The 72,089-nt window shown below is 40.8% G+C and overlaps 1 protein-coding gene across 2 annotated transcripts; it reads right to left on the reverse strand.

The window, feature by feature from the left end:
* Window positions 1-2,672: 2,672 nt before the first annotated feature.
* Window positions 2,673-58,738, reverse strand: lrrtm4l1 (leucine rich repeat transmembrane neuronal 4 like 1). 2 transcript variants are annotated; one of them, XM_047568942.1, is made up of 5 exons: window positions 58,464-58,738; window positions 58,169-58,337; window positions 39,994-41,621; window positions 22,072-22,140; window positions 2,673-4,465 (listed from the first exon to the last, which is right to left on the reverse strand). In XM_047568942.1, exons 2-4 carry the CDS (start codon window positions 58,170-58,172, stop codon window positions 22,096-22,098), a joined length of 1,677 nt encoding a protein of 558 aa, XP_047424898.1. In that variant the 5' UTR covers window positions 58,173-58,337; window positions 58,464-58,738; the 3' UTR covers window positions 2,673-4,465; window positions 22,072-22,095. The 2 variants fall into 2 exon arrangements, with proteins under 2 accessions (XP_047424898.1, XP_047424897.1); XM_047568941.1 differs by lacking the exon at window positions 22,072-22,140.
* Window positions 58,739-72,089: the final 13,351 nt, after the last annotated feature.

The following is a 72,089-nucleotide window of genomic DNA, read 5'->3' on the forward strand; positions in this document are numbered from 1 at the left end:
AGACAGGCAAGAGGGAAAGAAAAAAAAACGACTCCTGAATGATCTCACAGTGTTGAATCAAATAAACATGTCTTACATAAAAAGAGGTGACTCAGCTGCCATTAAGGTTGGGTGAAAATGATTAGTGGTACATATGTACAAAGAACAGAAGGAGGAACATGCAGACAAGAAGAAAATTTAAAGGGATCCCATAATATACACTGTGCTTTTTCTAGTCTACCTGGATGCTTTGGTCTAAAAGTTGACTCTGTATACCTATCAGGCATAACATTATGACCACTGACAGGAGAAGTAAATAACATTAACCATCTTGTGACGATACAATGTTCTGCTGGGAAACTTTCCTACCTGGCATCCATGTGGATGTTATTTAGATCATGTAGCATCCACCTAGACTTGACCAGACATCCCCACCTGATAGCAATGCAGCAGGATGCAGCCTGATACAAGCACACACACAAAAATGTTTTAGGACCAGCTCCAACTACATGAAGAACACTATGTGAAGAACATTCACTAGATCCCAAACTGATCAAGTATCTGTGGAATGATCCACAGAGGACCTTCCCCTCAACCTATAGAACCCAAAGAAGGCCTGTCTCCATCCTCCAATGAGTCAAAACTGTCTTGGAGGCACAAGGGGGACATACACAATATTAGGAATGTGATCACAGTGTTAAACCTCATCCATGTGTATAGTGTCTCACTTTGTTTGTTTCATAATCTGTCTTACTTTGTTGTAATTCGGTTATCTGACCATCTCTTAAGTTCTCGCACATTCTTATAATTCTCATAATCTCGTCTTTATTTGAATTTCAGCTTCTCTAAATCCTCTGTATGGTAATCTACTTGGTCCGTATGTACATTCGCTTCAAAGTCTTTCACACGCTTTATCCTTTTATCCCCGTATCTGAGATGGCAGGCAGAGATGAGAGTTGCGTTGTTTACAATGTCACAGGAGTGGCTTGATGAATCTTACATCAGTGTCTTTTTTCCTCATAGTTTAACATCTTCTTCCTGGGGCCTTTCTGTGTGAGTCTTACAGACTGCCAACTGTTTGGACTCAGGTCAACAGGGAGCCTAAGCCACATGAATAATGCATGGTGTCTGCTCTCCGGCATACAGGCCTGCCTGTGCTGCCACAGCACACGCAGCACCGGAGACGGACGCAGAGTAACAGAGATTATGAGCTACTGTGGCGGATAAGACAGACGGGCAGACATAAAAGGAGATGGAGGAAGACAGAAAAATACAGAAAATAATACCGAGGATAAGGATGTGTAATATGCATGGCAGGGGAAACAAAATTTAAAAAAATAACGTGATATATAAAGGGTAAGTTTCTTGTGCACCACTTCCAGGGTACAATTTGATATTTATATTCCAAATTGAACCAAAAAAGCCAGAAAGCCAACGTGGGACCTGCAAATATTGTTGATTCGTTTTTGCGCTCAGGGCATTTTCTGCAAAGATAATGATAATTGCAGGAAACCACCAAATCTGATTTTCGCAATTTTACATCTTGTGTTGTGGGCTGTTGGTAGAGAAGAACTAGAGCTGCGAGTGCCTATTTTCTGACATAATCAAGAAAACAATAAGTGGACCGACTGATTACAAAATGAAGCGTTAGTCGCAGGCCAACACGCCCTCTCCCTTTGCATGTTTCCTGTCTCTGTAGCGTGCTGCCAATAAAGCCTGGCTGATTAATGAAACATTTCTTGCAGTAGTGGCATCTGGCAGAGCCCGGCCTCACTGAGTTTGACTTTTATCCGTGAACCAATCTCAAAAAAAGGATTTGAATTTAGTTTTTCCTCGCTTTTGAATTCAAATTACTAATGTCACTTTTTTTTTCTTATTCACAGAAACAACATCCCATTTACCGTGGGTTATCTGCAGACTTCACTGTCGGCCTTTTATGCTGCGGTTAGATGATGTTTTTCGGAGTATTCAGATACACACAAGACAAATTCTCTCCCCTTCGCTATTTCAACTGAAATTGTCTTCTTTGAGTTCCTGCATAAGCTAGCAACCAGCAGGGGTACGGAGCAGGGCATCGTTCGGTGACTGGAATAAAATGACCCTTTAAGAGGACTAGGGAGGAACCAGGGGTAATAAAGTGAGACAGTGATGCAGAGCAATGGCCAAAAAATAAATAAAAATGTCCCAATAATATAGCGAAAGGCGAAAGAGTGCGAGATCCGCGGGCACCCGGTGGAAGGGAAGACAGGATGAGCGAGGGAGTAATGTAGTAAAGCAGGAGGAGATAGGTAGAGAGGAGCAATGTGAAAAATACCACAGGGAGTGCTGGGCAGATTGGCCATCTGGACCTTCGAGCTGACAGCTTGACATGTTCCAAGTGGAGCAAACGTGGAGCAAATTCTCTAAGCAGGGCCCCCCTCTCGAGATACGCAACACATTACACAGGAAGCGTAATTAGAGGGCTGCTGGGGCACGCAGTGAGCGTCACCGTGAGCAGAACGGTCGAACAGAGATCAATGTTCTGCTCTCTAAATTAATGAGGCTAATGTTGATGTGACAACCTTCGTCGCCGAGAGATCCTTGTGGAATAGGACAGATTTCAGCGGGTGCGAATGAAGACACGGAACCGAGAGCAAGCCCAGTAAACTACAGTGAAAGAAAATACTTCACACAAACAGACGGGCGGAAAAAAAAATGATTAATGGATAGTTTAATCTGACCAATTCATATTGCTCACCAATGAAGTCGTTATTTTTCATTATAAAACATACTGTTGAAAGTGAACAAAGAGTACAACTGCTTACTTAATATCAACAAATTCAAGAGGGAGGGGTGGCAGAAATTTACAATAGAAAATTGTCATTTTCCAGTGTAGAAAGATTACGTTTAAAGGTTCCAACAAACGATCCACAATTCAGAGTGTCTCAACGATAATTAAGAACAGAAAAGGAATGAAGCACACGCAGAACCGCGCACAGCAACACCTGCAGCCTCGTTGAAGGGAGCGACATGGGGCTGATTATTATTATTATTATTATTATTATTATTATTAGGAAAGTGAAGCATGTATTCAACAAAAGGCGTACAACAATGTAAAGCAGTGCTCAGTCATCTTCCAGACGAGGTCTCCCTTAACGAAGACTGTCCCCGCAAGGTCATTTTGTTCACAAAGACGCACACGTTACACACATGGGGTGGGGTGGGGGTGGGGGCACTGCTGGACGTGTTAGAGTTGAGGCTTCTTCTGATTATTCGTGGATTTCATTGAAAGGAACAAATCTGATACAACCCACGTTCGGGAGAGCCAAAAGCCAAAAAAAAAAAAAAAAATTGCAGAAAGAAAGATCCATTTGGCTGTTTGGTATTTGGCGTTAAAAATGGCAGAAACACATATTTATAAAGTACAACATTAACAACATTATAGATCCAGAAAATTACATTTTACCCTTGGTAGTTAGATTGTTTTCTTCTTTTTTTCACTCTTTTGTGTCTGATTGCTCTTCCTGTCCTCCAAATCAATCCAGGTGGTCAAGGTTTGATTGCAATTAGCAACAACTTAACAAACTTTTTTTTTTCTTCGGAAAAAAAAGAAACAAACTTAAATCAAACAGCAACAACGGCTTCACCGCTGCCCTTCCTCTGGCAACGATGCACACAAGCTTCGAACAATATTCCAGCTGTGTACTTTGTTTCCGCCAGGTGAAGCCAAGTCACTGAGAGAAACTCAGTGACTCATCTTGTCATTTTTCTGCTCCAGTGATGCACGCTGACAACCATCATAGCCTTCGGTGTTATGTTTTTTGTTTTGATTAAAAAAAAGAAAAAAAAAAAGGTTACCGGGAGGTGACAGAATGAAATCAAAATATGCAAACCCACTTTAAAATATACACAGCCGTGTTAGCAGAGCAGTCCAAGCTACAGTGCAGTTTTGTTAATGGTCCATTGCTCAGTTTATATATATATATATATATATATATTTTTTTTTTTAAAGCCTCTTGAATTTGTACAATGCCCCATTGTCCTCGTGGAGACAATAAGGTTTACAGTCTATACAATGGGCTCCCATTTAGGTGATTACCATCCATGACTCCCCTTCCAAGGCTCTGCTGGTCAGCATACAGCAGGACTGCACGTCCACAACCATCAGCGTCAGTAGCGCAGTCATCAGTGTCAGTGTGTGGTGATAAAGCATGACTGGGTGCAGCGAAAGCCGATGACCAGGGACCACCAACGAACAGACATTATAAAATGTTAAGAAAAACACAGTATTATCTCCTCCTTGCTTTGGTCCGCGGTTTGCTCGTGTTAGCGTGGAACGGTTGTATCCTTGGATGTGAATTATGGATCCTGACAGCTTCCCTGCGCACGTCTCAGTTTCACTTGGCTTGCTGCATCCACCCAGAGCAGTTCCTATCAAGGGTTAATGGATGGTAGGCACGTCTCCGAGCCAGGCACCAGGTAGGGGGCGTGGACAGGTGTACTCATTCTGCAAGAACAGAAGGAGAAGGAAAGCGGCAGTGAAGTTAATACCACTTAACAGCTGGTCTGCGCCACTTGCAGAGGTGGCGGTTACAATGTATAGTTAATTACAGTGCCTGGTGATTTGATAACAGTACAATAGGGTTGTGACAGTGCCAGCAAAGCAAATTAGGGTAAGCAATTAAGCAGATGATAAAATCCCATGTGCTCGTAGCTTAGAAGGCTGAGGTGGGGCAACTTCCCTACCGTCCCACAGAGATGTTAATTAAAGTTGAAATAATCTAATAAAAATGTTAAATTGGACCTGCCTCAAATTTTCATCACGTTACCCTCGTATTGTTTGCTGCCGTTGATATTTCAATAGCCCTGCAGCTAAGGATTAATCTATAAACACTGCATGCATACATTTGCATGCATGCTAACATTCCACTCTTACTCCAGTGGAATACCATTACTTATTTGAAGCAGGCCATCATTATCTGTGAATGCTTATAGCGCTGAGGTTCACAGGGGACTGGAGCCTATACCAGATGACATTGGGCGAGGTCACCAGTCTATCACAGGGCTAACAAAGAGAGACAAAAGACCATCTCTTGTACGAGAGACACCCACGACTCAACCTAAAACGTCTTCGGTTTGTGGGAGGAAGCCATTGCACCCAGAGAAAACCCATGCAGGCAAAGGGAGGACATGCAGACTAAACGAATAAAGGCTCCAGCGAAATGCTGTGAGGCGAAAGTGCAAACCACTGATACAGCAAGTTCTGCTTGAATTAGGCCTCGCTCTATGTATAGCATTCTGTGACATGTTGGGTACGTTAATCCTCCTGCTGCATGTAGATGGGAAAAAAGTCCAATGATGAGTCTCTTTCGTATTTTTAAGTGTATTTAAGTGGAAACTATTTGCATATAAGTGCATATTAAATACTTATTTAATGGGTAAACCCATTTTGTGTTTTCTGTTGGATCAGGGCAGCAACAACCAGTCAATATAATCGATTACATCTATCATGTAAACACAGTATGTTTTTGTTCAACCCCAATTATGCCAGCTCCTAGTGCCAGGCATGCTGAACAGTAGACTTCATATTAAAAAAAAATAACTTGACCTAAATGGAGAACTAATGAATAAAAGATTTGTAAAAATCAAACGGCCCACCCCAGCATCCCAACAGCTAGAGTTTTGTGTTCTCATCTGTTGCATTTCAGTCAAGAACTCAACAAAGACTCTCTAGACCAGGTGCCAGCGGTCGCACGGCGGTGAATTCGCAAGTTCATTTATGTAGAACTATAGAACTAAACAACGTAGATTTCCACATCTTAATGTTGTGATCCAACTCAGTGTGAGCAACATTTTGCAGATACAATAAATACATTAGCTCCATGTCCAGTTTCAATCACCACAAGCCACTGAAGTTAAATCATACGCGTGGGGTCTATACTGAATCAGGCTTAACGTTCATGCACAAATTGAAAATGGTCTCTTCGTTTAAAACATGTTATAAGAAAATGTTTTGTACATTTTTAAAACATGAATGGCTTGTGGATATTATTTAGTGTTAACTTATATATAGTATTAACCAAAAGATTAATCAACTACTCAAAAAATATAGATTATCTAAAAAAAAAAAAAAAACTAATAGATGAATCGACCAGTCCAAAACAAACAAACAAAAAGATTAACTGCTTCAAATGATTGGCGTTTGATGCAGCTTTTTGTAGATGCATCTACTGCATCTTACAATATGAACACTCTGATCTGTAATTACAGAAAACGCATCCAATACAGCAGGATATAAAAAGATAATTTCAAATGACCCAGGAGTATTTCCTCACATTCACGCCCAGCATGCCAGGCTACTTCCTGTCACATAACACTGGTGATTTAGTAGAAAAAGTCAATCATGGCAATAGACTGATTTGGAACCTTTAAATGTCAGAGCTTTCCCACAGGTCAAGTCAAGCTTGTTGAGATGTTGTTGCAGATTAGCAAGTTATTTTGACATTTTGCTCTCGTTCGAGAGCTACAAGGCCTGAGCCGCTCTCAACACTCAACAGGCAGAGGCACACTCAGCCCTCACCTCCAGGTTTGCCTCTGAGCGCTTGTGCTCCGAAACCCTCCGCTCTACAACTTAACCTTCAGAAGAGCCTATTTGTGAGTTGGCCACAGGTAAACCCACATCACATTAATAACACAAATGCGCCCAGGTTTGGCGGGCTAGGCAATCTCTAAAGCTTTCATAACCTTCTGGAAATCATCCCAGCTGAACTTTATGTGCCGCTCAGGCTGAGATTGTTGTCGGCGTGGAGCACATCTCTGTAACACGGGGCTCAGACGAGTACGCCCTGAGCGGAACTTTGATTTAAACGTTATCAAACGGGGCTGACAAGTCTTCACTCAACTCTTTATCTAGCTCTCAGGTGGGTGTGAGTGAAGTGAAGGCAGCTGCACAAATTGTCACACCTCAGACAATTTCAATAAAAAAAAAAAAATAACAAAAAAAAAACAGGAACGACTTGAAGCGAAGGCTCAGGCTGTGAACACTTGTGACGACGCACAGAGACACAACAGCTGAGGAGCACAACCCTCTGCACAGGCAGACACACACATTCGAACAAAAGGAAGACATCCTATCAGGGAGTGAAATAAGTCACTGCAGTGGAATCAATCTGCCTTCTTTTCTTTAACTGATAAGCCTGTTATATCCATGCGATTTGAAAAATGATTCCAGTCTTCCATATATACTCAAGAGCTTTTTTTTTTTTACACATCTATCTCACTGTTCTTTGGCTGTTTATACTTCATGTGATGCAATTTTCACAAATAAATGTTTAACCAGTCAAGTATTACTCTGTTGTCTCGTTTGTTCTTTTGCTGCAGTTTGGTTATGGGCGTAATGTGCAATGCAGTTCTTTCAGATGTCCGTGCGAGTGAAGCAAACATCTGAGCTGTTATTTACGAAAACTCATTATGCTCCTCCAGCGTGATTTTCTTCGAGTGCTCAGGAAAATGAGGGTTACTGTAATAAGCGCTTCCACCCGAACCTCTTCCAACACCTGCATTGCATGCAGCCGTTTGTTGTTTGATTGTGTTCTGCTATAAGCTAGGGAAGATATTTTTACCCCCTCCCCTGCTGCATGGCTGAGGATGCTTTTTGTCCCCAGACCCCACCTGTCCCGATCACTTCTGCTGCTTCCAGACGTAATTGGCCATTCACATCCTTGATAGCACAGAATATATGGGATACAAGGAGGAAGATGCTTGCACAGCAATATTCAGGTTTTGTCATCGGTCATCCGGGATGTGGGTCTCACTTCTGCAGACATTCTCACAAATGGAGCCCAGATCTGGTGGTTTGTTTCCCAGGTCAACAGCACTGAATGCTTTTTACAACGGTAACAGTTCTGAAGTAGCAACTGTCCTCCTCCACCTGCGTGTGACAGCCTCTGATACTACACCTCTTACTGTCAACGAAGCAACAAACATGGCGACCATGGGCTCTGGCCACTTTGGGATTCATTTTCGAGGTTCAGAATCTAATGGGTGATGTCATGATGGGTTTGTCCATAGTATATACAGTCAATGCCCGGGATACACTTGGCAAAATTTATGGACAGGGGTTCCTTGCCCTGAAGTGGTAAACAAATGTAAACATATATCTAGCCTATTAAAACATAAGAACTGATTCAGGCACTTGGTAACATACACATTACAACATTCGGTCACTTCTTCGTGGTACCTAATAAACCAGTTACGCTCAGTGTTCATGCAGAGGTGGGCCGTGCAGACCTCATTTAAACTGAGAATGTTGCCATGATCTTCTCTGATTGGTTGCATGAAAACCACATGCTTCTAAACTTCACTGAGAGGCACCGGGACTAAGAGGCAACTTCCGGTTCTGAGCAATGAAGCCCATGGTAGCCTGTTTGTTGTTTGAGGTGGTAGAGGAGAGTTGGGTGGGCGGGTCTCAACATCTAAGCTGCTTTAGCTCCACCCATACATGATCCCATGTCCATATTTGAAGTATCCGAGTGTGGGCAGAGTAAAGCACATCCAACATGGCGGGCGTGGGCTTCGCCAACTTCAGGTTTCATTATTGAGTTTAATAGTCCAATGGGTTTTCTCATCGTATATGCCAACAATGACCAGGACACAATTTAAAATGTGTGCTGAAGTTACTAAATATAGTTCCTCGCTCCATAAAGTTCACCTAATTTTGACAGTATCTCTTTCTCCCCTGTGTTCTCCGCTAATGTTGTGGAGTTTATCTGGACACACTTACCAACAATGAGTCAGGCAATAGTACAGGCTAGCCTAAATCCATCAGTCGAATGACTTTGTCAGATATCTCTGAGATTTTAAGCACTCTAAGTGAGATTCCCATGTGTAATTTGAAAGATTCTATTAACATAATTGGATGGAAAGACATTTAAGAACATACAAGGGCTGTGACACACATCATGGATGAGCGCAATGTGAGCGCGTTTTCTTCCCCAGTGTTGGACCTGTTGATTGCCTTTTAGCCTACTGAGCATGTTTAATCTGAGACAAAGCCCATCAGTGAGAGACAGATCAATCTCATGGGCTATTAAGCTTAGTGAAGTACTTCAGAAGAAGAAAAATGGAAATGATGAAAATAAGCAAATGGCAAGAGGGAACAAATATGTAATGATTCTAATATATAATTATTTTGACAAAAGCATGGCCATCTTTAATGAACAAATTACAGACCTGATTTGCACAATGACCTCTTGTTCCAAACTCCTCCAATAGAACAGAAACTATAATCACCTACTGGTTTGGGCAGTTATTTCCTCTTACATAGTTGCAGAACGTACATGCTAGTTGACCATCGACTACTCTTTGTGTTCTGTTCTTGTACAATCTCACCAACTTCCTACCAAATTAGATCTGTGATCAGCAGAAGTCTCAAAAGTAGACGAATAAAACCCAATTAAACCAAATTAAACAAATATTATACTTATTTATTCTAGAAAGTTAATCATTTGGTCATATCTGTGAGTTGCAAAAGTATGCAAACCCTTGTTTTCAGGATGTGGTGTGAACCCGTAGCGCAACAATAACAGAAACTAAACGTTTCCAGCAAATGCTGATCAGTCGTCTACAGCGGCCCAGAAGAATTAGCCAATAATATTGAATTTTCTTGAATTAATGTCTTAAATACTGCATTATATTTTAGTGTCATCTGTTCGATTATGTTCTCTTCATCTACTTTGAGGCCGAGTAATTTATTATTGAGGAATATAGGAAATTCATAAAGGTGCAAAAACTTGGACTTAGCTTAATACTAACTGTGTGGCCGTAGCAAAGCAAACCTATGAAATCCACTGGCGTGTGGAATGTTAGGGCCATGTTTGCTGTAAACTCTAGTAAGGATTGCCGGTTTACAGCAAGAATTGGTTTTGTGTAGACGTTTCATTCGTGAGAAAATATATTTTAATTTACCTGTCTCTTTAAAATGACACATAATTGGGGGTGGAAACTCAAAGCCGTGTGACAAACTCACACAGCTCAATTGTACTCACAAAGCACAACAAAGCACTACTAATGATAACAGAAATGCGCATAATTATAAACGCCGCTACAAAGGCATTCCAAAGGAACTATAAGCCCTTTTAAGTCTGCCTTCTGGTCTTTTCAAGAACACAGGTTACATGTCCAGCGCAACTTTCACCCAACACTTTATCATCTCTATGTTTTTTAATTAGGATGCTAATTAGCATGGCGCAGCCATGATGCAATTAGTTCGCTCTCAGACAGGACAGCTGGAAGTAAGGCATATGCCTGCCACTCTCAAAAGGACCGACAGTCCTTTCACTCCACTCTGCGCTCCAATTACCCTGTTCTATTTCCCCACCTTGCTCGTGTGAAGTTGTTCTCGTCTCTCCCTAAAGGCTCATGAAATAAGCGGCAGGCGGCACAAACTCAACTGGATGTGTCGATCCTTTGTGGAAAAAAAAAAAATCAAGCTAATGAGACAAGTGAAATAAATGGAAATTATCAACATAGCAAGGTCTGCGTCTGTTCTCAAATCATTAACCTTTAATTTAACAAGGTCTGCGGTATGTACGGACACGGCTGCTATTTTGTGCCCACGTATGGGAGTGTAAAAAAAAAAAAAAAAAAAAAAGAAATCAAACATCCACACGCAACGCAGATAAAATGACAGCAAATTAACAGCAACACAAACAAGCTTATTTCTGCTCAAATAATAATGATTTAAAAGAAGGTACAATTAAAAGAGAAACCCTTTCTGGCGGAGCTGATGGACGTATAATCTCTTGATCCCAGCAATACAGCCACTTACAATTTCTCTTAAGCTCTCACTCGATATCTGACTCACAGTTCGCTCATTACTTAGTTAATACATTGTGGCTGTTTGAACATAACAGAGCAAAAGCCACTGCGAACAAAGACGTCAGCACAAACATCTGTGGAGTAATTGGGATACTCTCTCCGATAAGTGTTCAGGGGGAATAAAAGGTAACGTAATGGACTGCCTCCTAATGGGCTGACAAAATCCATTCATTTAAGGCTTCTAATATTGTTTTCAAGCGGGGTCACAGCAGCCGTGCCTGAGTATTTGCATACGATATTAATGATCCGACACATGTATCATGGGGAAACACTGTTATCTTAATTGATTCTTCTTTCTTTTCCTTTTTTTTTTTTTTTAAGCATGGTTTTTGGGATCTTTCTTTTCTGCTGTGAATACAACATAATGCACCGGCTATCGGCCTCGGTTTGTGCTCTTCCGCTGCTTTTTAAAAGCATAAATATAATATGTACCCAGATTAATATTTGTGCTGAGTGCATGAATATATGAATAGATAAATCTTGACAGCTATATCATTGCCTCCGGACACGTTTCTTTCTTCTTTTTTTTTTTTTTAATTTTACTTTTCGGCTTGAGTTAAAGTGCAAACTTTGCAGCGACAGCGTTGACAAACGTGCAGGGCAACACGCAATTTTTTGCGAGAATAACAGACAACGTGAGATCAGACTGGACGGAGCTCCACAAATGCATCGTGACAGTGTCCGTAGGCACAATCTGCTTATAATTGCTGGATGTAAAGCACGCTCAACACCCGTCATTAAAATTCTAGATTATTCTTCAGCGTCTGGTTTGATTTGCAATTGCAATGAGGAAAGGTTCAATGTCTTATCCATTCTATACTATATATACATAATACATAAATGTCAGTTTGTTGGTACACCTACGTCTGAGTGAAAGAAAAAAATTATCCAAGCTTGAGTGGGATTTCCCTCTACTCCAAGCATATAGTCACCCACATCTAAGTGAGCCAGTGAAGGAGTCAGTGACAGTAAGCCGCTCTTGCATCATCTGAAGTTAAACAGAGAGCGATTTCCTGTGCCCATGCATTAAGCGAGACACGCTAAGGCACATGCACATGCAACCGGAGGTACAGCTCGCAGATTTCCCCAAGGTAATCCGACCCAGTGAGTTGCAGCAGGGAGGAAACTGAGCTCATCCCTGATGAAACGCCGCGGTGCGTGCGCATATTTATGTTGGTGCGTGCACATGCATGTTTATCTGCGCTTCAGCGTTATGATTTATGATGGCTGTGATTTATGCAAGTGATGGATGACCCCATTAGGTGCAGCAGGTTTTTTACTCCCAAGTCTCTCTTCGTATATATCATGTGGTACCCAATAAATTGCGCTGCACGTGCCTGAAACAAAATAAATAAAAAAACACGTATAAATAAGATGAGTGATAATTTCCTTCCCTTGTTAGGATGCATGCATCATGCGCATGTTCGGCTAATGTAATGGAGGACATAACCACGGCATCATCCATTCCGTGCGTTGTCCCATTACATGCAATGCCACCGCGTTTGCCAAGAAAGTGCCTTGTCATCAGATTAAAAATCTGCTCACGATCGAGCGTTTTCTTTCAGTCAAACGTTTGATGTTGCTCATTTGTCATCAAACTAATAGTGCCTTCGCGGTGCCGCTTGCGCTACACTACGACGCGCGGCCCAGCTGAGCGTCATACGCCGCGTGCTCAGCTCGGACTGGACACAGGTGACACGCGCTGACTGGTTCTGAAACAGGCGCGAAATCACGAAATAGCCGAAAGTCTAAAAATAAAGAACGGCGCGGAACAACAGGATATTAAGAGGATCTGTCCACCCGAGATACACATCACCTAACTGCTCCCTCCCTCCCTCTTGCGAGCACAGCCTCACCTCACTCGCTCTTCCTTCACCTCTCTTCCACTACCGCGTGCTTTAGCTCTCTTTCTTTCTTTCTTTCCCTCTCTCGTCCTCACACTCGAACATGTGAACTCTCACCATCTCTTCATTATCTGTGTAAGACCCGTTAGCCTGAGCAGTTTCAGCCACAATTCCCCGTGTGCATCACCTTCAGCTATCCTTTAACCTGCAGGACACCCACGCAAAATGTTGCTGGGTTCACAACTCAGTGGATTTGTTTTTAAAAAACAATAATAGCAATCAGTCAAATTGAGGCAATTTTTGTATTTGAAAACATAGTTCTCATGTTTCCTCTGTTAGTGTCAGACTGTTTGCTGCAGTGGTAGACCAGATCACCAAACATAATGAGGAGGCCTGCATGAGAGAGGCAAGGCACTGTGGCACACATCCTACAACTTGTTACTGACAGTCAGTAACGAGCTGTTTGTGGAAATCCTTACCGAAAGAAACAAATATGGCCAATGTGCAGCATTCATGCGGGAAATATGTTAAAAAACAACGTCCAACATGTGAAACACTTGTGGAAAATGTGCTCTGGATGTGTCAAACATGGGAATTTGGAACACTTTCACGTATATTCCCACGGGTTTCACGTGGAAAACCGATACGATACCCATGTGAAAACTATAAATGTGTGGAGATCTTTTTTTTTTTAGATACATTTTGCGAATTTGATCTAAACAGCAAATGCCCGTTATTTCTGTGAATATGTATAGATGCTCTGTTAGCAAATAAAGACATAAGACAATGTTGATTTATCCCACATATGGGAAATTACCTTGTCACAGTAGTGCAGAATTAGGTATGAAATATATACCAAAAAAAAAACAATAAAAGACAGTATCAGTTTTGAAAGAATGTTCAAAATATACAAGAATATACAGCACTCTGACAGTCAGTATATACAGTGTGGGCAGGGAATTTCAAAAATGTTAAAAAACTGGAATATAATATAATTGCTACGATCAGTGAAAGTGAACATTGAGGTAATTAGTGCAAGATAGGCTGTGCAAAAAAGCAGATTATTGTGCAAAAGGATCTGTAAAAAGGACGAAAACAGGTCATAAGATGGTCTGGGTTGTGAGTTATTGTTGACTCAGGCTGGTGTTGTGCAGCCTGAACTCCATTAGGATGGAGGACCTGCAGTAGCGTTCTTCTTGCACCGTGGATGCAGCAGTCTGCTGCTGAAGGAGCTGCTTAGCTCCTTAGCTAAGAACAAAACACCTTTGAAGATCTTCCCATCCACGACAATGGCTTCCACTGAAATACTGTAAATTGATGGATGGAAATTAAACAGGCGCAAGTAGCAAGTCACAAACAAATCTCTGTAATTGGAAAAAAAAAAAAGATTCTTCCTTCCGTACACCACCAGAATGGTGTTGTACACTGAGTGGCTGAAAGGTTTCTTGAAATCCACACGCGCAGTCATTAAAGCCATCATAAAACGGCTCCATAAAACTTGCACACCCCATTCACTTTTTACACGATTCACTGCCTCGTACATTAAAATTTTACTTTGCCACTTTTTAAATTGCCATTTTGCCCACGTGTCGGCACACATTAACCCAGAATGACAAAGCAAAACCGTGTTTGCAAAATTTCTAAGAGGGCTGTTTGTCCCTTTCTCCTGACAGGTTTCCCGGGGGGCAAATATGAAGTTTGTCAACTTACGTCTCTTCAATTTAAAATGTACATGACAAGGGATGCTAATGATGAAGGCGTCTGAATACTTTCTGAAGTAACCACATAAATGGTGTTACAGTGGTAAAATAACATTCTCAAGTTTTATTTAATTAAATAAAATAATCTGTAAATTAAGTCTGAATGTGCCAGTTCCTTGTAGATTTTTTAAAAAGGCGGTTCTCCCATTCCCTTTTTTGCTTTCTGATTAACAGAAATGATCTTCCCTGACTGGGCAGCTATCTGTGCAGAGTTGATAAAATATTCTCATCTCAGTCATATCAGGTCTCTACAAATCACACTACATAAGTTGTAAAAAAAAAAAAACACACACAATTAACTGCACAAGAAGATAGAAATGACCAGAATGTTAGCATAAAAGATACTTGCATGTGTTTGACTGCTGCACAAGTAATGAGCCCTTGCACAGTCAGCCATTAAATTCTCTTTCCTCGCATTGCATGCCACTGGACATTGCTAGCATGCCACATGAGCTGCATAAGGACAAGAACTCTTATTAGAGATGACTGCAGTGCAAAGGTAGAGCTTCACTCCTGAGAAAGGTGTCAACATTGCATTTCACAAGCGTTATTAATCAGCTGCAGTAGAACAACATGATGCATTTTCCCTCCAAAGCTCCCAGTTTGCTCCTCTGTCAGTTGTCGCAGGCTGGAAATCGACACACACGCGCCAAACGTGGAGTCTGACGGACATTCATTAAACAGCCATGAACACACAAGGACGGCGTGAGCTCCCGCGCCTCACAAACAGGCATTTATTCCTGCAGCTGAAGGCCAAAAAAACATCTTGAGAATTTCTCAACTCCACGGCAATAGAGCAAGTAATGGTTAAATTTGCACTAAACAGGCAGATATACTCCACGGATAATGAACACTTTACACACACTGCTTTTATGATTCATGCACAAAGACAAGTTCTTTTAAGCACAGTTGCTCTACAAAAAATTTCACGGTACTTCAAGGTGCAGACAAGTTGCCATAGTTCTTCTTTGAATTTAGCGTGTCTCATCATGAAATCCCTAAGAGACTCCATAATGTTAAGATCAGGTCTATGCGGGGGCTACATTATCTGTTGCAGGACTCCTTGTTCCCCTCGTTGCTACCGAGCCCATGCCACAGAATAAAAATGGATCAAATCAGGCACCTGCTCCATGGTCTTGCATAATGGATAAAAATTAACTCGTCTAAAAGGGTCCTGTTGATATGAAGAGCAGTGCAAGTCCAGTCAGGCGTTCTATCTTTACCCCCACTCTTTCACAACTCTCTCTTTCCACGTTTCTAATCATCTAGTATAACTCAACTCTTACACCAGCTGTATAGGGGTTGTGGGACTTTCCAATAAAACACCTTTGATTTCATCCTCTCAATCAGTCATCATTTATTTGTTTTTATAATCTAAATATGTTCCTCTCTTTTGCTGTCAGCTGCCATTTCAAGTCAAAACCGCTGCATCCCCCCTCGACCACATTGGCTTCCAGCCTTCACATCCAGGACCTTGGTCACACCCACCAGTGGGGTAAACGATAGGATTTCTGTGAGCCTGTCTAGACGTGGTATTAACCAAGCAGCAACCTCCAGGTCTAAGAAATGAAGCCTACATGGAAGTGCAAAAACCTGCAGTTCATCGAGTGGCCACTTGGGGCTGGCTCCAAAAGGGAGCAAATCCCCATAAACCTCCATGTTAAAAAGCCTAACTTTACAATGATATTAAACATGTTTGCAGCCTGGTACAAAAAAACGATTTTGGTCTCAATAGTTTATTTCACTATTCATGATAACTTTACATGGAGTGAATTATTTTCTAACTAATTTGTTTATCTTTTATTACAGTTTAAAATTGTGCAAAATTAAGGGTGTTCCTGCTTTGAGTCCGAGCTAACAGGCAGCGGAGAGTTGGGAGGACGGGTTTCAATGTCCGACACGACTGTCATATCCATATTTGGAGTGTCAGCTCATCCAACATGGCGCCCACGTTGGGTTTCATTTTTGGGGTTCAGTGAGGTTGACAGTGGATACTCGGAATGGTTTCAGTCATTTTAGGTAGTCAATATAAACTGATAGATTTTGCTTTAGTTAGGATGTGACATCGTCCAGACCACGAGTTGCTGTGCCAACCACTCCATAAAGCAGTGAGAGTTGAGAAAATTAATTAAATAAATAAGTGTATAATCTAACATTTCCTTGTAATTGGTGGAGGTACAGCAGAACGCTGTATTAATTAATTTCAGTTAATTCAATTAATTGAAAAAGTGTGGGTGGGTCATTGAGATCGCAGCACCGCAGGGCTCTACGCTCAGCCCGTACCACGCACACTCTGGCTACAACATCAATTTGGTCGGTGTAAGGAAGTGGGGACGTATTGTCCATGTTTACACAGTCGGTGGTGTAAGTTGAACTGAGGACGCGTTTGAGGTGGTCTGTGCCGCTTGCGAGTGTGAACACACATGCGTCACTAACAAACCACCTACTCAACTGACGTCCACTTGTGTGAGTGCAGTTTTGCCTCATTCATTCAGACCAAACACACTGCTATCCAAACAAAGTTGGATTTGTCGAGTTTCTTGAAGATGTTTCATCACTGAGTATCACCGGGATGACTGAGAACCTTCACAGACACACACGCTGCTATTGTAAATGATATTAACACTAAGCACAGGTCCATGTTCTCCTCCTCAGAGGTCATGGCATCATGATTTGGTCTAATCACCAAAGAAGATTGTGCCCTTATTAAATGCAAACTTTATTAGTCACTGATATGACATCTCTCTCTTTTAATACACGGTATTTACCAAAATGGCTCAATGCAACAGGAAACTCTTGAATAATCAGAAGGAACAGTATTGGCTCTCAGCTGACACATTTTCCTATAAAACCAGCCCTGCTGTGGACCATACTGCCACTAAGATTGTTTCTATGCTTAAATCAAAGTCTCCCTTTTTTCCCCACACTTCCACTTGGCTCCTGTTGGAAATTGAGCTACTCAGGGGGTTCTGCTTTGGTCATGCCGGCACCTCTCATCTCTGTCATCCCAGCTCAGGACATTCGCTCCGCTGCTCTCTGTAACTAACACATACTTCAAGATACATATAAAAAGAAAGAACTCGTTATTCCTGAAAGGTGTCTCACTCTTGTTTGAGTATCTGAGTGCAAGGCAAAGCGTGTTGATGTATTGTGAGTACTGATGGCTGCATAATGTGAGACAGAAACTGAGGTGGGTTTTCTAATTTTCTAATTATTGACTTTTATTTTTGCACAGGGAATTCCACTGATCCGTTTGACGGCCTGAAATGACCCGCTCTGTGAAGTATAATCATAAAACGCACCAGGGGAAGACAAAGTCCATCCAAATTAGAGCCCGTGTTATATTTCTGTGGTGGAGACAGTCCAATTAATCAACATCTTATGAGCATGAATAACTCATTACCAAAGTTCACACAAGGGAACCAACAGTCTGCTCTGTGATTTCATGTAATACAGTGCAAAACTGTGGCAGCAGCGAGTCCTCTGAGCCCGTGTTAAGAATTATAGAATATTTATAAAGCCAATGATGTGAAAAATTGTAACTTTTTTTTTCAATTTGTGTATTTCCTTCAGTCACTAACTTGTTAAATATCTTTATATGGAATCAAATCTGTACTTGCTGACTTAATAAAATTCCATTCAGGCCTGTCTCAGTGCAATACAATGCATTTTAACATGATTAAGTGTGATAGAGATGTTGTAAACACTTTTATTATTCAATTATTTTTTCGGGACAGCATTTTGGCCACTGGTTACACAGGAGGGAGGTTTTGGCATCCGCAAGCAAGAAAGATGTAAATTAAAATGGGCTCTTTCATAATGTAATGATCATGATAAAAACCTTTTCAGATGATTAATTACATTCTGTTTAGACAGATATAGTCCCATTTTATTAGAGGGAAAACCGAAATAACTCAGCTCAAATTAAGCCTCTCAAACGTGGCCATAATGTTTATCCATAACTCCATGCTGCTGTGGTTTATATACTGTATATGCAGAGTTTTTCAGTAATTGATTTTGGCCATGCTTCGGGAGTGCGGTGTGCAATTTGGCCATGGCATAGATGGTATACGTTTTGTTCTTTGGGCTCTATGCTTCAGCAGATTCAGTTTGAAATAAACTAATGGATGCTACGTCAAAGCCCCCCGTTACAGAATCAAGCCTCTACTTTAATTGAGATAGTTTCATAGCAGTGGGGAAGGAACTGTTCGGGAGATATGACAGCAGCTCCCAAAGTTTAAGGGCCTCCGAGTAATTGGACAGATGCTGCCTTCAAATGGAATAATTTCTACTGTGTTCACTGAAAACATTCTAATGGGTTTCCCCCTCTTGTTAGCATTCATGAGCCTGTAAGTGCAGTTTTTGTGAGGTCCAAATTCACAACTTAAGACGTGTTTGCTGATGTTTCCAGAAGTAGCAGGAGTAGGAGTAGGTAGTAGGTATTAAGAGTTCATAGTATGTCTGAGGAAAAGACCTCATCCTTTCACTGTGTCTTAGTAATTATCTAAAAATTGCTTGTGCATCGGTTGTCCTTGGGTGCTTATAGTGTTCACTCGAACAGCAAAGGTTTTGTGAAACACAGCTTGTGATACAATAACCACAATTTCAGTTTAACTCCACAGACAGTTTATTAGGTACACCTTGCTTGTAAAAAAGTTGGACCCCCTTTGCCATTAGAATCATAGCATCACGCAGTTGCTGCAGATTTGTCGGCTGCACATCTTTGATGCAAATCTACCGTTCCACCGCATCCCAAAGGTGCTCTATTGGATTGAGATCTGGTGACAGTGGAGGCCATTGGAGTACAGTGAACTCATTGTCATGTTCAAGAACCCAGTTTGAGATGATATGAGCTTTGTGACATGGTGCATTATCCTGCTGGAAGTAGCCGTCAGAAGATGGGTACACTGTGGTCATAAAGGGATGGACAAGGTCAGCAACAATACTCAGGTAGGCTGTGGTATTTAATCCATGCTCAGTTTGTACTAAGGGCCCAAAGTGTGCCAAGAAAATATCCCCCCACACCATTACACCACCACCACCAGACCATTGTTACAAGGCAGGACAGATCCATGCTTTCATGTTGTTTACACCAAATTCTGACCCTGCCATCCGAATGTCGGAGCTGAAATCGAGACTCATCAGACCAGGAAACGTTTTTCCAATCTTCTATTGTCTAATGTTGTCCCAGTTTCCTGTTCTTAGCTGACCGGTGTGGTCTTCTGCTTACCTAGCCCATCTTCTTCAAGGTTGGATGTGTTGTGCATTCAGAGATGGTATTCTGCATTCCTTGGTAGTAGCGAGTGGTTATTTGAGTTACTGTTGCCTTTTGCCCATTCTCCTCTGACATCTCACACCAACAAGGCATTTTCGTCCACACAACTGCTACTCACTGGATATTTTCTCTTTTTCGGACCATTGTCTGTAAACCCTAGAGATGGTTGTGTGTGAAAATCCCAGTAGATCAGCAGTTTGTGAAATACTCAGACCAGCCCGTCTTGCACTAACAACCATACCACGTTCAAAGTAACTTAAATGCCCATTCTGATGCTCAGTTGATCTTCAGCAAGTTGTCTTGATCACCGCTAAGTGCCTAAATGCATTGAACTGCAGCAATGTGTTTGGCTGATTAGCTATTTGTGTTAACAAGCAATTGAACAGATGTAGCAAATAAAGTGGCAAGTGAGCATATTTGAAGCCAGCAACATGAACATTAATTCAAATAAAATGATGATATATTAAGTCATTATAACTTATTCTACTTCCTATGCTTACCAATAAAGCTGTGTCAAACACATCTGATTTCCTTTGTCTCAGTTTTTGCTTGGTGGTACTCTCCCAGGCAGTCACTGAAATGACCTTCAGTGCTTGTTTGTTTTTGAGACACTCAGCCTTCAGTGCAGCTTTCAGAAACCAGAAGGCAGCTCAGTTGGATCTAAATCATGTTGTTTGACTCGACTTGTTTAGGATATTCACCTCTTCACTCTGAAAATGGCTTCTATGGATTTGGACCGCTGAAAGATGAAAGGCTGGCTGATTATTTTTGATGCACCTGACCGAGTCCGAGTGAAGACCTCTCCATTCATGCTGCTGCTGCCGCCATCAGAAGGGAAATTGTCCACAAGTGGCAATTCCATTAGTAGCCATACATGTGCAAATCATAAAAGAAGCGCCGCTACACGATGGCACAATATGCTAGATTCAATATAGTTCCTTTTTCAAACCACATTTCTTTTGGTTTGGTTGGAATTATATTCAGTAGACTGACAGAACCCATCAAATATCCCAAGTTATAATAATGTGCTTTGTAATTTTTGGGTGATTACAACAACAACAAAGTTCGTGTTACTAATAGACCCCTTCATGGCCTATGTCACTGTGACGCCACAATGTTAGCTGGAGGCAGAACAGAGTGAAGCTTGAGTTGAACACTGTCACTTTCAACCACGAAAATGTCATCTTGCTGTATTTTTTGGTGCCAAAACCAAAAAATCAAAAACAGTTTTATCGCATACCAGCCACTGCCAGTCGTAGACAACTTTGGTTTGGCTTTTAAATTATTAAAAGATAAGATTAATTTGTAATGCATAAGCAGTTTCAGCCCGGATAACATTATGAGCTAGACCAAATCATGACTGAAGTTACGTTAAGTTAATCATTATTTAGAGGATTCTCATTAAACATTAATGTTTAATGTGCAGAAGTTGCATTTACTACCTTTACACACAGTGGTTCCGCTTACTTCTTGTAATATCGTTGTTGGAGAGGCTTCCCTTGATAAAGACAGAAACTCACTTCGTCCCCTCTGTGTCCTCCTTTGGTCAAATCGTCCATCCAGTGAGTGAGAGTGTAGGAGTCGGTGAATGTAGTCCCATCAGTCAGAGTCAACATTTTTTTAAATAAGACTCACAGTCTCGGAGAGTGAGTGTATTAGTACATTGCCTAAAATATAAAATTTCCATGTCCATTCATGCCAAAACAGTCCATTGAAATATGCTACCCGCCATGTACAGGCTATAGTGTTTGAGATGTTTGTCCAAAAAAAAGCGTTGAATAAGGTCAGCTGGACTTGTAGAATTTCTTGAAATTTTCAAGAAATTCTACAAGTCCAGCTGACCTTATTCAATGCTTTTTTGGATTACCATGACCTGGATGACTGAGAACCTTCACAGACATATTTGAGATGTTTGGCTTCCAGTTAAGCCCCTCCAAAAACGTCACATTGTTTACAAACCGTGAAGGGGTCTACGTAAAACTAATTATATGTCAGTTTTTGTTCTCTTCTGATGGCCAAAACGTCCAACCCTATCAGGATGTACAATGAACTCAGTTAATCAGTCAGAGCCCTCTTTATACTTCATACTTCTTGAGCGAAGAAGGAAATTTATGCTTTTTTTTCAGTATGTGAGCATTCATATCTTTTTGTTGTCTTGATCATTACTCACCTACCATAATTTCCCAACAAAGTACCATCATTTTGTGTCTGGTGAGATATTGTAGCAGTTCCCATCTGGAAATGCTGCCCATGAATCTGTACTGGTTTGCAGTGGTTTATGACTCATTCTGGTCAGGTGTTGTAATTGTAATCAAAAAACAAGAGGAGAAAATACTGAAATAAAATGTGCACTGACCTGTTGTTACATTTATTTGATCCTTCAGTGGATCAGTCTGAATCCTTGAGGAAGGGGATAAATTGGAGCCTGTGAAGATAATAACAATTTTGTCTCACTCCTAGTCAATAAATATGATTCATCCATAAGTTTTCTAAAGCTGTCAAAAAAGGTAAGCTGTAAGCTTGCAAACTCTTGCAGTCAAAATGCTGGAAGTTATTCTACTGGGGGCAATTTTGGTAGTTAGCTGGAATATGATAAAGGGAAATCCAAGACTGATTGAATGTCTTGTGATGTGTGATTTGTGAGCTGAAATGACATGCGGCTCGGTGCGAATTTAAGTGTCTGGTCTTGGCTGTGTGAGAGGGTTGAAATGACTCGTGTAATGTGGTCAAAATATTAAATTTGCACCAATTTACCACCCGTATTCAGATAGGCTGTATCCACTTATCTCATTCAAGTAGCCCACTCTGCAAGAAAACTATTTTCTCATATATTGTGCATGACACATTTGCATTTGAATGGTGCGTGTTGTTTAAAATCGCAGCAGACTGGGCTGCGAGTGAATGCAGCCTCATTTAGTTGTATATAAGAGGGTGAAAGCTTACTCTCCTCCAAGTCTAAAATGGCTGCAACGGTTCTGAAAGGACCAAGTAAATAGATTTCCGTTGGTCTGATATGAATTGGTATTGTATCAACTACATTAACACACAATCTACTTCTTTAATGAGATGCAAGTATCCCAAAGCTAGACATGTCAAAATGCTTGTGTAATTTGCCAAACATCATAATCCTTCATTAGGTTCCTGGCTTGAATAACAGGATAAAATGTGACATCATAGAATTTATATAATACAAAGATAATGTCTGTAAGAGTGGAGGCATGCTTTGGAGATTTGAATGCATCAAATTATGACAGGATTCTGGCAAAGTGCTCGTGTTAATCCGACCAAGCACTTATATCTTTTGACTACTGGGCCTCTACTTCCCTGTTCTCTGGCCAAAAGCACAAACACTGTAATCAAGCTTTTTGTCAGTCATGTTGAGCTTCATTAATGCATTAGGCCATTTTGAAACATTTCCATGTCTCATTTCCTTAGACTGCAGTGGAAACTGTGACGGCCGCCTTTCTATCCTTCAGTTATTCATGCAAATTTCCTTCACATGTTCCAAATCTGCCGCAGTTTTCTGACATAATAGGACCCGATGCCGAAGAACTGCCAAAAAAGCTGCAGGAGATATCGTTTTCATCCCCCACCCCCCCCTTTTTTTTCTCCACTGAAGTGGCTGTTGACACTTGCCAGAGGGTGCAACAGTGCAATTAGCACTTCTACTGCAACTAGTAGTGACAGTGTCAGATTCAGCTGTTTAAAAATGGCAGGCGTAATGTGAAATTTAACAAAAAAACTGATTGCAGATGATATCATGATCCAGACTGTGATACCATGAACTTTTCAAATGTCCTACCAAAAAAAGGAAACGCCTCATCCCAGTGTGTAACAGTGGGAGGGTTGATGAGTGTGGATGTTAACCAGGAAATGGCATGCAAAAAGTTACATAAGAATAGAATAATAGCAAATGCTTCATGGATTTGAGAAATTTAAAGAAAGGAACTTAGGCACATAAGCAAAAATTATCAGATATCTGCACGCTCACACACACACGCACACACCCTCTCTCTAACATTGTGTCCCGTTTGGCACACATGCGCCTACAACACAAGACAGTTTATGAGCTGTAAAGTCCATGATGGTTAACCTCTTAAAGTGTTTCTCAAATCGTTAGTTTTTACAAGAACTGATTAAATGAGAGGGGAATCAATTTGGCACAATTAAGTGAAAGAAGAAAATGTATATTTGATGAGGAGAGCATTCAAAAAAGGCTCATGAAGGCTCATAAACTTGCAAAATAATCAGGGTTGAACAATAGCGCCAAGCACGGACCACCACTGGAGGTTATTTCCTCACAGGTTCTGTAAAAGTCATGAGAGAGTTTGCCAACCAGCTCCATATTCTTGTCACCAAAGCATACAGTACATTTAACACAGCCAGAGGATTTTAATGTAAATTTATTTCAATTCTGCTCATACTTTTATTATCATAACCGCATGTAGCAGCACGACATGTTGTTTGAAGCTAAGGTTTACAGCTCGGTATAAAAACAGGTAAATATAAAGTTATTTTCTTAAAACATTCATGTTACCAGTACTTATTAACACACACAAAAGTTTTATAGCCTGTTTTGCATGTTTGACTGTAATAAATCTTCATGAGCCAACACATGAATATTTTATGGCATTTACAGATTCGACTTATTGAGATTTATCGTTTTCTATGCACTACAAAACTGCAACCAGCTCTTAGTGGGGTATCTAAATTTTGTTTATAAAATTATTATATTTATGAAATGTTCCCTGTGTGTGAGAGCCACTGTAAAGAACATTATAAAGAAAGAAAGCTTAATTTTAATAGAATGAGACAAAATATCTTGTAATGTCATAAGTAAATAGCATTGACCATCTCGTGATGTTACAGTTCTCTTTATGGGTGCTACTTAGACATCTACCAGCCACCTACACCAGACCAGGTACACCCACCCTATAGCAATAACACTCCTTGAAGTCAGTAGCCATCCCCAGCAGGATGCAGCCTGACACAGACACACACAAAAACGGTTTAGGAACAACTAAAGAACACGAAGAACAGCACAAGGTGTTGACCTCACCTCCAAAGTCCTAAAAATCCCAAACTGATCAAGTATCTGTGGGATGCCCTGAAATAAGCCTGATCCACAGAGACTCCTCCCCTCAAACCTTAAGATCCAACATTCTGTTGTCAAACACCACAAGATCCTCTCAGAAGACCCGTGTCAGTTCTCAGATGAGCCAGAACTAGATATTTTCATGTGTTCATAATGTTTAGGCAATGCAGAAGCTGTATGCATGACTTAGAGACTTTATGAAGGAACTGAAGAGAGAAATCCTATGGAAGATGTTTAAGCTGTTTTCATTAACAGCAAATAAGAAAACATCATGGTCAGAATTTTAAAAGGCACAACACCCTTTACGTTTTTTCTTTAATTGGATGGCACATGTTGGCAAATATAAAAATCCTTCTGTTTTACAAAAGGGAGTGGCCTCAGTGGGTGGCTGTGGATCCTACTCGATTCCAGCAAACGAATATTATGCCCGTAGGGAACCATTAAAAAATGTGATCTCCACAAACGTCTTTGCTCCCTGCTGAAAACCACATTTTAATAATTCAAACATTTGAAGAGAAAGAGCTGCAGCTCTGTGAAATTACATTTAATGTGACGAGAAGAAAATAACATGCAAGCACAGCGCATTTATATTAAAAAAAACTCCACTTACAGCAAAGATATCAGGTCAGACAAGGCCATAAAATCTAATGTTCATAATAGTTGGAGCAACATTCATATTATTGGCAACTTAAGATGAAGAATTGCACATTACCACAGTAACCTGGTAGACAATGTCATGAAATTGGTCAGGACAAGTCAACTCATTTAATGCCAGAACATCGAAATTTCCATCCAACAGAGATGTTTTTATCTGATAGGCCTAAAAGCAAAGAAAAGTAAAACAATAACCAATGCTATAGAAAACAACAGACTGCACAAGGCTTTTACTGTCAAAGTTATACTCATATGCTACTATTTTTGTATAACCTTACTCTGTGAAGGAGAAAAATGAGAAGAGCTCAAGGACATTTTTGTGTACCTGGAAACAGTTTCATGAAGGAAAATATGTCTGTCAGGGCCCATTTTGCTTCAATCCTTCAAGTTAGGGTAGTCTGGTCACTGCTGTAAGCCCTGCTCTCTCTGCGTGAAGGTGATTTCATGCCTCGTCTCAACTGATAGCACATTACTCACTGACCTCTTAATGATATAAATAGCACTTGAAATGGCATCGTGCCTCTTTGTTCCCCATTTTCATTCCAGCTGATTTCACAGCCTTTATTTTCCCACATTGTCTAAACTCAACCTGGTTACCAACATGGATTTTAAGAAGGTTTAGACAAATTAAAGCATATTCAGCCACAGAAGTCAATCAGTGACTTTGGTCCATTCTGAAATATCTCACCAACTACTTCATGAATTGGGGCAACCAATTAGAGGACCAACCTAACTGGGAGAGCAATCTACTAGAGGACCAATGTACTGGAGGATCAACCTATAAAGGGACCAACCTACTGGAGGATCTACCTAATTGAGGAAGAAACTGACTAGAGGACTAATGTAACTCTAAGACCAACCTACTGGTGAACCGACTAAATTGGGGGACCAACATAGTGGAGGACCAACGTAACTCAAGGACCAACACAACTCGAAGACCAATGTAAATGTGATTGGAGGGTCAACTCGCTGGAGGAGCAACCAAGTGGACAGCCAAATTACCAGGAGAACCAGTCGAAGTTGAAGACCAACGTACTGGTGAAAGCAGCCATCTAGAGCAGTGGTTCCCAAACCTTTTTCCCCCAGAAACTAGGAAGCTTCTAAGTTCCAACTCGGGAATTTCAGACTTCCAATATCATAGCATTCATGTTAAAGGTTAACTTAGAGGAGAAAAATTAAGTTTGGTACATTGTCACCATTTGCTGAACATTAAAATATGTGGAGCAGCTATTTTTTTATTTATTTTTTTGACAATTAAAAGCTGATTTTCCCAAATTGTCTTGAATGCAACATCAGCTGCAGCTGGATCTCAAACATGCTTTTCAAGACCCACCCTCACTCTACTTCTGACTAGTGGTGTTAGTTTGGAGAGGGGAAAGCTGCAATACTCTACTTCCATTGGTAGGTAAAGTCAACTGACTGCTCGAACCTGACAATATTCCGCATCAACATATTTTTTTCTAAATATTTTTTATTATTTTTGCCAGAGATACTTTAAGCCCTGCATATTGTACATATGGGGAGACACACACAACACTGGTTAAAACTGGTGACTGGTGAAACAGGGGAAAACTGGTAGTGAGCTCAGATCAGACAAATTCTGATGCACCCCCCTGTGATCTCCCCAAATTGGGATCGACTGAACTACAGGACCAACTTAACTGGGCAAGCATCTACCAACCTACTTGGGGAAGCAACGAACTAGACAACTAACCTAACTGTGGAACCAACATACTGGAGGACCAACCTAACTGGGAGATCAACTTAACTGGGAGTCAAACCTATTGGAGGGTCAACTTGCTTGAAGACCAACATGGTAGGAGCAACCTACTAGACAGCCAAACTGGGGGGCCAACCTGCTGGAGGGTCAACCTACATAAGGGACTGATCTACTGGGGGACCAACATACTGGAGGACCAACCTACCGGAGGACCAACTTAACTGGGATTCAAGCGACTGGAGGGTCGACTTGCTGGAGGACCGACCCATTGTACAGCCATAACTGTTTGTTTAGTTGTAATAGGTTGTCATACACTATCACATTTTTCTAAGGTGTCACATGTCCAGATGTGTCCTACAAAGCACTGACATGCCATATAATAAAATCAGAGAGAGGGATGGGGTTCTATAATCAGTTTTATCATGCTGTCCTTACTAGATGTGAAGCAATACCTTACAGTGACTGCACTTCACAGTAATCTTCTTTGATTTTATGCGCTGCAAAGAGTCTGATCCTTCAGCAGTCTCACTTGTCAAGTGTGTATCGTCATTCTCACATTGCAGTTTATTCTTGGCAAGGGAACAAATGAGATACAAAAATATGTATTTTGTACCCTTTGTACCGAGTATACTAAGATGCAACATTGGGAGATACTGAACAGATCTGACACTCTTGGAGAGCTAAGGCCACACATTAGCTTTCCATGAATTTCAGTTTACGGGACCTGAAATTGTCATGACATTTTTTCATGGTCTCTACGGACAAGAGTAAGTCTAAAATTAATTATCTTTTTCTTAATAGAGTTGGACGCAACTCTTTGCATACTGAGATATTTGTTAGATTTGATATGCTGTTTATTTGTTGAGGTTTTTTTTCATATAAATGTTGTGTATGTACCTTAGCTTTTAGAATGGAATACAACAGGCAACAGCAGAATCTAAACACCTTGCCTCACTGAGGACAGCCATTTTGTTGCAAACAAAATGAACCCTAGCCGTTGCTGTTCAGTCCATCACTGCATAAAGCTTACTCATATAATGTGACTGGCCCAGCAAATCTACCATGAATTCTGAATGGAGTGGCTCTAATGTTGGAGTCTAAACAGAAAATCCCCCCACTAAAATCTGGGGAACTTCAGGATGACTTCCAGGCTAGTAACAAGTAGGCTACTATGTTGTTTGACAGTATATTCTAAGTATGCTTAGATAATGTTGGTTGTACAGTTTCCATTATAAATTTATCTGCAATTATCTGCCGTTTAAACAGTAATGTTACACATGATAAAAACTTGCCCATACTTTGCTTAGAAAAATATCTTGGCCAGAATGACCAAACTGACTAAATCTGCTATTCATCACTACTGTGTATCCAGACCCCACAATCCCAAAATACTTGGTATCTGTCATCATGTTGTATCAGTGGGCTCTGGTGATCCTTTACAGTCCCTGAGTGGGGCTGCAGAGAGCTCACAGAATGTGAATGTCATTGTCTAGCACGGTGGAGTAAATGTTCACTCCCACAAGAGAAGACTTTTCCATTTACTCAACAGCTGAATGATTGATGTCAACACACTTCATGCCACAGCACAGCTTTTCCTCTTCATCTAAAACCTGGCTCTTTTCTCACCACATGACAATTTCTCTAAAGAATGAAACAGAGTGGCTAAAAGCCTCTGCTTCTCTTATGATTAGCTACAGCTATCAAGAAAAGGAGAAATGCAGACAGAGACGGCCCTTTTTGTGGATTTTTGATTGGCTACTCAGCCAATCACAGATACATTAAATAGTTTTGAATTTAGGACACTTTCTTTTGTACCATTCTGCATCCATTTTTCTTGCATTAGAAGGGAGCTGGATCAGTAGGTAGCCAGAGTTGAAACGGTGAGTACTGTGTAACCTTCAAGAAATAGATAAGACAATACAAAGCAGACAAACTTTACTTAATTTAATTCTGTATATGGTCTTTCGAAGTTGTAATAACATGCTGAAAGAGTCAAATGTGTTTTAAATCTATTTTTTCTTTAGTATTGACTTTTGAAGGTCGATACAAATACAAATACCGCACCACTTCAGGCACATTTCACCGACTGTCGTTGTACAAGTCCAGATGATACCTGAAGAGCAACAACTGTCTCAAATGGCCTCTAAAGGGAAACTCTTGACACAAGTCAAACCCCAGTAAATGCCCATGTTAAAATGGCCAACGTTACAGCAGTAGAGAACATGTAAAAATTTAATTTTATATAATTTACTCGTTTAAATTATATCAAAGCCTACGGTACATTTAGGGAATGCACACTTTGTGAGACAGATGGTTGCAGTTTCCGGTTGCTTGGCTTCACCTTCGCCTATAAATTCCACTCACACACCACCACTTTGCTCATTTACGATGAGAATTTGGTGTTTGAGTGTTTATGAAGGTAATGACTACTAGTTCCACTTACACTGAGCTTCAAAATTGCAAAATTGATTTGTCCATCTTTATAAACAATATATAGATATATAGAGAGCTAAGGACAGGAGGAGCTGGTCCTTCGTCAAGATTATTATTGGTGGATAATGGAGCCCATCCCAGTCATCACTGTGTGAAAGGCAGGGTACACCCTGAACAGATCTCCAGTCTATCGCAGGGCTAACACAGAGAGACAGGCAAACATTCACACTCATGCACACACACACCTTGGGCCAATTTAGAAGCACTAATGAATCTAAGAAGCATGTCTTTTGGACGGTAGGAGGAAACCAGAGTAATAAACCAGAATAAACCCATGCAGACACAGGGAGAACATGAAAGGCCCCAGACAGATCTAATCTATTTAAAAGTGGAACCAATCAATTTCTAATTTTTACCTTGGTGTAGCCCAAATCATTCTCATTAGAATGAGATTCTGGTAAAACTTTATTTGGATTTCATTATGAGGCATGTTTCAGCAGATACAGAGAAACTGCTACAACCAATCAGAGCCATTAGGTTTGAACAAATTCAACTCAACTGTGCTCAGATGACGTCTTTTACTATGTCTCTCATAAGGCTCATTTAGGGTACTGCAGGATCTACATACGTAGTTGTTTATACTTGTGTGCTTGTCTGTCTGTTTTTTTTTTTGCCTGTTGGGTTCATCTTTGTTTCCACTTCCTGGGTCACTATCACCAACAATGGGGAAGCAACAGGCTACTACCAAGTGGACCACAGCTCTTGCAGTTTCCGTCACCATAGTGTGTAGTTACAGTCCTGGAGAGGTGACCCAGAAGGCCCAGGACCAACTTTACACCAAAAGATTTAACATTAGCCCAGCAGGTTCAGTCAGAAAATCACTAATGTGACCGGAACACAAAGAAGAATCACAAGTATCTGGATTCTGTAGAAACTGTGCTCTTGCACAACTTGTCATAGTTGCTATCATATCATATTTGTCTACAAATGCTGAAAATGTACATATATAGATATACACTATGCATAAATACATACATTCATAAAATACATGCATACTATATGTACACTGTAGAAAAACATATATTTTTTGATATCCTTTATTGGACTCTTTATTGCCTTGCTATGTAATTTATAACTTTCCCCCACAGGGCATCAATAAGTCGCATCTAATCTTATCTCATCTAATGTTAGACTTTTACTCATTTAAGGAGATCAGATATAACACAAAACTTTTTTTTTTTAATTCAGAGTAATACAATTTTGGCTGCCCCATTGGCCTAGGGGTTTAATATGCTGAACATGTCAGCTACAGACTACCTCTGTTGCAGATTGGGCAGGAATCTTTGTTGCATGTCATTCGCCATCTCTCTCCCATTCCCTCTGATGTTTCTCCACTCCAAAGTGTCACATGTGTGAATTAATTAACAAAGTCTATTGGCACCGTATTATTATACATTTATAACACGGTATTGTTACAGAAATGCACTTAAGCAGCCTGTGTGTAGGCTGGCGTGTTGCTCATTTTAATTGCACTGACCGCGCAGCACATTAATGTCATGATATAAGGACTTATACCAGTTCAGTTTGACGATGCATTCGTGAGAGCCGGCTTTGCAGATATTAAGTCTGCGGCGAAATAAGATGTTTGTCTGCTTTCGACAGAACAAGTGAAGGTGGGTGGGTTGATGCTATTGTTATCTTTGCTTGAGGTACACAGCAGCTGCCATAAACCTGCGGCAAGAGGAAAAGGGAGTTGGGGTTGAGGGCAGATTATAAAATTTAATTTAGGACAAAAATGGGGGTGGATCTTTTATATAAGGATCCGCTGAGCCGTTGTCTCCTTTCAGGACAAGAAGCACACATATAAACTCACTTTTCGCAAATCTGCCGCAGAATATTTTCTTTCTGTGTTTTTGTTGCGAGACAGAGTAAAAGAGAAGATCCCTATTAGTCTTAGCTGCAGGGTCCGAATTCGGCTCCAGATGCTGCTAATAATACACAACTCACTGGGGTTTGTGTTGAGTATTTGTGACTGTATTGCTGCATGTGAGATAGGAGGGAGAGCCTTGGGTAAAGAGCCACGTTTACAATATTGCAGCGCATGCATCATCACCTAGTGCAACCCCGCTGGAAGTTCGTTTGAGGATGACCCAGCAATCGAGAGAAACGGGCACGCAATTGCCCCTCGGAGATAGTTAAGAGGCTATTGCATTGAAGGAGTGGAGATACTTCTCATCAAGGGCTTCCCTGGCATTGTGGTCGAGGCAGCTGTCGAACCGTGCGCATTTTTAATGGTGATAAATGAAGATATTTTCCCGCGTTTCTCCGCTTTGTCAACCAGAAAAACACTCAGGCCGAGCAACAGCGGCATACATCTTGCTCTCATTAGCTCCCCGCTGCCATTACCGGCGGTTCAGCTATTGGCTGGCATGGGCGGCACGATCTCAATCCCACTCCAGTGTAAGACACAGGGAATTTTAAAAAAGGCATTAAACCGAAACACCCATCGATTGATCGCACAAAACCTCTCAATAATTGATTCCCTTAAAATTGTGCAGAAATGATTAACTTAATATTTTAAGAGCACAGAGGATTTCTTGCTGCTCGTATTAAAAGCTGTTTCACTGTCTGCAAGTGAAAATTTCGGGGAGGGGATCTGCAGTGTTAAACTTACTGTATAGTCATTGAGATATTTCTCCCCAGCGTACACACGCCTGAGCTTAAGCTCTTAATGGTTCCTTTCGAACTGTTGCGGTAAAGGGAAGGGGGAGCGGAAAATGAAAGTGTTCTCCTAAATGGTTTTTTGGAGGAACGCCTGTCAAGTGGAACGAGACTGGAGGGGAAATTAGCCAGGGGACATGCAAAGCGAACGCCGAGGCTGGCTGTGTGACATCCTTCTCTCTTCAAAGCCATCTAGGGGGTTAGGTGGAGGTACGCTTGCAGTATCTCCCAGAAACAGGGAGCGCTTGAGGAAAGACCAAAGAGAGATGTGAACTGGCGAATCTCATTTTTTTTTTTTTTTGCCTTCTGTGCCTTATATGAGACAATCACATCCTCAGTTACCGAAGGCTGATTTCTCATGCTTTTTATGGTTTTATGCCAGACAAGCGTTCCACTTACTGGTCCTTTCACGTGCAGTTATCAGATTTTAATCTTTTGCATTTTGCTGATTGATGATGATTATGGTCTTTATTGAGCCTTAAAACGGCCTTAAAACAACAACAGAAACAACAGAAAAGCAAATCATTTCCCTATTCTTTCATATCTACACATACCACTGATTTGCTGCACAAGTACATTACCAATCATTACCTCTATCCACAAGTCCTAGCACTGATACTGCAATGGTTAATCTTTTATTAACTGATCTTTAAAATATTTTGTTCTCTTCCACGATCTGTCAGCATGAAGGATGGCAGAAGCATTTAATCTTTGAACATCAATATCTTTGAAAGAACAGCGTAGCGGTTGAACTCAATATGTCAAAAACACAATACCATGAATTATGTTCTAACATGTTTTTTTTTTCTGAAAAAAACAAACAAACAAAAGACGAGTTTAACCTAGTTTATGAAGCTCACTGTAGTCTTATTAGCTTTGTGACTGCTTTGTAAAGGAACTGATCCAAAATATATCCTCATTATATCCTTGAAGCTCTGTGTGCTCGGCGTCACTTTAAAGCCACAGAGAGTTGGTTGGCTAGTGTGATCCGACTCACACTACTCTACTGCTGCTGGTGTTTTTTGTATATTTAGATTGAAAACCCACACCCACGTCTGTGTTTCCACTTGTTCCGTCTTCCAGCATGTGTTCCGGTGTCTAGAGACAATAGCTGACTTTTTTCTGACTCAGTCAATGGTCGGACAACGTGGACCTTTGAGACTGCAGCAGAATGTGGGGGGAAAAAAACGAGAACACTTAGGTTGTTACAGTTTAAATATTAATTCAGAACGGTTAACCACGGTGTTAGTGCAGTAAGCGTAGTCAGAGCAGATAGATGAAAGTGATGCCTTTTTGCTGTGTTATTATTTTACGCTATGGACGGTGGCTGTTGGTTGACAAGTTCAACTAGATTTTAAGGAGGAAAGTTCACACTACGCAGCCTTCTTCTGCCAGTAAAATGTTTGGGGGGTGAAAGTTGGACTGGAACCAATGGGAATTTATCATGCTCCAGCGAAGATCTGCTGGGACAATCAAATTATTTGGTGTAGTTTTGATGTGGACAGAAGACTAACGTAGTCATACGAATTTATTCACAAGACTGGCTGTAGGATTATCGACCTGCTTGCAGAGGTATTTTTACATGCGTATGCACATTGGTGTATTTATACATATATCTATATATGCACGTGTGGCATCTTGTGTAGACAAATAAATACTCTGCAATATCTGTGGGAAAAGAAGGAGAAAAGACAGCTGTGGGTAGACACATGTGCCAGTGTACAGTACCACTAAGGAGTGAGCTGGTCTGGAGCTGCTCTGTTGGGAACAGATTGCGCTCCAGGAGATTGGCTCACATTGCTTAGTAATGCAGTGCAGTGATGGACAGAAGAGTAACAGCATCATCTGACCGCCATGGACTTGAATTAGTTTACACCAAAATGCCTCTCATTAGTTGCTCTAATTGCATTCAGAAGTATCTCCGTTCCCAGACTCATATTTTGATAAGAATAGAGTCTGGCCACGCCTGGACTAGATGCCTTCATTTGTTCTTACATACTTTCTTCCTGCACACTACGGTTACTTCTCTTACCTCCACATTAATAGCAACAGGAACATGACAAAATAGTTTAAAACTTCTTAACAACGGGGAGTCCAAGACCCCTAGGGTGTCCACGGAGGTACTGCAGGGGAGTCGCAAAATGTTTGGTTGATTAGATATTTTATATATTTTTCAAATTTCCCCCAAATTTTCCCCCACAAATTTAAATTTATTTGAATGCACGTTAACATGAATCCATTGTTTTGTTAGTAACGGGATAAATGGAGACAGAAGACCCGCCCCCATCGCTGCTGAGCCAATCACAAGGCTGCATATTCTATATATTAGTGCTAAAAACAGACACTGGGATACAAGCCAGCAGCAAACTTCTTCAGGGTGTAACCCTCTGTGCACAGAATTCTCTTAACCGTGCCTCACCCATAGTTGGCTCTTCAAACAAGAGACACATCATACAACCGAAAATAAAGGCTCCGGGAAAATGAAATATATTAAAATATTGCTTTTAAATAAAAAGTTTTCGCCCGATTGTTAGCTTGCATTGGGTTAGTATCAACATTCATTCAGCTTAAGAGAAGGATTACTTTCTTTGATGTATCATGTGGAAAGCACAGTCTGTCTTTTCCACTCCCTAGAATTCTGCTGAAATGTGGTGTTGGCAAAGATACGAACCTAAAACCCCTAGGAAGTATCTTTTCATTTAGATAAACACTGGTCACACACTTTTGGTTGACCACTTATCTGGAGGGAAACGTCTCAGGTTAGTGTAGTGTCGTGTTGCCAAGCGACAGAGTAAATGTTACCAGCACATTTACAGCAAAGGTTGTAATTATAAACTTTAAATTAGACTGTCACTGACTTAGACTTTCTGCAGCCTTTAGAGACAATGTGAATTATGTGAATTATAATTAAAATTGTGACTCTTATAGTTATGTAATTGAAAAATATAAATACGACAACGGTTAATTTTAAGTACAATATTCAGTAAGCACGTTCATGTATAGCATAGTCTCCATTTAATTGGCTGCTTGTGTCATTGTTATTGGATTTTCCTGCGGTAATTGCTTTGCTGTCATTGTGGAACCAGTCCTCCAAAAGATTATGTAGCTGCTAAAAGCTTCCCGCAACTCCTACATGAGACACCTGCTCACATTTACAAATTCCTATAATATGAAGTGAATGGGTGCATTAGTGAATGGATTTTGGGGATTTCAGCAAACTCTCCACAAAGCGCTGCCCCCGGCCTTAATCTGAGAAGACTCCTCAGCAGCCTGGGTGAATGATAACCAATGTCTGGGCTTGATTTATTTTATTTCCAAGTTTGCTACCCTGAAAACTTTTGGCCTGAAGTGCTTATGTCAGTGGACTGTTTCCTGCTCGGCTCTGACACTATTCTGGGCCAGCTTCACAAAAGCTCGCTAAATTCAAGCCACAGCAAGGTAAATGTGTTGTGCAGGCTTTTGTTCCCCCACGTTGCCTTCCATGGGGACTGTTGGTGCTGCACAGAGCCGTAATGAAAGGCACAGCCAGCTGTGGCGGCCAGCGAGATGGCCCTTTCATCAAACTAAACCAGGCTGACGCCAGCTCCTCAATTATTAAACGCCTGGAATAAGCAACCGTGTCGAACTCCCCAATCAAACTACTTCAGACAGCCGTCAGTGATGCTGAAAAGAAAAGGCTGTTTTGGAGATGATGAGATGTGGATTAGGGTTATGAAGAGAGAGACAATACACTGACGCTGATTGTTTCAGAAATATTTGCAGTTTTCGAGGACGGAATCAGGACGCTGCTATTGTTTGGCAGCAAACTGCAGTCAAGCTGTGGACTGGTGACAAACACGCTTTTATTTCTGCTCTGAAAAGACGTCAAATTCAGCCTTAGATTGCTTTTTAGCCTACAACAAATCAACTACATTAGATGCAATCGACTTCTTAGCAGGGTTAACAATTCCAGTTTCTGTACATGCTTGAGTCATATGAGCGTTGTGGGGTAGAAGTGGATTACTGTTTTCCTACAACCTTTTCTACACACTTGCTCGTTATGGAGGTCATCATATGAGGAATCAGAGGTGAACTTAAGTTATTCAATAAACCATAGTAGATGATCAGGGTATTTAAAATAGTAGCCTTACTTGCGAGAAACTACTTGAGAAACTTGCATGTATGGTTTTAAAACAGCCCCAAAAGTTTAAACAAGAGGCAACAAAAGAGGTTTGATTGGATTGGTTTTCATTTTCAGCTAACAAAAATCGTGCAATATTTTGCTCAAGCATCTCGGCCATAGGTCTTCAACAGGGGGTCCGCAACCCAGTACCTCCGTGGACCCCAGGGTCCGCTGAGTACTGTGTACTGTGTACTGTGAATAGCTTAATATTAAATGTAGAATATAGAATGAATGTTTGCACTAGGCATAGTTTAATATAGAACACATATAGTGTTTAGGAGGTCCTTGGCCTAAAAAAAAAGACCCCTGACCTAGGCTATGTGTAAAAACAACATTTATGTATATCCACAATGGAAATCTGTGCAAATCTTTTCCAAAGACGCATCAGGTAAACTGTGTGTTTATATAATTATAATGTAGTTGTATCAATCTGTGGGTGACATGTCTTCACACTCCTTACATACCGGCTCAAACAAACCGAGCTGAGGGATAAACATTCTCTACCTATATTTGAAAGTAGCCTTAGTATTGGCCAGAGGAGAGCTTCCTCACAGTTCAAGGTACAGTTCTTCCATGTGTTTTCAATAGTTGAATAGTTCAGTAGTTTCAACAGTGAAGCTGTGGCATTCACTCAATTAAATTGGTGCTCATATCATTGCAGAAAACACAGAAAAATAACAAGCTTTTGGATGTCAAAGAATTCTCCGCCTGAGGCGTTCGTTGCAGTCGACGTACTGAATGTGTCAAAGTGGAATTCCTAAATTTCTGAAAGGAGTCAAAAGATTCAGAATGAATAGCATGTTAATTGGCTCTAGATTTATCATAACCACCACTGGACTGAACCTCTGAAGAGCTCTTACATTCAGAGAGCACCTAAGACACCTAGAACCCTAGTTACTGATTGCTTGATTGTCTTATGAAATCCCATGTATGCAAACTGCAAGCACAAACTTCAAGTTCATGTTTAGAAGTAAGATTGAACAACATATTTAAGCTGTGAAGGAACTGGAACTGGAAGGAATTCAGTTCAGTTTATTGCCTTTTCGCCACTGACTATGTATCATCCACTCATCATCCACTACAATCAATTTCACTATAGCTTCAAATGTTCAAATCTTTCAAAGGGCTTGAAATATGTGAAAGTCACCTCGTCACATTTTCCCCAGTAAAGCTTCGAGAACATTGAACTGAATAAACTGCCAGAACTGAAAGGAAAAGAATTTAACAGTTCTAGTCCACTCCACTGTCAACAATAGAGGAGTTATGACATACAGAGAACGAAGTGAGTTGGTTGACCTTTAATATACTGTATATTATACTGTGCAGTGAAAATTTAATTTACTCTTTTTTTTTTTTTTTTTTTTTTTACTATGATGCGGGATATACTGCTGTGAGGTATATTAACAATGAAAATGCACTTGAGCGATTTCAGAAAGTCAGATTCTTCATATGCAGTGCAAAAGCTAAAATGTCTACTTGTCTAAAAAAGAGATGAGCAGGATTTGAGTCCCAAATTGTTAAGCAAAGTACCAAGTTGAAGTAAAGTAAAGCAGCTGAATTGAAGACCAATGGGAGAAATATCCGATACAGTTGATTAAACTATGACACAAACGAGAAGTTTCCCTAATGTTCAGCGCACCGGAGCACTGCCCGCAAATTTAGTCCCTACTGCAAAATTCACCATGGCGGTTGTGATCTTGTCAAATTAACCCAGGAGGAGCAGCAGCAGTGGTGTCTTTTTAAAAAGGCCTACCTACGTCCATACACCAACAATATTTTTATTATTTTTTTAATTGGAAACATTTGAGGGGGAAATATCCAGAAAGGGCTGCCTCTTTAAAAGTGGACAGAGGTCAAGGTCCTTCTAAAGCAGGGGTAGTTTTTAGTATATTTCTTAATGGCAAATTTCAACTTTTTCTTTAGTAGTGTTGAAATCTTAAACTATGCAGATCAGGCATGACATTAAAACCACCTCCTTAATACTGTGTTGGTATCCCTAGACCATGACACTTTTAATCTAAGGGTCCAGGGTTCAAGTCCCTGTCTGAATGTAATATTTTGTGAAGTTGCCCAGTCTGGGACTAATAAAGTATGTATCTATCTGTTCAGAGAATGGACATGGATGAGGGTGTACTGCAGTCTCGCTACAGAATGTTCTATGAGTTGAGGTGAGGGGCCTCTGTGGATCATACTACAGATGATGATCATTTTGGGAACTAGTGAAATTGGAGGCCAGGTCAGCACCTTATGCTGTTTTTCATTTCGAGGGCTTGTTAATATGTCATTGTTATTCACTTCTCCTGTCATAATGGTCATAATATTATGCCTGATCAAATGGAGTGCTTTAATAATGTTTAAACTTTGATAGGCCCATTGGTGAATATATTATAGATGAGCGACAATTGTTTTAATTGGCTGAACTTGTGTGCAGAGATTTTTCATGAGTTTTCTTGAAGGTGACTGCAATCACCCCTGGTTTATAGATATGCTCCTTATCACAGAGGAGGGATCCACATTTAAGCCATATTTTAAGCTTTGGGATAACAGTATTGCCTCCCCTCTGTGCAGATTACCGTAAATCTCCTCAAGTGAGGAAGAATGCACTGTGCGAAACAAGCATGGTTTAACATTGAGGGGCAGTTACAGTGCACTTATCCAGAAGACTGTTCAGGTTTCAAATCTTCTCAGACCAAGACCAACCTTCAACCTGATGAGCAAGATAATATAGTTCCCTTGTACTTCTAGTGATTGGTTCTCAAGCAACGACTCTCACTTTGTTATGATAGTCAAAATATGAGTAGGTAAATAGCAGTGCAAGTCACTGACCTTGTCACTTGTTTTTTGCATAAATTTATATTGTTTGTTAGTACAGCAGGACTAATAAAACACATTTGATAATTAGTAATATAAAATACTCATTCCCAGATAAATAACTGCTTCAGTCACATATACGTGTACTAGTCCACACACACTCCACCCCCAAACAGACACACAAACAAAAGAAATTCCTTAAAACATGAGCCATGCCATGCTGATGTGGTGTGGTGTCTATAAATTAGTTAGACGGAGTCCAATTATTCTTGGGTTCCTTAAATTCAAAATACAATGAAGAATATTTCAAAAGTGTAGGTTTGAACATAAAACTTAGATGACAATTTGTTGACTTAAATTGAAAAAAAAAAAAAACGTAGAAAAGAAACCAATTAAATCTACAGTTAATTGTACGTTGTGATCCCCTGGTCACATCTTCTTTTTCTAGAAAAGGAGTAGATAATTTGCCACTTAAGAATTTAATTTGGAAGTACAAGTAGAATAATTGGAGACATCTAACATTTGAAATAAGTATGTTATGAATGAAAAGTGTTAAGGGTGCTTAACTGTGATTTAAGAGGGTTTTTTACAGGGCGTACTTGATAAAAGATTTACCTCTGAGTAAAGTTGAGTCTTGTATTTTGATTTTGAGTTTTTAGTTTTAGGCTGCGATGGATCATACCTCACACTCCCTGGAGCCAGAGATTGTGCAAGTGCAGGAACCAGTGCCATTGCCTAGCACTTCCAATTCTGGTGTGGCTGCAGGGTTGTAGCTCATGTAATACTCTTGGAGCTGGGAGCTAAGGTTCTGCTCTGGCTCTGGACTCTTTTTGCGACGCTTCCGTCCCACCATGGAACGCTGCTGCAGCAACCTGGTAGCACCTGGGTAGCGCCGCCACAACACATAGATAATTGTCAAGATTAGGGACATGGTGAAGAAGAGTGCCACGCTGCCGACCACCACTTTGTGCAGAGTCATGTGCTCCATCTCTGGGGGTGGTGTGTGAGTGGGCCGAGTGCGAACCACTGAGTCTCTCGGATCTTTGCTCATATGCCCCGGCAAGGTAGGGTAAGATATCAGTCGAGGTCTTACGGGTGTGAGAGAACCATAGGTGTTGGTTGGTGGCAAAGGTGGAGAGTTGCTAGTGGGGGCAAATGTTGGTTCAGCAGTGGCTTCGGAAATTAGCTCAGACGTTGGTGAGGGTGTTTCAGTCAGAATGTAATCAGTTTCCTCACAAATACCATGGTTCCTAGTGGCTTCCATGATTTTTTCTCCCTGGAGATATTTTGGACTGCTGCATATCATAGTGGTGTCTTTGCTGCCCCGGAAATTCCTCAACCAAGCTACGAGTGGGCAAATTCCAGTTCCACAATCCCACATGTTGCCAGCAAGGCTTATGGTGGTCAGTGAAAGCCAGGCTGACACTGCCTCCTGAGACACATTGGACAGCTTGTTGGATTCCAGGTTTAGGACTTGAAGATTGGGCAAGCAGTGAAAGACAGCAGGGTCCAGTGCCTGGATTTCATTTCCAGACAGGTCAAGTTTTTGTAGCGTATACCAAGTCCATGGAAGGCCCTGGTTGACCACCCGAATGCGATTCCACTGCAGATAGAGTGATCTCAGATTGGCCAAGCGTGGAAACAGAAAAAAGTTGATTCGTGAGAACTGGTTGTGCTCCAGATGTAACTCCATCAGCTTCTGTAGCCCCAGAAAGGTGGTACGGGTAAGAGCCTTGATTCGATTGTAGCCTAGGTCCAGAAACTCCAAACTCCTGCACTCCAGGAAAGCTCGAATGGGGATATTGGAGAGACCATTTGAGCGTAGGTGAAGGTTTTGTAGTTTTCGTAAGCCATGGAATTGACCTGGCTGCAGGATTTCCAATTTGTTGTAGGACAAGTCCAGACTGCGAAGATTGGGAATTCCATGGAATGTTGAATTGTGTAGGGATGTGATCCTGTTGGAGCTCAGTATTAGCTCTTTCAACCTACGGACCCCCTGAAATGCTCGACTGTCAACCGCTGAAATCTGATTGTGGTCTAGGTATATCCACAGAAGCTGGCTGAGATGAGCAAACTGATAGGGCAACAGCGTGTGCAGTTCATTATAGCGAAGGGAGAGGCCCTGGCAGCCGATTGAGATGTTTTCTGGGACATCTAAAAATCCAGACTGATCACAATGGACAGTTTTTCCTTCACATCGGCAGCTATTGGGGCAGGTGCGCTCACCAAAACTGAATAACAGGGGAGCCCGCAAGAGGAGGAGCAGAGGAAAGAGGAGGTGTGTCAGTCGTCCATCACACAGCAATGGACCTAAAAGAAAAAAGAAAGAAAAAAGATAAAAATTAAAATAAGAATTTAAGATACTGACTGAAGATCAAGTTACGTTTTAGACGTGAACCAGTAAATAACATAAATGGAAAAACACGAAAATATACATTGTTGAAAAAGATAAATAGTTTGTTTTAAAATTAGAACAATAGCTGTAGTCTCATAATTGCTTTCTGATATATGTACCTTGCAATTTTGCATCCTTTTTAGACTCTCCTCTAACATATGGTAGACTTCTTAAGGATAGTGAACATCTGGACAGATATTCTACACATCTGCTAAGGTTAAGACACCGGGAGGCTCTGTGCTTAATTGTAAAGCGAACGATTCACAGGATGATGTGAAAGCACTATTTTCTCAGGATTAGTACAAGCCGTTCTCATTTAGTTTTGAAGATTCTTCCAACATTTGCAAGACCCCTGTGACCCCTAAGTTGAAATGAGACACTCTTAACTTTCTAAAAAGAGAGAGAGAGAGAGAGAGAGAGAGAGAGAGAGAGAGAGAGAGAGAGAGGATATCTCCGGAAGACTTCAGAACTTTTTAAAACTCTAACTTTTTAGTACAAGTGCAAACACAAAATATTTGCATTTTAAACACAAGAACGGGGAACAGCAATACCATAGGACAATAAGATTCAATATTATCATACCTTAAGTATGACCTTAAAGTTTTTTGTTTTTTTTGTTCCCAACCAAACAAGAATTTGAAAATTAGATTAAGATCATTGTGTTAGGTATCTCTGGACTTGATCTCCTTACATGATCAAAGCAGCTGTCGAGATCTGTTGGCATTTATGTCCTGTTCACTTACTAGTTTACGTCTTAGTAAAATCCCCTCTATGCTGATGACACAGTCATATAGTTTAGAGTTGTGCTTATCAGCCTAGCCTTCACAAAAAGTCTCCAAGGAGCACTATAAGTAAATAAAAAATGCAGAATTTAAGTGGTAATAAAAAATGCTTTACATACAACCCCTGCCTTTTATATCATAAAACAATGTATGAGTACAATACTAAGACATGTCAAAGACTAAGAGTACACATTTTAGGGTTTGTCATGTCATTTAATTCTGTGTTGGTTAGCTCAGGTTAAAAAAAGAAAAATGTTGCCATGGCACATAAAATGTGCCAGAAGTGATTTCCTATTTCTACACAGAGGGACAAGAGGGTCAAGGGACACATCCATGACCCAGGGCTGTTTAATGTTCTGACCCTGTGCAATGCTCAGTCCAAGGACAAAGCCGCTTCCAAAGATATTATTACTTCCTCTCAATTGTCTGTTCAGATTTGTAGCCACGGATTATACTTAGAAGGAAATGACCATATGTACATCAGACACATTTGTCCTATTACACTTGTGAGGGCCGTAACTGAGTGATGCATTACTTAGAAGAAGTCGCATTTTCAAAATATCCTCAAGGTCCAAAAAAAGAAATCCAATAGCAAACACACACACACGCACATCAAATGTGTATGCAAAAAAAGTTTTTCGTATTGACATCAAGTAAACAACATGAATACCAAAAACAATACATCTGTTTTAGGATGTGCAACTGTGTATACATGAGTTATCAATTTCCAGAACAGAAGTGTGGACAAACAGATGTGCATTATGAAAGATAAGCGGACAGAGACAGAGGCTGTAATGATGATGAATCAATGACGCAAGATCATACATTTGCATATCCTATAATCCCATCAAATCTAACACTGACCAATCCTCAGAGAGCGATAAATGTACAGTCTGTAAATTGCTGTCTAATGACTCTTGTAATTGTTCATTACAAGCTTCAACATGTAGATTTAATACGTACATATATACAGAGAATACGCAGATGTGTGTTTTGTGTACCGTAAATCATTTGTCATTTCTGTGTGCTAACCTGCTGTCGGAAGCTGCCAACTAAGAAAAAGAGAGCTGGAGAAAAATCCCTCTATTGTGTGGCATATGGTGAGAGGAAACATTATTATGCATCATTATAGCACAACTTGGGGATTGTCACACAGCACAGTGACAATTTTATGCTAAAATGGTTAGCAAACACTCCTGGTCCCCGATGAACTGCAATCACATCTCGCTATGCTGTATTGTACCTCGTTACTGGCAGGTAACTATTCACTTTCACCTGCTGGAAAATGGCATTTTATGAGTGACTGAATTTCTTGTCGCTTTACAAGTTCAGAGTTAATGTTCTCTTTTCAATTTTGTCTGTAATGTTTAGCAGTTCATCTTGTTTTTCTTCCCTGCAGGGATTAGATGAATAGAACATTATTTGAAATTCACAGCTTATTGTAAATACATGAATGGATGTTTTTATGTGCTGGCTGGTAGTGATCTGTAGTACTATCTCCTGTGTAACACGGATTAGGGTGTCAGTGCTAGAACATACAATTTTGCAGTATTAATAACAATGTTAATTAAGTTACTGTGTGATAACTAAAAAGAAAAAAAAAACACTCAAAGAGCACTCAGTTGCTCATTATAAGAATATTATAATATGTGGCAAAATTTTTAATCTGTATGTGGATGGAGGTAGAATTAGGCAATCATGGGACATTTCCTACTAACCCTAACCCTGGCCCAACATTCCTTCACTGTTTACATATTAATGTAATCAGTTTATGGACACCCTGTGATGTCACTTACACAGTACGTTTCCTGAACTGCAGTTTTAAAGCTCAGCATAGTCAATCCAGTTGCTGTCATCTTGGCAGTGCCTGACTCCACCTAACCACCATCCAATCCATAAATACTCAAAAAAGTGGATTATAAGTGGAGCTCTGGAGTGTGGCTTACACATAGACTGTATAACGTGTTCCCACTTCCTTGCATTGGCCAAGCTGACACTATTTTCCCAGGGATGTGGGGGGTGCCATCTTGCCATTTTGGAGAACCACTTTCACAGCCCCACAGGACTGCCCCGGCCGTCATTATGTCACATCCCATTTCTACAGCATCAAATAACTAATAATAACTAAACAGAAAAGAAACTTTTCCAAAAAAAAAAAAAAAAAAAACACTTGAACAAGCTCCGTGCACTTAATCCTGCACTAGGGTCACTGGAGCCCATCCCAGCTGGCATTGGGCGAAAGGTGGGGTACACCCTGGAGTCGCCAGCAGGTTAACACTAAGACATACAACCATTCACACTCACAGGGACTCACCAATTAGCCTAATGAGCATGTCTTTGGAGGTGGGAGGAAGCCGGAGTACCCGGAAAGAACCCACACGAACACAGGGAGAACATGCAAACTCCACCCAGAAGGGCCCGAGCTGGACTCGAACCCGATCCTTCTTGCTGGGAGGCATCGGCGCTAACCACCAAGCCACTGTGCCGCCCCCAACATTACATTAACTACCTAAAATAATAATAATAATGTAACTTTGCCTTTAGTTCGTTGATTATGATTATGATCAAACCTGTTTCCATTAAGTTATTACAATATAAAATTATTTAACCGTACAAAAATGAAATGGCCTGTACTGCAGCCACTCATCAGGGGGAGCAGTTCCTTCCATCTTTATGCTGATGCTATGGCAGCTCACTTTAAGCGGTCACACCCTTCACTGTGCATAACATTAAGTCTTAATATAATTGAAGTGGGTGAGAATAGTTTCTATGATTATGAAACTACCTATAAAGATTTTTTTTTTTAAATGTACCGGACTATAAACTTGTTTATAATTTATGTTCCAAAGTTGACCATTTTAACATGGAGGTCCATGTCGATTGACCGAGCAGTCCTCAAGAGGCCATGTGAGGTAGTGTAGACTTTTTTTTTTTTTTAACATTACTATGAAACAACAAATATCCCAGAATATGAGCAAAAGGAGGAGCAGCAGTAGGGTTATAAGTTCTATGATAGCGAGTGTCTGAAAATGATGAGTACCTACACAAAATGAAAATGTGTGCTATAAATAAATCCTTCCAGTCCCTCAAGCAGTAGATGCACTGTCACTCCCATCACCTCCAATAGCTTCTACGCGAACTCGCCAAGCATCCGTAGCACTACACGCAGCCATCGGTTTTCCCTAAATGATAATCCCATTGGAGCATTTAGAAGGTCTGTTGTGAGCCCTCAGGGAAACATCATTATGTTATATCACTAAAACTACATCTGGGAGTTTGCAAGCATGTTGCCTCCAAAAAAAAACAGTGGGGGTTATTCAGACATATTTTAGATGTCAGAAAACTCCAGGCTGTGTAGCTAGAGCCGCAATATTCAGCCACTGGCTCATTGACGCCTCCGCATGACAGCCTCTTTAATTAGCACACATTGGTTCAGCATGGATTTCTGCATAGGCAGAACAGTAATAAAAACCCACTGGACATGAGTACGCGCCCATGAGAGGCTTTTCACAGAGCAGACTGAAGAGTTACTCAGTACAGATTGATTAAAAAAATCATTCAATGCTGGATTATGTGCATCACTCAGGTGATCTTCAATGACAGTAGCCATATAGTGTATTGGAACGCAAAAGATGTCTGTCATCCTCGTTAATGGGAAAAGGCAAAATTAGCATGAAAAATAGGTGAAGAAGAACCTAAGCTTTAAATAAAAACATAGTTCAGGCTGCATTGCTATTAAATCTGTTCCCTCTCCAAACAGATATGATCTAATGTGGTAAGCTACACACATCTGTTTACTTGGCACCTGCGTCTTAGTAGAGCATAACTAATCTGAGCCAGGGGCTTTTGGAGATTTCATATCTTGCACGCACACACACACACACACACACACACACACACACACACACACACACACACACACACACACACACACACAGACACACACACGCACACACAAAAAAAATGGTCTTGAAGATTTGAACATTAGCACCGTACAGAATAAAGAACAGTGATCTTAGTGGAAATGTCACAAAAGTAAATTTATTCTAATCGCATACATGTTCCTGCCACTTATGTTGCAGTGGAAGTGGGTTGTTCAGTTTTTCAGATTCTGCGCATCTCCCTCTGAAGTCGCTTGTCGCACGTGTGCCGCGGCACAGCCTCTTAAAATGTGATCTGTGCTGAAAAGAATTGAAGTGATGACCTTCTTGTTCACGATAAAAGCAAAAACTAACAATAGTAAATGAGCACTACTGTATAAAAAAAAACGCATTGCTGTTTTCACCAACAATAACACCTAAACACTAATGTGCTAAAGTTATTACTCTTAGTACTTCTAACTTTTAATCTACCCACTGCACAATTTTTGGTTTTGACCCAGTCTGGTCTGACTTATATTTTTATAAAGCAAAAAAATATATAACCACCTGAAACCTGAGCTTTAGTTTGTTATGCATTTTAAATTTCTCTATTTCTCTTTATTTGGGATGAGTAGGACCTAAGAACTACAAAAAGTAAACATTGTCTTTGAACAGTAAGTAACAGTAAATCTGTCCTTATGTGTGGACACAGGGATTATTTCACTCAATATTATAACAAAATCACCAATATGTAACAAAATATAAAACTGTTCATTTTCATGTCTGAACGTTGCTGCGCAAAAGCAGAATTGCAAAAAACTAAGTCCTCAATTGAGTACTTGCTAACTAGCAAAGTTATAGCTTGTTACTATTGATGCAAATTGTGTGTCATATTAAACTAGAAAAGTTAATAAGCATAAATATATAAACATGTTTCAACTGTAAAATTTATTGAGCTTTTGTACCTTGTCCACTTTCGTTATGTGATTGGCTGCAGAATGAATCCGCTGAAATGCCCGCGATCACGCTTTTAGACCAACTACTATCAAGTTAAGAGAATAGAAGTTTAAATGAAGCAGAATAAGCTGCCACAAACCTGAAACTTAACATCCCCGTATGAGGACACAGGGTCTCAGGAGGATAAAGTGAAAATATTACCACAAAATTTAGTGTTTCACATTTTCTAGCTGCTTACTTACAATTGATTCCAGGCCACACCTTTAACCTTTTGTTTCATTTTTTTTCTTTTTGTAAAATAAATAAATAAAAACACCATAAATTAAGAATTGCTCCTACTATAGTAAAGATCAGTATGTTGATGGATTCATAGGATTTGCCAAAGATGAGTCAGGATCATGTCTGGAATCGCTTTCTGTTTACAATGGCAGGATATAGTGTCTTTCCATAAGTGCTGTCTGTTATAAATGTATATAATATAATATAATATAATATAATATAATATAATATAATATAATATAATATAATATACCATCATTGTTCTTCATTCTAGTTGTGTTTTACCATTTTAGCCAGCTTTCTAACTACATTTGCACACGTTCTTTTGGAATTTATGGTCATGGGCCTCATTTATATGATATAACAGCAACCAATTTAGATTTTTAAAAGGCAGAAAATATAAGTAACTGTGACTTGCAAAGCAGAAAAGCTCATTGTGAAGCAATGTATAGATGATTTCTAGTCTAATAGTATCTTGCAGCCTCAAATTACAGCATATGTTGCTATTAAAAAAAAAAAAGCTAATTTAACAGCCAATTACTAAGCAAGAAGCATCTTGCATTTGTTTTTTTCAGTAATGTTATTTAGCAATAAAACAGCTGAGACAAACTGCACATGATGTAAACTGTGACTGCACGTAGACATTTTTTAGGTAAACTGGGAAATTGTTATTATTATTGTAAGATAAGCAAATGTAACTTAATGAAGCTCTGTGGGTGCGTTGTTATTTAAATTCAGCCACCTGTGTTGCTGACAGAAGGAAGGAGTAAATTCCAGAGATTAATGCCGGCCAGCAACAACCTAAATAAGTTCTCCGCCGAAATGTCGCTAATTCATCTTCTGCTTAAGCTTCTTCGCTCCACTCTCCTTCGCTTATAGGGGAATGAGGCTAGTTTCCTGCAATGATTTGCAGCTCCGCAGTGGAGAGAACAGGTAGCTCCAACGAGGCGAAGTCTGTCGTACCGCTGCAGAGCCGAGTGACACGGACATTGTGTCGGAGAGGCAAACATCGCCTTTTCCCCTAACCTCATGACAGATGAGAACAAACGCTCGTAGCCAGGGGAAACGCACTCAATAAAGGTGGTGACAGCCAGGAAATGCTTAAAAGGCAGAAAAACTCAAAATACAGTACACGGCAGTTTCCGAAATCCTAAAATGAAAGGACATTTTTTTGATGAGTAAATGACACAGCACAAGTACAAATCTAAAGCATGTGCGAAAATGACACAGCTTTCATTTAAGATTTTATCGGCACTCGTCTTTAAAGATGACTCTTGGTATAATTCTGTGGAATGCACTACGGTGGAGTGGTGCTCCCACTGAAGTACGAGATACAGAGTAGTTACTTGAAGCAAACTGGTACAGATTGCGGTTCCTTTTATTGTGTGCAACAGCTAATGCTTCAACACAATTAGCGTCCGATAAGAATGCAATTGCAGACAATAAATATAAATTAAAAGAACCGGTGGCGGTGCTCCAGTATCCCTGGGGTTGTTTGCCTAAATGGGTTTCGGATAAAAAATAAAAATAAAAAAAACAGCAAAGTTATTATAATGTGTCCTAAAATATATCTCTTTCCCAATTACCTCAGCTAAGGTCAGTTTCCAATGGCAACCTTCTCTGAAATCCCATAAAAGTGAGACTGTTTCCCCCTCCTCAGGATAGAGAGGGCTCTGGCAGGCCCAGCGGAGTCAGCTGTCGTCCTCCTTGGCGGTGCGACAAGTTGATATTTCATTTGAATGTGCTGCGCTCTGAGCACTGATGCAAAGGCTATTACCCAGAGTGCCCGAGTGGGCTGGCCAACAGTGTTAAGGCTGAACGCCGGGGCACTTCAAAGAAATGAAAAGTGTGCAAGAAAACAAAATATATCTACTATTTCTTATTAAATGGTCCAGTGTGCCACAGGTTATACACATTATAAGGAAGGGTGTGCCACGGCAGCTTTTAAAGGTTATTGACTGCACGGCGGAAAGCAAAATCTACGTTTCAGATTTGAGGATTTTTTTTTTCCTTCTCCGAAGGACATAAAACACTATGTACTACATACTGGATTGCGTTTACGGCTTTCTCCCTCTTTCCAGCTATCTGGTATAATTGACAAAGATGAGGTATATGAGTGATCACAGCAGATTATAGAAGCTTTATTGTGGCGATAAATCAGCATTATATATCATATTACGTATTTTTTTTTACATAACTCAAAGCTTCAGATGGAGTCATATTATTTCCTGCCGCCCCTTTCCCTCCCCTGCGTTCCTACTCTCTGACACGGCAGCCAAGGTTCTTAAAAGTGTGTGAAGCTGGGGGGCGGGGAGGGGGATCGAGCTTAGGCAAGCAAAATTCCACGGTTCTAAGGCATGTGTGATATATTACATTATTGAGTGTGTTCACTCAGATTTAAGGCACATAAAATTAAAAATACTTTCAGGGCACAGAAGTACGTGACATATTACCAGTCACGGGGCCCATCACCCTACAGTGATTCATTGGACACGCTGGCATTACAATATTGAAATGAAGCACTTTTTACACACTTAAAACCCATTATTAAACCGCCTATTAATTCGAAAATTGGAGTCGGCTGTGATTTCAACTCACAGCAAAAGCATGGAGCTGTGTAAAAACTGCTGATTTATGATAAAAGCTTATTTTACTAGCTCCACATACATGAGGAGACAGGAACTGCCCCTAAACACTGCGCTGTACTGTACATCAGGAAGGACAGATGGAATAGTGGAGCTCAGCTAGTTAATATCACAGCAGTATTGGCAAAATATAGCGTAAATGGGGCAGCGTCCATTAAAATTTGAAATGAAACGAGCAGTCAGTCTGAGGAGGATGTGGTAACTGAGGTCTTCGAGTCCATAACCCACTGAAGCGTTGACAGCGAGGGAGGCGAAGGAGGCGGCTCACGCTGGATTCTTTACTGGAAAAGGGGGAGTTGCATGTGAGCATTTGGGAAAATTGAAAGTGTAAGTAAAACCCCTGCAGCAAACACGCATTAAAAAAAAAAAGCCTTTCTCCAAATGTTAATGCACTTTTGTGTCATTAACTTAAAAATGACGGCAAAAGATTGATGACCCCGCCGCGTAGGCGCTGTGTGTGTGCGCCAGCGCCGTGCAGCTAAGCGCCTCAAACTCCCTGCAGCTCCTTTGCAGTCATGTGGCTTTATGTTTCTACACAGGAGACGTGCATATTTGCCACACAGCCTTCTCGGTTGCTCGAAAACTCGTCTCGGCTTCAACGTGCACCTTCAACATGCTTGAAGTACTTTTGATATATATTTTTAAAGCCTTTCCTTGCTTTGAAAACGGACTTTCGGGCCCTCAGTCGGTTGCCACGGCCCTGGTTCCCGCAACAAGATCTGAGCAGCTAAGGAGCTCTTTGCTGTCTCCCGTGCTTGTGTCATGTGTCACTCAAATATATTAGACGCTCCAATTGGTCGTTGCCTCATTTGCATCACTTTGTACTCGTCCTTTATGCCACCTAAGGTTTCACCATAGCTCCCTGAATTTCATTAGAAGCTCATGGTCACTTGTCGCCACGCTGCAGCCAATCCACGCCAGAAACTGATGAACTTTACATGTGTCCCACAACCAACAGGGAAAAACTGAATGTGTTCAGTTTACCATGCATTAAAGCAGAGGACATCAGTTTGAACCACGTACGACTACATGATATGACACATTCTTCTGGCACATTTCGTGTGTCGTGGCTACGCATGTTAAACTTCTGATGTGTCATTTAATGGCTTTGCCACATGAGACGGTTCAGGCCAGGGCTAAGGACGGGGGTCAATGGTCCTTCGTCGAGATTAGTCAGCGTGAAATAAAACACCAAAACAGCTACTGACAGCGCGCAACATGACTGGGCCTGTTACTCATACACGGTTGATGATTAAATCCTTTCAGTTATGAGTTATGAGTTATCAGTTATGTTTCGGTGCAATGGTACTGATGTATTAACCATTTCAACTATTTGGATGGGAGCTTTAGCGGCACTCCAAAACAAACTACTGTATCTCGCCAAAGTCACAACCTATTACAGTCAGTTTGTAGAAACCAGCCGCGTTGTAAAGGTTGTAAAATATAATTTGCAAACGGGGAGACCTTTACCAAGGCTAATTGGTTATTTTGAATGTCAACATTTTCACACCAGCAGCTTTCGTGTGGCAAAAAGAGCTGCCTGCTGTGGAAAAAAGGAGCCTTAATGAGATGTGTTGGACGGAAGTTCACTTGGAACTGTGACTTTTTTTTAGAGGCGCTTCAGCCAGACCATTCTGGTCTGGTGCCTGGAGTTTCCTCTCAGCCATACTGCTGGGCAGACACTGGAGTAACTTTGAGCCCCATGAATAACCATTAGCATAAGTCTGTGTCTATGTAGCCTACGGTCCTATCAGTTTTTACAGTAAAAGGTCTTAAAAGTGGCTCCGTCTGACAACTGGAAATAATAGCAGAAACTCTGCAGCTCTTATAAGATGTCAGGGCTCTGTTTAATATTCCCATTTAAACTTTAATGACGTGTTGGCTGCAGTGTTGTGATGTGTCGTGATGTCGTGTCTTTCAAAGATCCACAAAAGACAGGAAGTGAGAACAGATAATTCAAGTTGTGAGGCACTGTACGGATTATATTATTCCTTGATGCCGGCCGTTTTATCCAGCTAATGTTTCACTTATCTTTGGCAGATGCTTAATTCCTCGGCCGCAAACATACGAACCACTTAATGCCTTCTTCCACTGGGCAAACAGGATCTATTTAATGTGATAACATTTAAGAAGTCCAAGGACTGCCATTTTAGCTGTCTCATTTCAGACAGTCTTGGTCAATACTGTCCATATTGTGTGCTTCCTTCTCACTGTGCACCCAATAAATCAAGCCACATCCCAAAGTCTTCAACCTTTCCAAACCTGACACTTAACATCCGGAGTCGAGCTGTCATAGAGTGACGGCTATACTATCCCACATATCAGGAGCTTTACTTTTCCTACGAGGCCACACACACACAAGTTATTGGTTCAGAAATCTGTGCAGAGAGGCTGAGAGCTGCACTGATCAATATGAGTGCTGATGTCAAAAGATCAGCACAAACTGAGCTGTTTAAGCTGGCCACTGAGAGGTGAGGCGGCTGTAAACACTGAGGAGTTGACATCATGGATGATGCATATGAGTGTGTGTGTGTGAGTGTGTGTGTGTGTGCGTATGGCATTCTGGCAATCAGTGAAAGGTCAGAAGAACCTTGGGCACTTTCCATCCAAGATTGTGGAGAGAAATATTTATTTTTATTCAGAGAAATTGGCTGTGGAATATTAGTTATCTGAACTTTGGATTCCCATATTCATAATTTTAATTGGCCTTTACAGTGGTGGTATTTACTGTAGACCCACGGAATAAATATGAGAATAATAATAATAAATGAGATAACATAAAAGATCAATTTGATTCCAAACCTTTTGCTTTGCACTCGCAGAAACAACGAGGCGGAATACCGGCACCAAAACACAACAAAACAAACAAAAAAACTGAATTAGGCACAACACCTGTGAACATTTTTCCCAAATGTCCCTCCTTATATGAGACACAGGCCTATTCTCACATTCTGTAATGTGCGCAACGTTTTTTGTCTTCCTCCTATCTATTTTTATTTTCCTATATCCCTGCAAGGACCTACATCCTTTATACAAAGACGCTGCGCTCATCAGAAAAAAAATGACAGCATTGGTCATTTGTTTAAAAGCCCTGAAAACCTAATTCCTAAATCAGCTACTTACTATGAGCGATGGGCTCCTACATGGATTAACGTTTTTTTTTTTCCTCCCTGCCAAATAGCTCTTTTGAATATTTCTATTTGTGGTCGGCTGCATTTAAACTACCATAAGCCTCTTTTACACTGCACATCTGTCTTTTGTCTCCAGCATTCATTCACAGGTCAAATGACTTATTGGCTCCAGCTCTGATCGGCGTCGATGGAAACATGGCACCCAAGTTAGCAAGCCAATTTTCCCAATTTGATATTTATGAACCACTTTGAAAGCTTGTCACCTCTTCCTGTGAGTTCCCCGAGCCTTCGCTATCTTAGACACAAATTCCATCAGTCTTGCTTGTTATGTCAAGCATCTCTACTGCTGAAGGGGAAAAGAGACAATCACCCTTTTAGCGCCATCTGCCACAACATTAAAACCACTGACTGGAGAGGTGAATAACATCGACCATGTTGTGACAATTTAGTGTTCTGCTGGAAACTTCGTACGCATTCGATGTTGATGTTGCTTGGACATATAGCTCCCACCTAGACCAGACCAGGCACCCCCACCCCATAGTAATGATACTTCATGGCAACAGCCATGCCCAGCAGGACGCAGCCTCACACAGAACAACTCAAAAAACATGACACAAAGTGTTGACCTGGCCTCCGAATTCACTACATCCCAAACTGATCAAGTATCTGTGGGATACTTCAACCCATAGGACCCCAAGCCCCCGACTAATAACATTCTGTTACCAGACACCACAGGACACCCTCAGAAGGCCCCTGTCCATACTCCATACTGAGTCACAACTGTTTTGGAGGCACAATGTTTTGCCTGATTGGTGTGTATTGCTCAGACAAGACTATAAAAGAACTAAATAGTGCTGTAGTTACTCAGGGCAATTATAGAAATCTATAACCGCTACATGTTCCAGCAGAAAAGACGCCATAATCAGTAAACACAGTGCACAGTTGATTAATATTTAAAGTTATGTTCTGCTTTAAACACTTGAACCCAGATGACCAGTCTATCACAGGGCAGACCCAAAAGCCAAGCATTCACACTCACATAAACTCAGTTCATTAACGCTGAGGGACCTCGGCATATATTGGCCATTTTTGAATACTTTTGATTTTGCCTTTATAGCACATACATCACTATTATTTATATCTTATATTCCTGATATATATGTAATTTTTTTTTTTTTTTTTTACCATACACACATTTGGAATTTTATGTTTCTGCACAGCTTCACCTGATCTGATCTGATCTGATTTATTTATTTTTTTTCACTTTAACCAATTTTGGCACCTCCCTCCAATCCACATCAGGCTTCTCAGCTGTATTCATCAGGCAGAGCAGCATCAGCTTATCTGACCAGTTTTTCCCGTTATGTAAAATGACAAAAAATGAATCAAAATCCAGGCAGGAATACAGGAAAGCCCCGCACATCCAATCCCCCTCCATCCCCCCTCCCTTTTGACGCCCTCACATGTCCTGTTTTACATGGTCTGTTAACGTCAAACAAAACCCGGGAGACAGACAGCAGCACTCCAGGTGACCTATTTTTTTTTTTTTTTGTTAAAAAATGTCACATGATCTGATCACGCCAGCGAAAACCCATATGTTTAATGAAGAGTGGCCTCCTTTTCCTTTTTTTCTTTTCTTTTCTTTTTTTTTTTTTTTTTACTGCTGCTGCTGACTGGATCTAACCAATGACTAATTCAAACACAGGCAAAGAGGTGAAGCACAAATGGGGCTGAAATGGGCATCTGATGCCTAAGTTGGGGACTTGTGACAACATCCATCCATCACTTCGTACTTGAAGTAAGAAAACAGGCTTTTAAAGGCTCAATACTGTTACAGACCTTGTAAAAGGGTACTAGATATAAAGAAATGTTCCTCCGCGTATAAAGTTCCGGTAGTTTTGAAAAGTCTGCCCCCTGATGAGAGATAGATTGGGGAGGGTGGAATCATTAGAGTCTTCAGGAACACACCAAAGAGGTTTCTGGAGTCCTGCAGTGGAAATTGTAGTTGTGTAAACTTTACCAGAGTTTGAACATAGAACATAAATTTGGCTGAAAATATATAAAGCCAAAATATATAAAGCCAAGACATGAAGAAAGCAAGCGGGGGAAGCCTGTAGTGTGCCTCAGCATCATACAACACACAATACATTATCATGTGCTTCACGCTGCAGTGTTTTTCTTTGTGCGAGCCGCAGCTCGCGGTGCTTTCTGCCAGACTTTGTTCTCAGTTTTGTGTCTCTGCCCATATTTCGCTGCATGGGTCCAATTGTCAGGACACATTGTTTTGGAAAGTCATTCACAGCTGAAGAATTTCAAAGAAAACTTGGAAAAAGTGTTGCCATTCAACACTTTACAACAAACTGCACAAAAAAAAAAAAAAATATGGAAATCGAGGACCTGGGGCGCAATAAAAAGAATCTGACTGGATACGCAGTGTCATGACGGTTTGGTAGCGTGAGTGCGTAGGGGTGGCATGAATATGACAAAACTTCAGCGACACATGGCTGATGGGGATTTTCACTCAGGCACACAATGAGGAAACCTTCTCCACACTGACAGAATAATCCTTATCGATGGCTCCAGCCAGTTTAAAAACAGCTACAGCTGCTGCCATTTCGGCTGTTCGAGGTTATTTAGTGCTCTCTTTCTACATTTCAGTCATTCTTTTTTAATTTAAGTTTTGGCACGACTCTGGAACAACCGCTGTGAAGTCACCAGTTTAAAGCAACATGTTGTGTTACTGCTTTAATCTGCCGAGTAGAGTGCCCTTATCTTTCACTTAAGGGTATTTACTGCTGTATAGTTGATCTAATTAAAACTTGGCAGTATTGCTATGATAATGAATTTATGAAGCTGAGAAGGGAGACCTGGACTTGGTCTTGGAGCTACAGGAAAGGTTTTCTGTGCCAGTGTAGAATTAGAAACAACACTGGGTCTTCTAACTACCTGCGCTATTTTAAGACTAAAAGTGTGGAATAGAAAAAAAAAATACTGTGTCCACAGGTGTCTTAGAAAAATAAAGAAAAGGAATTTGGCTCAGGTTTTCCAGAAAACGGCACCACCGACTAATTAGCATCTCACTCTACCCTTGGAAGCTGATGGATTGTCGAACAAATGGAAGGATATTTGAGAATAATCGCCCTGTTGCTCCTGCGAAAGCGGTTGCACCACAGCAGACGAGCGTGGTCAGTCACGGAAGTGCTTTTACCAGTCATGCCATCACTGTCATCCTGACAGAAACATTCTTCAGCTTCTTCAGATTATTTGTTACGGTGGGAAACAGGGATGAATGTAGATTTCACATCTCAGGCCACATGTAAGTAACTCTCCTCCATCACTGCTGGGGGCTGTTCAGTTAAAACAACAAAATGTCTGCATTGCTTGTCATTAGCTCTGAAAACAAAAGAGCAGTCAACAAACAAAAAACTGTTTGATGCCTGTCTCTGTTGTCTGTCATTGCTATCTGAGTATTTTAATAATGTAGTGATCTAGGCAGAACAGGCATTTAGAGGAAGTCTTTCAACGTGGAACTAATGAGTCTGGTCTGTTATTTGTCTGGATGGTTGCAGAATTCGCAGAGATAACTTGACAGCCGTAAACTTCTCCCTTTCAGCCTGTCTACATGAGCAAAACAAGGCCAGAAGTGTGGGGATTGTAACAAATGCAACCACTTATTTCGGGTTAGAGTAATTGAGATGACATAATTAAAACTCTAATAGTAGGTGCTAATTAGCTGCACTAAGCTGCTCATTACTTGGGAAAACGCCACTGTTCTTGCACAGATGTGTGGGCTGCACGCATTCCTCCAGTCTGCGTCAGCTTTTCACTAGATTAAAAAAAAAAAAAAAAACTCCAACAAGTAAGAAAAAGAGAGCAAATGAATCCCCGCACAGAAAAATGGCAAATGGTTTTCTCTGCATCACGCATCTCTGTTCTGAGTGCGTGCGCCCGTGTCCGCTTGCCTAGACATGAATACTGGTGTACGGCTGAGATACTCAACAGCAAAAGTTGCACTGGGGCATTAAAAAGAGGGGAAACACCGCGCAGCCTCCCATTAAATCGTCTCCAGGCTGTCTGAAGGCGTGAGTGGTATCATTCCGTCGCACATTCAGTGATAAATTCTGATCACCCACGGTTCCTTGGGGCGCCCCAAACATTAGAATAAAAAACCCTCACTGGAGCCGCGCAACGCGAAGTCCCCGGAAAACACTGGAGAGAAGTGTGGGTTTGTGAGGCTGGAGAGGCGATTTCAGCATCGGAGCAGCCACAGTAAAATGGAGGAGGTGATAGGCAGTGTGGGATGAGATTGTAGGTGCTCAAAGCCGTCAGGAGAAGAGGAGGAGGAGGAACAGGAGGAGGAGGATGAGGAGGAGAGGTGGCGGGGGAAGAATAGGATGGAGTCAAAACATGCCAGAGCTTTGAAGGGAGAAGAAATATGCAGGGAGGTGTGAAGAAGAGGCCGAAGACAAACACAAATCTCACCACATTTCAGCCATTTAAGGTCAGGTTGGGACTGAATAAAGTTGGCACTGCAGCTCTTCCTCATCATGAAGGTATTACTGCCTCTCTCCTGTCCTTGATATTCAGAGCAACACTCCCTCTTGCAGTGTCTGTTCCAAAATATTTGAGCTTTTTCAACTAGAAATAATAGGCTAGAGATTCTGAGGAGGATGCAAAAGTAGCAGCGGTCTCACACCACACGCTGGAGGTGTCAGAGCAGAGATGCGCACTAAGATTACGCGAACCATTTGGGTATATTTTCTCGCGGCGTTCGTTTTCAAAAAGCAGACAGCCCTCCGCCGACTTACCCATGGTGTCTCATCGGTCCGTTCCCCGTGTCCTCCGTAGCGCAATCCGCCGCACAGATCACGACTTCCTCTCGTGTCGCCTTTTCTCTCTCGCCGGCACCTTGAGAGCCAGTACGCGGAGCCTCTTCGCGCCTCTCACGCGGCGGGTGACTCACCTGCAGCAGTCATACTAAGAAAAAAAAAAAAAAAAAAAAAAAAAAATAGAAAAAAAAGGCTCTCGATTAGAAAACGGTTTTAAAGTTTGCGCCCATGCTCCTTGACGCAGCGCAACTTTCCGGACTTTGTCACAAATCACCGTGTCATCAAGCTCCGAGTTGGAAATGATAGAGAAAAATCCTGGTTCCACAGTGTGCGTTCAGTCCGATAGAACCATAGCCGCGGAACAGGTGCCACCGACGAGGAAAAACACGCAGCAAAAGTTAAGAGATGAGAGACGACAGCGGGAGAGCGCCGGAGTGCGGGCAGTCACCGGCGGAGGCAGGTGTCCTCTGCGGAAACATCCAGCCGAGCGGCGGACGCAGGGATCACAGGCACACACGGGCACCGTCGGTGGCTCCTGTGCAGCGCATTGGCGAGCAGGTTTTGCGTGTGTGTGCGCGCGGGGGGGGGGGGGGGCGTGTGCGCGCGTGTGGAGGCGCGCATGTGGGAGAAAGACTAGGAGAGAGAGAGAGAGAGAGAGAGAGAGAGAGAAGCGTTTAACAGCTGCAGGCAGATTTGGTCACATATCAGATTTGCTTTTGTTTTCTGCTTGTGCCGCTTCCCCCAACTTCATCCCCACCAACACGAACAAGCCAGTGCAGGAGACGCCTCTCCTCTCGCCCCTTTACCCCCGCCCCCGACCTCCAGTTCATTATTCAGGTGAGGTGTTGTGGATAGGAGGCTATATATGGCCTTCGTTATAACATGAGTGGGTAGCTTGCCTGATCCCACCTCATGTTGCATAATTATTGCAGAAGGGAACACTCAATGCAAGCGTCTTTGTTAGACAACGTTACATTTGGGGGCTGCCATGCTCGAGTAAAAAAGTATAGTGAAAAAGAAAATGAACCGTTTCTGATTCATGAGTGTGTTACTATCCAAGCCACGGACAAATATGCTTTTGATTCTAGCTTGATTGCTTCTAATTCTGTGTTTTGCCAACAACGACAGTCCTGGTGCAATAACATTCCTCTCTGATTTGAAACACTCAGTTGAAGTCACCAGAGCATAGCACCTTCAACTATTTGATTTAGTCACACCTTCTCTAATCACTTTATATTGTGATTAATTCCCAGGATGGTGTTTAGGCTTCCAATTGGTCTTTGATGATTCAGACCCAAGAGTTGGAAAAAACAGATGATACATTTGAGAAATTTTGCCCATTATAAGAAACAGCTCCAGTCTGATCTGACTTTGAGGTTCTTCACACCATTTAGTGATTTACTGAGAGTTGTATAACTCTAGTTTGAACCTCATACTTTCAATGTCAAACTGACTTTAATATAAACTCTGACATCAGTCACGTCTCCCTTTGGGCATTTCAGTAACGAAAATCCAGAGCGGTTTTGGACTTATTTTTTCTCTGCACTTTATAGTCAAGACTAAATCCTATGGCAGCCACGAGGCTTTGCTTTTCAGTATTTGTTTAAAAGACTGACAATCTCATGATAATGTTTCTGTAGTAACATGGCAACAGGTGAACTGTACCACAAAAGTACCCATTACTTGCTGGCTCTGTTTGGTTTAAAAATGAAAGGAAAAAGTCTAGACAGATGTTTTTGTGACCCACCAATCCACCCCAACCTCCTCCCTTTGTGCACTGTACTATAGACAATTAAATTGTTTATATTTTCTTTTAATTATTTTGTTCATTGATCTTGATAGTCAAGACTAAGTCACATGGCCACTGAAGGGCTTTGCTATTCAGCCTTTGGTTTATAGACGTATTGAATTTATAAGGCGCCAGGAGCAGGTAAAAAACACTTTATAGGCGGCTTAATTGGCTTAGTTCAATCAGTTTCAAGTTTAAATCAATGGTCCAAACCTTTGGGGCGGCTATAGTACAGTTTCAATATCACTATGTTGGTGTTACATGGTGTAAGGTTTGAATGTCCATTTACTTTGCCCATTGTGTATCATTTATCATTATTCATTTCATTAAACTTGTGTGTTACACAGACAGGCTGCTTAGCCTACCAGACCTTAGCCTACCTGTTTAAAATTCAAACCGTTTCTTCAAATCATCATAGGATCTCTTTAAAGAACCCGCTATCTCCAGGAGAGCAATTCCCCTAATGCTGTAATTATTTTCACTTTAATCTCTTCAGCTAATTTTCAAAAGCAGCATGCATCCGTAACATATAAAAAGAGCGACTGAAATGAGCAGTACGAACCGAGTGGCTGAGCCACAACGCGGGATGTTTCCCAACGTAACTACTTGTTTGTTTCTGCTGTGGGCGAGCAAGCTGCCTGTTTGGGTTTGTCTGGTCAAACTGACAGTAGCCTATGACAGTAATCGTCTATGGTCACAGCTCCTTTGAATGTCAGACCTTTTCAGCGTCTTCGAGCCACTCGTCAACAGCACCTCTAAATTTCTGAATGGATGACAACTAACAAGATGTCCGTGTTCCAGGAAATCACCCCGGTTTCAACCTTTCAGCACTTCACATACCATATGGTTTGTGTGGAGCTTGTGCTGTGTGTCCTATTGAGGTTTTCACATTTTTAAAGTGGAATCTGGTGAAAACACTTTTTGTAGCTCAGTCAGGGAAGACACTTGAGACTTGGGAGTGACAAGGCCGATAAAATTCATTTAACAAGCAGAGGGAGCAGCCTGTTCGGAGGTTCGGCGTTGGCCCTGTCGCCTGGAGCCACAGTCACAAGGAGGCGGAGCTGTAAATCAGCAGGGGCTTTGCACATCACTTCCTCCTCCTCCTGGACTGCAGACGAGGCCTTGAAGTGAAGAGGAAAAGGGTTGAACTGCAACAAAGAGTGGTGACTGTAGAGAGCTGTCAGGTACATAGAGGAAAGAGGGGTAGACCGCCATGACACACGGCTTAAGGGCTCTGTAAGGACAGGTGATATAAGTTGGCAGATGCGCCCACATGAGGGGAGAATCCTTCATTAGTTAATGGTGCACATAGGAGTCCGCTGAAAAACAAACAAACAAACAAAAAAAAAACAATATTATACATTCCCTCGCTTCCATTCAGTGGTTAGTGGCCATGTGAGACTACTTTTAATAAATGCTCATCACTGTTATGTGTTTAAATGACAAAGCCATTTGGTGGACCATATTGTCATTTGCTATTTTGGGTGTAGATAGACTAGTAATCTCTATATAATGTGTGTTATGCATGTGTATGCTTGAATGCATGACGTGATCAGACGGACACAGTCACCAGAACGACTGGCCGGCATCTGAAAATAATAAGAAAATTGTCTCTTGTAGCCCATCTCCCCTCTTCCGCGGAATTCGGCATTTGAGATTCTCAGAAAGTATAAATGGACCTGGCCAGAACAAACTTTGTATGTAACAAGCTTTAGAAATGAAGCAGTATCTTGTGTAACAGCCTAATGTTTTCGTGACCCACTAATCCACCCCAACCTCCTTTTATACACTTCGGTAAACAGGAATGCAAATTTTTATTTTCTGTCTCATTTATTTTGTCCTTTTCTCTTGACAGTCAAAAGTAAGTCCTATGGCCATTAAGGGGCTTTGCATTTTCAGCATTTGATAATCTTGTTTACTATCCAGACAGACTGGACAGTAAACTAAAGGAAACATTTGCAGGGCAGTTGCAAACAACAGACATATATTTATATGGTGCAAGAGGTAAAAAGTACCTTAAAAGTCTGCTGTCTGTTAAGTTAATGATTCAGTCATATTATTGTCAATGACTGTGGGATTACCTTGGAGCTCTGCATGACATTGGTGTGTGTTTTCAGTTGAATTAAACATTGATCATTTACGTGGCATTTTAGGCCAGAGTAGATAGTTTAATCATTAAGTATAATAATAATTGTGAATTATGTATTATAATATATCTTGGCTCAGCAACAGCAGAACAACATTTTGATCTTTCTAAAACATGCGACCTGTTTTTTGGTGTCAGTACCTCCCAATAAAAAAGCATAGACAATTTTGCAGACCTACAATTTTCCACTGACATAACAGAGAGACTCTTTGTTCAAGAGGCAGAGATAATCTGCTATAATCAGGAGCCACCAGACATGATCACAGACATGTTCGTCAGTCCATTGACTAGCAGGGTGCCTTTATATTCATACTCTCCCAACGTTTTTGTCTTTTAAAACAGTTTATTCGTATCCGTTTCCTGCAGAAATATAGCAATTCAATGAGGCAGAAAGGGAGAGGTTGCAGAAAAAAGTAACTATATTTAAATTAGGGTTCATATTGGGACTGTGCAGGGGGGTCTGGCTACCCTAATTAAGGCAAAGAGGTTTGGTGGCAATTATTTAACTATCCTATTATTATATAAAATCGTAAATATTAAATACATTTCCCACATGAACAATCTGTTAATTCGATTTCAGACAGTGTTAAAGTGGGCCATACCAGTTCTTAACCTTGGCGGTAGTTGGACAGGGGCGCCAGTTCTCATTAGCCTTTGCTCGTGCCTTCATTAAAGTCAAACCAGTGGGAGACGTTGTAGGTTAATGCAGGTAGCAAATCTGGCTGGTGTAATACACGCTGTCTTTGGCATGTTGATGGTGTCTTTGATTCTGGTACATCATTGCGTGGAGCTGAGTTTGAGTGGCAATGGACGTCCGCTGTTGGGCACGGGTGGATCCGGTTTGTGTGTTTAGCTCACTGAGTAGAGCACCCCATGTGTTGAGGCTACAGCCCTCACTGCAGGCGGCCCCAGTATGAATCCCGCACCGAGTGGCCTTTCCTGCATGTCGCTCCCCCCATCTCTGCCTCCCTGTTTTCTGTCTCTTTTAAATGTCCTTTTAATTAAAGCCCCAAAAAACAAATAAAAAATAAAAGTAAAATGTAACAGTTTGGTTAACTCAGCAGCAAGTATATATTAAGAAAGCACCTATAATGCAATATTAGTGTAAGATTATAATGATAGGTCATATGACTATAATAGTATCAGTAGGCACTGAATGTTAATTATATACAGTGCATATGCACACAGAGTTGGTTGTAGTCTGAAATGTCACTGATCAATGTCATGAGTGAGTTGGATATCTCCTTGTTAGCAGTAATTACAGTATTTCTGGACGCCAGCTCTTAAGAACATGGGAGCCGCCTGGGCTTCGTCAAATTTCTTGGATTGTGTGGTCAGACGGCTGTAGATCGCCGTGGCATGCTGCTACATTTAATCTGCGTGTCAGCGGTTTTCATTTACAGCCCTTGAGACCCAGAATCCTGCTGGCCCTACTAGCTTGATAATTGCGTTCATATGGTACCCGCAGTCTGACATCGCACTCATCACATCACACAAATCACACAAATTGAAGAGATCCAGTGCAGCAAGATTAAGCGCATCATCTATAAAATTCCATGTCGTTATTTTGCTTTACTGGTCTTTTCAGTCTCCCAGGGTTACTTCTAAGTGGCCAAACTCATTGAATCTTAACATTAATCAGCCTCATTAAGTACAACACATATCAGAAGAATATAACAGTGCCTGGAAAGTACAAGTAATTCAATGATTTGAACAAATCCTCAAGGGTGTTTCGGCCCATGTCTGTATTTATCGCTTGCTTATATGGAAGGACAAAACCAAATCCCTAATTTTACCACATGACCTTAAGCTGGCATTGGCTGCAGCTTTTAAAAAGTTCAACCAGCTGACTGCTGAAAATGTCATGAATCATGACATCAGTTGTTAAGATGACTCAAACTGCAGCAAAAATCAATAGCAGCTCATATCAAAGCTTATTGGAGTTTTGCAGGGAGAAATTAGCCAGCATATAAGAGATTTCTGGGGTGTCACTCGAAATCTTGTCTTGGGTACAGATGGGGAATGTTCCACGAACTCATGTTGTCCCAAAAGGAGTCTCTGCAGCAACCAGGTATGTTTTGTACAAGCTTACAAATACAGGATCCATCATGTTTTTCATATTTCTGTAACTTACTGTTTCTAGCATAAATGCAGTTTACTGGAAATGTCTGGAAAGATGAAGGGCAGCAACAAATTAACGTGTCTGCAAATTGTTATACAGCCTTTGTAAATGATAGGTTAATATAAAAAACACGTATAGCTAATCTGCTGTCTTTGTAAATCACTTTAAAAGAGACTTCAGGCCTTGTATGTTAACTAGACTAAATGGAGAATGTTCAATTTGACAAACATGCATATCAATTATTCAACATCATAGGCAGAGGTCAGTCAAGCAGTTAAGGTTACATTATCATAATTAACCACCACTCGTCCTATCCAGTGAAACACACTGAGAGCCAAATAAATTTTTTCAGTGCATGACCTCAAATTGATTTCTCAAAGCAACACATGGATACTAACGTGATGTGATCAGTGCTTTTTACTTGGATAAGCCATCACATCCACATGCATAAAATGATAAACCAGCAAAGTCAACTGTGCTCTGGGAGATATGTGCTTGTAGAGTTGATTAGTTTTTCTTCAGGGACCTATGAATTGGGTAAGAAGCAGAACACAGCTCAAAAAGGGGTTAAATCACTATCTAGCCCTACTGGTGAAAGTATAGCGACATTTGGATATTCGCATTATGAACTGGGGGATATGTCACATGTCTGGATTGACAATGTCAGGATCATGAGAAATACACAAGAACATGCTTTTCTAATTGGGTACTGACACTATATTTTGCACTATGGGCTATGTTAGATGTCGATTCACTGTGTCATCAATTTTCTCTGCCCTTAAATGAGAACGATTACTTATACATATGAAACAATTCATTGTCTGCAGCAAAACTTGAATCTGCCATTATAACATATATGGACTGGGCAAAATTCGAAGCAAATATGTCCTTACCCGGAAGCAGTATTAATTTTGACAGACGTTTTTGGTTATTAGTCATTTTTTGGTAATTTTAGTCATTTTTATCTTTCATAGTATCAGTCGACCAAAAGTCGCTGCTTTTGTTTGTTAACTTTTAATTGTACATATAGTCATTTTTTTTTTCATGAAAACAGTAATATATACATAGTATACTGTATTACTTTGTAATTGGATTTTTTACACAAGAAGGATTCATTTCATGAGCTATACATATGGACAATTATAGTCTGCTAAATGCTAAGAGCAATTGAAAAGTAGATGAGACATATTTACCTTCATAGTTGGCTTACTTGCCGTGAGCAAGGCTGCATAAACAGAAGGATGACACATGTTGTGGCAGCATGCTAATTTTGATAGGCTACCATCAACTGCGTGAGATAAACATAACCTGTGGAGGGCAGTAATACGCCCAGTAGCATCAAAACTGCTAAAAATCCCAGAAGAAGATGAGAAACTGCCTGAGTTCAGCTAGGCAAATGCCCATTTCCAATCAAATGATAGGGATGCACATTTTGAAAGGCAGAGTCAGGTCATACAAACACATGTTGATCTTGATCTCGCAAAACTGTGTACCATAATTTTTGAATCAGTGCTACATGAAGATGCGAAGAAATATCATAAACTATTACTAGAGTAAATCAGACTTCAGTAGACTTTGTTCATCAACAAGTTTGTATCTGGTGTATATACTGTCTGTATCTCCCTTGACCTCCTGAGACCCGAGCTTTTATTTCGTGTGCGTTTGTAATTTTTCAAAGGCATTTGGGATTAGTAGGACCTAAGATGTATAAAAACTAAGCATCATCTTTGAACAGGAAGTAGAAGTTTTTGAAAAAAAAATGTCCTCATATGTGGACACTAGGATTATTTCATTATTTATATTATAATAAAGTCACCCAATGTGTGACAAAGTATAAAACTGTGTATGTTAATACACTGGTATGGCCCACATACATACAATGGCTGTGCAGTGACAGAATTCTAAACAATGAAATCCTAACGTCCTCAAACAAGTTCTTGCTAATTAGCACCACTGTAACTTGTTGCTATTGATAAAATCTGTTAAATTTGCGTGTCATATCAAACTGGAAATGTTAAAAAGCATAAATATCATCAATCATTTTTAACCTTACTATCACTACATGGAAGTGTAGGAGGACAACAGGTTTAAATGAAGCAGAATAACCTGCGATAAAACCTAAAACTTAATGTCCCCATATCAGGACCCAGGGTCTCAGGAAGTTAATCCTTTGCCTCTTCATCCTGTCCTGTCCAGTGGAAGCAGCTTCATCTAAGCCTTGTCCTGGCCAGGTCATAGTTTTCATGAGTCACTTGCCTTGTTTATTTAATACTCTTCTTTTTTTAGTCTTCCTTTTCCCTTTGATTACGTTCTTCTTTGAAAAGAGTGATCTTTGGTTTCCTTTGCCATTTATTTTCTTAATGTGTTTTTGCCTCTTGAAGAGTGAATTTTTGTTCTTCTCAGAATTAAACACTGGGAGAATTCAAACATAGTCTCAGAATCTCAGAATGCATTTGGGTTCGAGCCCTGTGCAGCCGTGGCTGTTAGTCTGTTGGACTGGCTCCTGGTTTCTTTCCCCAGTCTTAACAACACAAATTGGATAACATCATCTTTTCTCAGGTGGATGTAAGTGTTTTCAAGACTGCCTCTAATGGATTCTTGGGTACTTTGCCACTGAGTATTTGGCTAGATGCTTCCTAGTTATCACACAATAAATATTCTAACAACAGTGCTAAACTGGAATGGAATAAAAGACATCATTAGGTAACCAGAGATTTTAGTCCATTTTAGTACATGATGACTTTAACATACCAGGAGTAGTTTACTAGTTATACTGAGGCAGATGCACACAGACAAAGAAATATTTATTTCACTGCTCAGAGAGCAGGAGGTGAGTTTGGACCGGAGGCGGTGGTTCAGAGGATAAGATAGAAATAAATGTGTATAGATGGAAGCTGTTGCTCAATACATATAACATTTACTCTAAAAAATAAAAAATCAATAACAAAACAAATTTTTTTAAAAAAACCTTACATCAGCAGGTGAATCCAAGTAAAAATCTGAACTGCCTACATATCCTCTGCCATAAAAGAATCAACTTTAATCATTATGGATTGTCAAGCTAATCGAACATGCGCAGATTTACACTGATAATGTTTACTTTTAGCACAGTAAATGCTGTGAGTGTGTTAGTTAGTACCGGGAAGAATATGTCTGAGACTGGAAAGGAGGTGGGACACTGGACTCAGAAATAGAAACCTTTGACAGATCTGCTCACAGTATTTAATGAGACTTTTTGCCTTTCGTTGTTGATTTCTCTTTCATTGTAAGCTTTTCAAAAACAGAAATATTTTATTAACCCATTTAACCTGAGCATACAGGCGACTTTGGATTAAAGTCTAATCTTTTCTAACTGTTTACTGCATTCCACCACGTTATTCACCGTGGCCTGTTTGTGTTGCTGTGCCACTCGCCTTCCCATAATGACAGGCAGGACTGACAATGCGAACATGTCATACATGTCAAACATGTCATTGCACATAAGAGTGAAAGGCACAGCTTTTTCACGTTAACTGTTTGTTGGCCACCGTGGTGCCTGGAGAACTGTGAAAATCAGAGACAGTTGACAACAGTGGACAAAACCTCTGGGGAGCAGCTTCTTGTTTTAGTGCTGATCAACACATTCATTCATTCATTATCCAGTCGGTGGGCTCAGAACATTCTCGCTGCGAGGCTGACAGATGGTAAACATCCACTGACATCTACATTTATCCATCTATGTGGATTTATCAGATTGCTGAGGTGTTTTTTTTTCTTCTTTCTTTCTGTTGAGTATAAAGAATCAAGGACTTCAGCAAACAGATAAAATGGGAAGCTGTAGCTTGATGTACTTTATTTAGAGCTGAAGATGAAGTCTCACTTTTTCAATTTGTACCATTTCATACGGGTTAATCTTAATGGAATCTTCTGTGTGTGTATGTTTGAAAGCGCTGAGACTAAGAGAAACGAGGAAAGACAAAGAGAAGAGAAGCTGCTTCTCATTAGTTCAGCAGACAGGCATCAGTGTTCATTTCTATGGCTCCCCTGTGGCAAACGGCCTGAGATTAGCGGGTTAGCTAATTTTTATTAAATTTGCGTTTATTGTATGTACTTGTATTTAAAAAAAAAATAAAAAAATGCATGGATGTATATTGAGAAACAGAAGCCGAGCGCATCAATGAGCTTTTTAAAGTATCGCACTCTGACAGTTCGGTAAAGGGATGCATAATCAGATTTTACAGGTGCTGCTCCATATTATGCAAGAGGGGGAGGGAGGTGCTTAGTTTTGTCAGCCTCTAAGTGGGTGTACAACTCATGATGTAAATGCATAAGCTGCAGATTTGGTTGCTAAGTTGCAGAGTCACGAACACATAGAAAGGAGCCGGCAAACAGAGCGACAGCAAAGACACTTTGCACCCTTACCACAGCTTCTGTACTGCACTGGGGATGACTGTCTACATGATCCTGCTCCTTAAATGACCAATCATGTCCTAGGACATTAGATTTACGTGAGGAAATCTGAAATTAGACGGGGGAGTTCTTCCATCGCACAATATAGTCAGGGAGGCACTGTTTCCATAAATTGATCCTGCATGACAACACCAAGTCATTTAGCTTGCTAAATTGTTCAGCTTGTACTTTTAACCTCTCAGTTCCCAATCAGCCGCCCAGTCAGAGAACCTGTTACATTCCATTGTAAATTCTCATTGTTTTGCCTCTTTCTACGTACTACCAGTAAAAGCCCAAAGTGACAAGTGAAAACAAATAGAAAAGTTGGAGGGAAACTGAGAATGCAAAGAGTTGCACTTTTAAATCCCAGATTAAAAACACCTTAATAGCTTTTTCAGATACATTTAGATTGTTTCATATGGTTCAAATCCCTCTTTACTTTAGTGGGGTTTTAGCATATTATTTTATGGCTCATTAAAAGGGCTAGAGTGTAAGATTATGAGGAATTTACTTAATCCTCCCCGAAGAACTCTTCCTTCCACCACCCCTCTGAGAATGGTGACCCAAAACTAAAACTGCAAGAACAAACCGTATTACTAAACTACTAGCTAAATCGCAATGCAACATGGAGGACTATGTGGAAACTCACTCTGTACTGTAAACCAGGGGTCTTCAACATTTTTCAGGTCAAGGACCCCCAAACTGTTCTTGAGATTAAGTAGGGAACCCCTACCTACCATATGTGTTCTATATTTAACTCGGCCTAGTGCTTATAATATACATTATTATAATTTTTCATTCAATATTAAGCTATTCAGATAATACACAGGTGCAGCTGCCATCAACATACCTATACGTCATGCACGGTGAACTTCTCCTCTGATAATATTGTAACATGCTTCTGGGATTTCCCCTGGGGACTGAACAGACTCTCAGCCAATTGCAGGGAATTTGGCCCTGTGATTGGCTCAGCAGCAATAGGGGCGGGGCCTACTGTCTACAGGAGGCAGATTGACAGGTCTCGGCTAGTGTGGCGCTCTGTGTGAAACGGTGCTGACTGAAAGATAATATTTTCTGCCTCCATTTGTCCTTTTACTAAAATATATGGGATTTATGTTAATGTGTATTTAAAGAAATTTAAATTTGTGGGAAAAAATATTTTTTTTTAAATATAAAAAAAATGTCTAATCAACCAACGATTTTGCAACCCCCCCTGCATTACCTCCGCAGACCCTCTATTGAAGACCGATGCTGTAGACAAAAGAAAATGTTCAGTTTTTCTCAAATGATTTTTCACTAATGAAAACATTATTAAAATGATATTTCATTTGTGCAAATCAGTCCCTTGAAATCCCACACACTGATCTTTTGAGATGCCAGCTGATTAATACCTGTTTTTCTGTGAAGTTTATAAATATAATAGTTTTCTATTATTCATGTGATGGTCCATACATATATGCCAATTTAAGGCCAATTTAAGGCAGGTTGCTTCTCAACCTCTGCAATCAACAAACAGGTCCACAGGTTGTCCGCAGGCAAGAACCACCGTGCTCCCCCATGCCAGCACCACACCTCAGCCCCCTACTGCGTGTTATCTCCACTGCTTTGAGTTGAGCAGAGGAGAGATAGGCTAAAGTGTGTAAAATCCTATTTTTTATTTTTAGGTGACTTTTTTTGTAATATAGTGTGTATATATATATGTATCCTAAGTTATTTAGGCTTTCATCTCTGGAATGGAATTTTTAAAGCATGCTGTGGAAATTAAGCAGTGTTTTCAAGCCCCACGTGCACTGAAGTGTAGATAAACCCATTGAATTTGTTACGTGAGCTCCCACTATGCAACTGTCAACCCTCACATGAAAGGCTGTCTGATGCAGCGAATGCAGCTCACTTGCATCACTGAATTTAATTGAAACGTGCAACATTCGGTAGAAATAAAGTAATTGGTGCAATGTTCTGAAATGCTGATTGTTTTAATTGTGTTTGCAGTAGGTCTTATTTCTCAGAATACATCTGTAAAATGCAGTTTTCATATGCAAGCTTTCTTTTTTCTTTTTTTCCTTGTTTTTGTTTTGGCACCAGCTAATTTGGATGCCATGCCATTTCACGTCATGTTTCACATCAGTGAACTTGTTACCTGTGGCAGCTGTAACATGACAGGTGACATGTGCCAGACTACTTTAGAGTAATCCGGGTAAAGAGGTTTTTCTTCCCCCCGGGTCTCCTCCTGTTGGGAACCTTTTGCGTTTGTGGTTCACGTGTTTAAGTCAAACACGCGCAGAGGTATTTAAGAAAACCCACACATATGCAGAATACTATCGTTTTCAAATTTTCCCATCTAGGCGTTGATTTACTAGGACCACAAAAGTAAAGGAACGCAGAAACCTGAACTGCTAAAGATTCCTCTGAATGAGATTCCACGATGAGCTGTTTGTTGCGTGTCGAGCAAGGCTAGAAAGTAACGGAGCATGACACCAAAGTTCTCTCCCACTGAAGCTCGAAGACAAATAAAACGCTCAGTGCTGCAGTGCTTGGGCTCTGTACTGGAGATGCTTCGATCTCCGGTCAGATTTTTCCTTGGACTTAATGTACAAGAGAAGGCAAATAGACATGGTTCCACCCACTACTGCCGGACAAATACTAGCAGCTATTACGAGATAAACAGTCGGTGGGGCTAATTGTCAAGTAAGACAAAATTTTCCTCAAAATTCTGCTGCCTCAAATCTGCATAAAAGCAACTGGATAGAAGATAAAAACACAATTTCTTCTGCCTTCGTGGTCAGTCTCCTGCGATAAATCAGACACTCAGGGCAGCTGTATAAATTTCCATTTCTTTTCCCCCATTTGTTATGTCCCCAGAGATGGACAGGAGGAACAATAAAAGAATTGCCGCAATGAAAGGAAAAAAGAAACCAACTTAAAGACAAATAATTATATATTTTTTTTTGTTTACAACAAACTGTTACGACCCAAGAGGAAAGCAGAAGAAGAAGGAACTGAACTGAAAAAGTGACACAACTGTTGCTTATTTAGAAAATAAAAAGGGGCAAATAATAACCCAAACAAAACATGCTAACTCACGCTATAACCTAAAACAGAAAATGCACAAAATAGAGCAAAGAAGTGAGCCGAGCAACTACACAACTAGCCTGACACACACTTGGAAGAAAGACACTATGGACAAGCATCTTTTCACCTATTATAAACTGAAAAAGGACACAGAGTCTGTGGGAAATGTCACCACTGAGAAAGCAGGGAAAAGGACACCAATACAAGACCAGGGACAGTTCGTTTCAAAGTTGCTGCAAAACGCAAACAGAAGCTTGGAGCAACATGGCAGGAAGGTAAACAAAACCGGAGGGCAGAGACCTAAGTCTTTAAGACTGACATGAGGTGAGTAGCAGCCAGTAACAGG

Source organism: Mugil cephalus, chromosome 19 (genome assembly GCF_022458985.1).
Source record: "Mugil cephalus isolate CIBA_MC_2020 chromosome 19, CIBA_Mcephalus_1.1, whole genome shotgun sequence".
Classification (NCBI taxonomy): domain Eukaryota; kingdom Metazoa; phylum Chordata; class Actinopteri; order Mugiliformes; family Mugilidae; genus Mugil; species Mugil cephalus.

Coding starts and splice junctions, on each gene's coding strand:
- lrrtm4l1 (XM_047568941.1), bottom strand. Junction 4,466..39,993: donor CTGGCTCCAGGGAGTGTGAG/GTATGATCCATC, acceptor CTGTTCTTGCAG/AATGAGTACACCTGTCCACG.